The sequence below is a fragment of the Ipomoea triloba genome, chromosome 12 (assembly GCF_003576645.1).
Source record: "Ipomoea triloba cultivar NCNSP0323 chromosome 12, ASM357664v1".
Lineage (NCBI taxonomy): Eukaryota > Viridiplantae > Streptophyta > Magnoliopsida > Solanales > Convolvulaceae > Ipomoea > Ipomoea triloba.
Window position 1 is genome coordinate 18555174 of NC_044927.1, and position 72089 is coordinate 18627262.

General features: G+C 38.6%; 4 protein-coding genes across 5 annotated transcripts; 2 read left to right on the forward strand and 2 right to left on the reverse strand.

Annotated features, from left to right (window-relative positions):
* Positions 1–18818: 18818 nt before the first annotated feature.
* LOC115999474 lies at positions 18819–19463 on the forward strand. The gene has a single exon (XM_031239321.1). It carries the CDS (start codon positions 18819–18821, stop codon positions 19461–19463), a length of 645 nt encoding a protein of 214 aa, XP_031095181.1.
* An 8718-nt stretch (positions 19464–28181) lies between these two features.
* LOC115999475 (uncharacterized protein K02A2.6-like) lies at positions 28182–29120 on the forward strand. The gene has a single exon (XM_031239322.1). The coding sequence runs from the start codon at positions 28182–28184 to the stop codon at positions 29118–29120; it is 939 nt and encodes a 312-aa protein (XP_031095182.1).
* A 22347-nt stretch (positions 29121–51467) lies between these two features.
* LOC115999476 lies at positions 51468–53011 on the reverse strand. The gene is made up of 2 exons (XM_031239323.1): positions 52636–53011; positions 51468–51532 (listed from the first exon to the last, which is right to left on the reverse strand). The coding sequence occupies exons 1-2, from the start codon at positions 53009–53011 to the stop codon at positions 51468–51470; spliced, it is 441 nt and encodes a 146-aa protein (XP_031095183.1).
* Positions 53012–63958: 10947 nt separating this feature from the next.
* Positions 63959–69888, reverse strand: LOC116000262 (DNA (cytosine-5)-methyltransferase DRM2-like). 2 transcript variants are annotated; one of them, XM_031240306.1, is made up of 10 exons: positions 69720–69888; positions 68556–68595; positions 68337–68444; positions 67545–67641; positions 67421–67464; positions 66755–66901; positions 66108–66207; positions 65560–65654; positions 64683–65414; positions 63959–64518 (listed from the first exon to the last, which is right to left on the reverse strand). In XM_031240306.1, exons 2-10 carry the CDS (start codon positions 68556–68558, stop codon positions 64096–64098), a joined length of 1749 nt encoding a protein of 582 aa, XP_031096166.1. In that variant the 5' UTR covers positions 68559–68595; positions 69720–69888; the 3' UTR covers positions 63959–64095. The 2 variants fall into 2 exon arrangements, with proteins under 2 accessions (XP_031096166.1, XP_031096167.1); XM_031240307.1 differs by having other exon boundaries at positions 69819–69859.
* Positions 69889–72089: the final 2201 nt, after the last annotated feature.

The following is a 72089-nucleotide window of genomic DNA, read 5'->3' on the forward strand; positions in this document are numbered from 1 at the left end:
ACCACTTGGATCATCGAACTCGGGTTTAGTGGTCATCACCCGGTCTAACACTGATCCCCTGGACGTAAGAGTGGTCATCACCCGGTCTAACACTGATCCCCTGGACGTAAGGGTGGTCATCACCCGGTCTAACACTGATCCCCTGGACGTAAGGTTCGTTAAAATGATTCCTAGCTGGCCTAGCTAGGTCCATAAAAACAACACCTACCTGGACTTCTGGAGTAACTATACCTTAAGTGTGCACACCCCCATAGGAATACCTCATCCTACGAGTTATATAGTACCCGGCGAATAGACTTCGCCCTGCAGTATGAACTGGTCATACACTATAACATATCGACAAATAGACTTCGCCCTGCAGTATGAACTGGTCATACAATATCCACAACGACCACTGGGCCATGGCACTTAAAGCCACCCGTGGGTCAATCAAGGTCCTCCTCAACTCGCTTTAGAAACTAAGGGTTTGAAAACATGATTCTTCCTTCCGTTTTTCTTTCTCAAATCATTTCTTTTGGACATATTTCTCATTTGAGTCCAATAGTTGAAATCGGCTATCTCATCAGCCAAGAAGGATTTTCAAAATACTCTCAGTGCCCGCAGGCTTTTCAATCGTCGTTTTCTCGTTTTTCTCACGTAATGTACTCACTCCTTAAAAGTAGTATTTTCCTCAAAAATAAGGTTTTGACAACCTGTTTACCAAAATAGCATACGTTCTTTCGACGTAAGTTTTATAAACATTTTTATTTACTCATAGGCTTTCCAACACAATTCCTCAAGTTACAAGAGTTGTACTTATTTCTCAACAACAATATTTTCTTCTAAAGTGATGTACATAATTTTTCCAAAACATATATTTCTTTCAAAAATAGATCTCTTTTGCCCGTAGGCCTTTCAAACATCATAACACTCGGGATTAAAAACATCGGGGAAAAGTTTGGTCAAAAACAAGTCGAAAACGAGGCCGCGTCGCACGGACTCGCGGTTGGCCGCAGCTGCGGACGCAGGCGTCCGGACCGCGTCCAGCCTCTCTGCCAGAAGATTCCAGTTGGCGCAGTCCGAAAGATTGAGCCGGTAAAAATAGTTCCCGAACTCTTTTTCACTTGAAATTTCTAAGGTAGATCCCCAACTTATAGTACTTGATGTCCATAAAAAGTTTTGGTCATTTTGATCCACGAATAAACACAGAAAATTCCCTTTTTTCCCTTGGCAGTGTGCTGTCTAGAATATTTTTCTCTCTGGACCAGTTTTGGAAAAAAATTCGAAAACCGTACTTATACTACTCCGATCCTTACGAAATTTTATATGCGGGTTCTACACTTATTGAACTACATATCTGAGAAAAATGGAGTCAAAATACCTTACCAATTTTTCCCAATAAATCTCGGAAGTTACTGCCAGAGACTAACTTGATTTTTTTTTTCACTATTTTCACAAGTATAAGCCTATATGGACATAAATACAACCTATACATGCATAAACTAGCTATAAACATGCATACAAAAATTACTAAACATTAAAGTGTAATTTCTTCGAGCCAACTTGTAGATCCACAACTTAACACATATTTTTTTCACGTAAAATTTCCTAGTCACGTAATTTACTAGCATTTGTTCACCTTCAAGTGATTGAGCCAACTTAAGGGATTCCTTACCTCCCAAGAAGATTTTTAAACCGTAGAAAGATGGTGATCTTCTCCTTCAAACTTTTCACCGAAGATCCTAAACAAAATCACCATAATAACCACATTTTCATGAATCCTTAGCTTAAACCTAAGTTCTAGGAAGGATTCTAGCCATATTAACCGAATAAAACCGAAGTCTTACCTATTATGGAAGCACTTGTGTTGAAGACCATGGCTATGGAGTCCTTGGATCCAAGAGGAAGACTAAGATTTTCTTCTTCTCCTTTTTCCTTCTAATTTCGAAAATGGGTGTGGGAGAGGGAGAGAGAGGAAGTGTAACACCCCAATTTCTGCTCCGACAACTATTACAATATGCGTAATATAACGCTACGGAAGCTTACATCTTACAGCAGTAAACTGGGTGCTACCGCCACACTTAGAGTGAAGCCTATCACCTCTTTGATAAAACTTCCACTCTAAGTGCACAGGCTAAAAGAAACACACTCAACATCAACACCCCAAACATCAAAATATAATATTTTAGGCATATATATTAATATCAAAAGGTATTTATAAGAATTTGCCCGACGGCTGTTATTACAAACTCCGGGTCCTCCACAACCTAACAGACTAGAGTCAGCCAAAACTAAGGTTACCAAAAGATATTTACTGGGCTGACTGGGGTTGCAGGAGTATAGTCAGGGGATGCTGGAGTATAGCCTGGAGAGTAGCCTTGAGAATAGGGTGGAGAATACGGGTCTCTGCCCGACGTGTCATGCAAAGTCTGACCAACAAAAGTAGGTCCCGGGCAAACATGATCAGGAGTGTTTGCCGGGCTACAGGATCCTTCACTGGATGACATCTGAAATGACGTACACGGTGAAGTGTAATTAGCACAACGGCTAAGTAAGGTAATCCATTTGTCACTTCCATCAGATAAAAGTTTTGACAAATAATTCATAAAGGTAAATACACATTACCAAATATGGTGTCCATGCCTTTCATTACTGCAATCAACAATTAATGCCATATAATCACAAGCATATAATGAGTATATAAGTCACAACACATTTCCTTATCAAACTTCCTAGTTCATCAAACTAGGTTGCCTTTGATTTCTTTTCATACAGGATAGGTTTTCAGCACTAGCCATGTCTATTACATATGTCATTGCCGCAATTATGACCTCTAGTTGTCTTTAATTATGAAAACGTTACTTAGTTTCTGACTAGAAGCAAGAGACCTTATTGAGGATACAAATTTCTTTGACTAGACCGAAATCGGATCTGGACATGGGGATTACGGTCCTGCCCCAAGTCTCGTTCGTGATCCCTTGGACGAAGGTTCATCATTATGGTCCCTAGTTTGGCCCCACCTAGGTCCATAAAGCTGATACCAACCCGAAAATGACATGAGTATCTATACTTAAGTGTGCACACCCCCACGGCCTACGCCTGACTGAGTGATATAGAAAACTCCCCTGCGCCTGACTGAGTGACGCAGAGCCTCCCTACGCCTGACGAAGTGACGTAGAGGCTTGGCGTATACTGCCGTACATATATTGAAGAAGACCATCGGTACTATAGCCCGAGGTAATATAAATGACAAGGTCCTCTTTAACTTCTTGAAACTAAGGTTTTAAAAACATTTCCCCTCCTTTCTCATCTTCTTTTGGACATTTTCCACAAAATCAAGTCCCTATTTTGAAAACAATTACCATTCTCAACTTGGTTCACAAGTCTCGTCTCTCAAAACATCTTTCTCAAAACATTTTCCATCATCACACTACACATTTGTATATATACATACCACATAAGCCTAACACTTTCCACATATTTATGCATATTCACTTAAGGTACACATACCAAATATATACATATTACAACACTCCATTTAAATATACATACATACTCATATATGTACATATATTATAATACACACATTACACGTATATATATATACATACCACATATATATATACTTAATACTCATACCATATATAATATGTATATATTACTTATATACACATACGTAGGTTATGCTACACATCCAATATATATAAATATGTAATACTATTTTCATATATATAAATATATCACACACATACATATACAGTATATATATACCACACGCACACATCATATATATATTACACACACTCACAATTATCATTAACACATCAATAATCATACTAAGCATAATTCAGAAAATTTCAGCTTGGCGCAGTCCGAAAGATTGAGCCGGTAAAAATAGTTCCCGAACTCTTTTCCACTTGAAATTTTTATGGTAGAACCCCAACTCATAGTACTTGATGTCCGTAAACAGTTTTGGTCATTTTGGTCCGCGAATAAACACAGAAAATTCCATCTTTGCCCTTGGCAGTGTGCTGTCCGGAAATTTTGTCTCTCTCTGGACCAGTTTTGGGAAAAATTCCGAAAACCATACTTATACTACTCCGATCATTATGAAATTTTATATGCGGGTTCTACACTTATAGAACTACATGTCTAAAAAAAATAGGATCAAAATACCTTACCAATTTTTCCCAATAAATCTCGGAAGTTACTGCCAGAATCTACCCTGATTTCCTTTCACTATTTTCACAAGTATAAGCCTATATGGACATAAATATAACATATACATGCATATCCAAGCTATGAACATGTATACAAAAATATTTCCAAAGCTCAAAAACACCATATTTCAACCAAATAATCAATTATCCAAATTCAAGTGACTAATCCAACTTAAGGGATTCCTTACCTTGTAAAGGATTTCTAACACCTTAGGAAGCAATTTTGGATCCTTTCCCCAATTTTCACCTTAAAACCTAGGTTCAAAATCAACACCATTACATCATGTATCAAGAAATTAAACATAGATTCATAACCTAGGAAGGATTACAAAGCTTTCTACCGAATAATATCGAAAACTTACCGAATAAATTGGAAGTTTAGAAGGATTTGGCTATGGAACTTTGGAAGAAAAAATGGTGGAAGATGATCACACCTCTCTCTCTCTCTTTTTGGCATTTGGGGAAGAAAAGGGAAAAAAAATTCCTTTTATATTTAATCCCAACTTATGGGATAAGCTTTAGGAAAAAAAATAATAAAATAATAAAATATCTCCACAACATATCAGTTGTGGTCCAAACAGATAAAGTTTCGGTGGAAAATAATCCAGAAAGAATAATTTTCGAAACCACAAATTTATTCCAGTCAAAAGCTCCAAAATGGGCTAGGTTCGGTACACTGCGGAAATTTCGCGGTGTACGATCAGAAATAAATTTCGACCCTTATAGCTCATCCAATTTCAACTTAACTAAGCAGGAAGTTCATACTTAGTCATAACATGCATAATCATCAATTTCTAAGGAAATCCGAGCTGAAAATTCGTCCTCGAAAATTTTACGGTTCGTGACCGGCACGAACGATCGCAGCTTAATGACAACTATACCTCCGTATAAAAATTCCCTTGACATATCGGGAGATCATCTTATGAATGTCATAGCCTAAAGATATATTTTCCGACCCTTAGACTTATCGGAAAGACGAGGGGTTACAGGAAGACTTTGAGTGTGAACATTGCTTAACTTATCCCACACTCTTCCCTTTAATTAATTATTTAATTACCATGTGGTGAAATAGGGTGACACATGTCAACAATCCCATGGTATGCCTTGTAGAGCAAGACTCCTTCGCCAGTTAGGGATTAAATCAGATAAAAGTTCGGAGGAATATAACTTAATTCGGGAAAATCCTAACACCAAAATTATCCTAAAAATAATCCAGTCGATAATCACTAAAATTGGGAATATTTCGGTATCTCGCGAAATATAGGTACGAAGGTCCGTAACAATTTCACTCTTACAGTTCGTTTAAATTTCCACTTGAACTAAACAGGAAGTTCAGGCTTCATCGTATAATACTTAATAATCCATTTCCTAGGAAAATTCGAACTGCATATACATACTTAAAAATTTTACGGTTCGTGACCGGTACGTAGATCGCAGCTTATTAATAACTAGTCTCAAAGAGAAAAAAAATTCTTTCGAACACCGAGAGACCTTCTCATGAATATTACAGCTTAAGAAAAAAATATTTTTTGAACCCTAACTTTGTCGGGAAAAACCGAGGGGTTACAAGATTTTAGATTTTAGTCTTTATTTGGTTTTCAAGAGGTTTAACTAGGGAATACTTGAGTGAGAATTGATTTATTTTGCTTTGAAGAGTGTGGGGAATGGTTGGAAATTGTGTGTTTATGTTGAGGGAAGGTGTTGGATTGCTTTTGGGATGTTTTGGATTGATCTACAGGTGAAAATAGGCATTTGGCGCGGAAACAGGACTTTTTGCAGAATAGAGCGTCGCCCTCACGGCCACCCTCACGGCCACGACCCCGCCCGTGATAATTTCCACGGATTTACACTGCAAAATGCACTTTCCAGGCCTCGGGGTCACAGGCACCCTCACGGCCACCCTCACGGCCATGACCCTGCCCGTGACTCCTATCACCAAAAAAAAAAAAAAAATTTGCCATTTTTTCCCCACTTCCTTGTGTGCACCATTGTTGTCTTCCTCAGGTTCTAAAGTTTTTTCTTCCATTTTTCTTCATTGCATCAAGATTTCAAGGTTCAGTTTCCTAACTCTTTTAATTTCTCTCTCTATTAGTGTTGAATTTGTGCTTCATTATTGATTTTATTCTTTGAATGCCCTCTATTGTGCTTAATTGTTTGTCCATCGAGGACGATGTCCAAGTTTTAGTGTGTGGGGGGGGGGGGGGGCTATTTCTGGTTTGAAAATAAAATTTTTAGTGAATTTTGCTTGAAAGACTCAATGTGCAACACTGCGGATAGTCTATTTTCTTTGCTTTGTGGCTGTGACCACTTTTCTTTCTGTTGCTTGGTGGTTTGTTTTGGTGGTACTTGTGCAGCCTAGCTTGTTAGGGATGATTCAAGGTTGAGCTTGTGTTTAATACAGTATCTTGCTAATAGTTGGGTTAACCTCTAACCTAAATGTTTCCCATAAGGTTGAGCTTGTGTTTAATACAGTATCTTGCTAATAGTTGGGTTAACCTCTAACCTAAATGTTTCCCATGTGTGTTATGCATTGCTAGTGAAAGCTTATGTGGGATTCCGGTAATATTTGTCTTGTCATAGCTTGTCTCAGTGCTCTCATAGTGAAGTCTATAATTTGCATGCTTTGAAGTGATTTAGGCCATTGTTGTTAGCCCAACCCTTTAAACCTATCCTTTATTATAATTGTTTTCCCTAGTTGTCCCCTTTGAGCCTTGTTTTAGTTTAATAAGCGCTAAGCTGTAACACCCCATATTTTCCTACCACTATTTTAAATAAAAATATTTAAAATAAAGGAATATTTCCTTATTATTAATTATGGTAGTATGATGATTATATATATATAATTGTTTTTCCTATGCGCTATACACAAACTATTTCTACAATTATTATTTGAGCACTTAAATATTCTAAGCCCATACTATATTATTTTTATTATAGAGCTATGGATCCAATAAACTATCCTAAGATCCAATATAATTATATTGTAACTATGTTTGACCCAACTAGTCTAAATTGACCCCAACCCAAATGTGGAAACCTAAACCTACTAAAAATGGATAGCAGAGAAGTTCGTCCAGCAGCCTTCCCATTTTCTTACCTCTCTGCCTCTCATCTCTTCTCTCCCTCAATGTCCCTCTCTCGTACCTCACCTCTTTTCCCGATCTCTCCCTCTCTCGCTTAAGCTTGGCAGCAGCTCAAGATGGTGGCATCCATGGTGGACACGGCGGTGATGCTCCGGCAACTCTCCCCTTCACTGAGTTCCGTCCTCGTAGCTGTTAGCATGGGTGTGGAGGTCGACGGCAAGCTTTCGGCGGCGGAGACCGGCAGCTTCGACATTCACTCTCAACCATCTCGTCTCTCTCGATCTCCTTCCGGCGACAGACCGCGACAAGAGACTCCCAACAGAGCAAGCGTGGTGGCGGGCAGCTTCGGCGGTATGCCCTCCTCCGTTCGGCCAACGATCGCAACCTCGACAAAGCTATGGTCATCTCCAGCTCCTCTGTTGCGGCATCTTCTTCCACGAATCGGAGCAGTAGTGGCGGCGGCTTGGCTGGGAGGAAGGTCGACGATGGCATGGCTTCACCTCTCTGTTTCCAGCATGAATAGCAGCGACGGGAGCACCCTTCTCCTCGACGTTCTCCATGCAGCAACGTGACGGGTGGTAGTGACGGCGGTGGTGCTCCGGCGTGGCTTCTCTCCTCTCGACGTAGCGGCGGCGGAGGGTGATCGCCGGCGCATTCTTCCCCGCGGTTGAAGGTGGCGGTGGTTCCCCTTCCGTTAGACAGTAGCGGAGCATACTCTTGTCCGTTTATGATGACCAGAGGTTCGTTTGAAGATAGTGGATTGGCGGCATACTCTTGTCCGTTTATGATGGCCAGAGGTTTGTTTGAAGATAGTGGATCGGTGGTCGCATGTTATAATAGTAAAAGGTGAAGTGGTCTAGTGGTATGGTACCTTGGTGCTGAGTTGGAGGGTGTGGGTTCGATCCATAGCTTAGGGTATTGATCTTTGTTAATCATTAGGGTTATTATTAGTTAATGATTAGGTTGTTATGGTTTAGTCCATTAGCTCATTATAATGATCATGTCAGTCTTTAGGCAGGTTGGTAGTGCTCAGTCTTGGGATTATGGACCTAGCTTATGAGCTGACGTTTAGAGAGGTGATTGCTTTGGATTAATACGCTTCAATTCAAGAGGTAACCATCATGTCCACTAAAACCTATTTTAAAACCTATTTTTACACTCTTAATGATATTATTTGGTGTATTGGAATCCTGATAATTTCTTTGCTGCTTAAGCCTATTTTTTTGTTGTTTGTGAAGTCATTTTGATGGATTATGAACTTGTGTTCTTGATCCTTTGAGTCATTTTGATGGATTATGAACTTGTGTTCTTGATCCTTTGCATATTTTTGATGGATTATGAACTTGTGTTCTTGATCCTTTGCATATTGATGCTTATAGATATTTATTGGCATGGATTCCTTGTTTATTTGGCTTCTAGGAGTCATTTTGATGGATTATGAACTTGTGTTCTTGATCCTTTGAGTCATTTTGATGGATTATGAACTTGTGTTCTTGATCCTTTGCATATTTTTGATGGATTATGAACTTGTGTTCTTGATCCTTTGCATATTGATGCTTATAGATATTTATTGGCATGGATTCCTTGTTTATTTGGCTTCTAGGAGTTGTAATCTGAACAATCTGATCCTATTTTTGTATTCTGGAATGAATATTGCGTTTTCTGTCTGAGTCTGTGATCTGAGGTTTGGTTTGCTCTTGCGGAGTACCCCAGCGGTATAATGTGTCCCGCTGGAGTCTTCCGTAAGTAAGCTGCGGTGAGGGTTGGCGGAGGAGAGGGGTCCGCTGAGGTGGTCCGCTCCCTCTTAGCAGAGGAGAGTGGCGGAGGGCAGTGATCCGTTGGGGAGTTCCGTCAGTTCTGCTGGGAGTTCTGTTCCAGTGAGTTATTATGTGATCTGTTTGTTTGGTTGTTTCCCCTTTTGTTCTGAACTTTGTTGGAGTATTTTGTTGGGTATTTTACCATGTTTTTGGAGTATTTATTCCTATCTCTTGGTCCATCTTTTGAGTCTCTTGTTTAGTTGAATCCTTGATTATATTACCTGGGAGTTGGTTTGTGTTCATAATCTGAGATGAACACTCTGAGTGGTTGTTCTTGAGGTGAGGTTGAGGTTGGATGTGGAGGGTGGATCTTTGAGTATCTTTGTGTATTTTGGGGCACTATTTGCCACTTGTGTATATGGGCACTATTTGCCATTTGTGTATATGGGCACTATTTGCCATTTGTGTATTTGAGGACTATTTGCCTCTATGTATTTCGGGCACGATTTGCCTTTGTGTATTTGGGCACGATTTGCCTTTGTGTATTTGGGCACCATTTGCCTTTATGATTCGGGCATTATTTGCCTTTGTGAGTTGAGTTTGGTTTTGATGATTGGTGGGAGGATTGGTGTGTTGGTTGGAGGGTAAGGGTTGGTACTTATCCTTAGGTTGAGGTCTGTTTGGTCCCTTACTTGATTCTTGAGTTATATCGTATCTCGTTGGTTGTTGATTATCATTGGATATATTCTTGTTTGGTCGTTTCTTATGAGTATTCTATTGAATTCTTGATTCGGTTGATATTCCGTATAGACTTGTTGTCTTGTGCAATTATGTTGGATTTTGGTATTGCTGAGAAGTCTTGGTTTATCCTTTATTCAGCTTGTCGTTGTTGAGTATCCAATTTTAAATACTGAACAGTTCATTGGTGTATATATTCTATATGGGTGAGTAAACCTATTTACAAACTTATATATATATGTATTTCCTTGCGGGTGTGAGTGGTGGTTGCTTAGCAGTCTTTTGCTAATGGTTTCTTGTATGTTTTCCAGGTATGGAATAAGTCTAAGCGAGAGCGCGTTAGAGCTTATCCTTATGAGGCGGCTTAGACTAGTTGTTAATGTTTTAGACTTTATGTTTGGGCCTGTGTACCAATGATGAGATTATATACTCTTGTTTAGATTTTGGGATGTTTTGGATATGTTTTAGGATTTATATCTATGCAGTTGGTTCAGTTTTTGGTTAGCCTGTGCATCTAGGCTGTGCTTTCTTACCTAGATGTGGCATGATACCCCTTAGGTTATAAATCGCTTCCGCTATGTTATGTTTGATAGTTGAGATAGGCAGCTTTTGTGTTAAAGTTTAGCTATCTCGGCTTGTGAAAAGTTGGGGTATCACATAAGCACTTAACCCGTTTCATTTATTGTTTTTCTTGTTTACCCCTGTTATTAAAACCTTAACCTTAGCCATATATTTCCATCCACCCTTAGAGAGAATGTAGCATTTGTTCTTTAATTTAGAAGAGATTTCTTTTTGGAGCTTATTTTTGTTAGAACTACTCTTGTTATCTTTGTCCTAGTGTGGGGTTTGGTGAAAGGAATCAACTGGTTGTTTTGTTTTGAAGAAAATAAAGTTGTTTGATGGTAGAAAAGAAAAGAAATAGTTTGAAAGAAAAGAAAAGAAAAGAAAAAAATTGTTTTTTGAGAAAAAGTTTGGGAGTGATGAAAGTTTGTGAAAGAAAAGAAAAAAAAAGATGAATAAAAGTGCAAGTCAAGTTGCTAGAAAAGTTGTGTCCAACCCCACTGTTTTAGAGTGCTCTTATGTTCTCAATTGTATTTTGCTCCATTGTCCACACTTGTAGTATCTCTTCTAGATTAAGTTGTAAATAGATGTGAAACTCTCTCCTTTGTTTATTTTTCCATACCCCTTCTTTGTTAGCCACTCACCCTTAGCCCCATTACAAGCCGAATAAAGACCTACTTGATCTTAGCATGTAGTTTTAGAGTTGACCAATGGGAGTATGAAGGGCAAGTCTATGGGATCTCATCTTAAGCCAAGTTCTGCATAATCTCAACTGAGTACATGTGCATACAGGGTCCTAATCTACCTTAATTTTGGTGCCCGGTTATTGGCCTGAGAGGGGAACTCAGTTGTGATTCTGAGATGATTTCTTGAAGCAGGTTAGGTTGTCATGAGTTGGTTGGTGGTATGTTTGGTTGTGCAGGGACGAAGTGTGATCAGTTTCATTGCTTGGAAGGTGGATTGTCCTTGGTAATTGCTTGAGGACAAGCAAAAGCTCTAGTGTGGGGGAGTTGATATCTACTATTTTGTACAATAATTCACCCCTTATTTGAGTTGTTTTGATGCTTATTTTGTTTATCCTAGTGAAATTGAGAATTTATTGTGTGTTATATTGTCACAAGGGTTGAATTATCCACAAGGAGCAGCAAAGGAAGAATTTTGGAATGTTTTGGATCAATTTTGGAAGAAAAGGAAATTACCAAGGAAGAAAAGGAAACAAGAATAAGAATTGGAAAAGAATTGGAAGTTGCCTCATGGGCCCAAGACTCATCTATCTCCTATATATTATACCTATTCTCTACAATTTAAAGGGTTCCCAACCCTAGTTAGTTTTAGTTTATTCTTTTCTTTCTCTTTATATTTCCCTAGCATAGTTTTGATTAGTTTTATATTAGATTATTTAATCTAAAGCTTGGAATCACTGATTGAAGTTGGAATTGTTCTTCATTATCAGTAAAGTTTTCTCTTCCCTTTATATTTCTTGCAATATTTATGATGATTTATTATAGTTTTGCTTTGTTTACTTTTATGATGCATGAGTAGTTAGCTTTTGGGTTTGGATTAGGGTTCTATTATTATTCTTGATGCTAGGTTTATAATTATTGCATAAAGGGCTAATTTATTAACCTAGAGTTTTTATGTTTGAATTGGATTATAAATTCCTCTTATTAATAGTGATGCGTAGCTTTTATTGATTTGTTTTGGAGAGGATTTCATCACAACGAAAGTTGGGTGAAAAACTCAGCCTAACCAATTTCAACCCAATTTTTCATACTATGAGAATAGGGGTAATTTGGGGGCTTACAATGCTTTTGTGTTTTAAGGTTATGATTGATGCATCACGAAAGTGGGGCAATCTTAGCCCAATTCTAGTTTATCGATTACGAAAGTAGCTGAACTGAATTCTTAAGTGCATTACCAATAAATCCCTTGGTTAATTGTTTTCCCCTAATTTTGAGATTGTTAGAGCATCAAGATTGCAATATCCCTAATCTGAGCCATTTTTTTTATCATAATAAAGTTTATCCCTTATTTATTTTGCATTATTTTATTTCCATTCTTTAATCTTAGTTTGCTTGGATTATAGTGAATTCCAATATTTTAGTGCCTAAAATTTTATAATTCACACAAATACGTGCCATAGCCCCAATCCTCAGCGGAACGACATTTACACCCTATTTTTACTATCAACATTTTACTCATCAATCAGATCGAATTTTGATGATATTCAAGCCTTTTTCTGTATGAAGTCTTCGTAGTAGTTCAGGCAGAATCTTCTCAGTCTCATTCTTCTTCCTCAAGAAGGATGTCCAGGTATACCTCGTGTAGTCATCTACTACCACAAGAGTGTATTTCCTTCCACTTAAGCTTACTGGATCAACTGGTCCAAATATATCCATATGGAGAAGACTTAAAGGTCTTGAATTGGTATCAATAGATTTGGACTTAAACGACGACTTGACTTGTTTTCCCTTTTGACAGGCTTCGCAAATCTTGTCCTTGTCATAAGTCACATTTGGAAGTCCCTCCACCAATTCCTTTCTTGCAAGCCTATTAATGGCCTTAAAGTTGAGATGGTTGAGCTTGTGGTGTCATTCCCAACTTAGGTCATTTTTGCTTTTGGCTACTAGCATGTGTTCGGTTTCACTAAGTCCCATGCAACTATGTACATGTTCTTTCTTCTTCTCGCAGTCAATACAATTTCATGATCCTTTTTTTAAATAATGTGGGATAAATCTCTTGAGAATTCCACTTTTTATCCTTTGTCACAAAATTGACTTGTGCTCAAAAGATTGAATCTCAGTCCTTCAACAAATGATACTTCTTGAATAGTCAATCCATTTTTCGTGACATCTCCCACACCCATGGTTCGTCCACTGGAATTTCCACCAAAAACAACTTTAGGACCATTCTTTTCTTTGAAATTGCTCAATTCTGACTTGTCTTGAGCATCCACTATCTATGTACCATATGGTTCTGTCATCCTACAACCAAAGATTAAGTTGTTTTAGGTACCCATACCTTCTTGGGTCCTTGAGGATTACTGGTTAGCTTGGGCATCCACGCATACCTAAGTTTAGAATGGGTATATTTAGCATCATTGAATTTCTTCATCATTCTTTCGAATGCTTCCCTAGGATTTTCATGATAGCTAGATTCAGAACTGCAATTAGACGAGTAGTTTGGAGAGGTTACCTCATCTTCTTCTACCATAAGACACAATTCTTCGTTTGAGTCCTCTTGACTGAAGAGACAGAGGAATCCTTTCTCATCTTCTGAACTGTCACTTTCCAAACTAGAGCTTGATGTGCACGGCTCGTCGTTTTTGTCTTCTAGATTTTCTTCCACAGCCAGAGCTTTCCTTCGTCTGTCACTCTTCAGGTTACCACCAGAGTATTTGTTAGATTGCTCATTTGTAGCAATGGATGTACTCCTCGGATTGTTATGATTTCCCGAACTCTTCCTATAACTGTCGTATTCTTCTTGATGCGTCTTGACAATTGGATAAGGGCATTCAGCCTTGAAATGTCCAAGCTTTCTACAGTTGTAGCACAACATTTGTACTTCCTCGGTATCACGTGTTCTCGATCCACTTGGCTTGTCAGTATGTCTATGTCTCGATGTTCTTGGCTTGCCCGAATTGTCATGAGGCTGGTTCTTCCTCATGAATCTTTTGAACTTCCTCATAAACAAAGCAAGTTGATCGTTAGTGAATAAATCAGAGGAATTAGAGTTTAACCTTATAGTTGACGATGTTGGTTGCTGATTTGCGACCAATGCTGCATTCCTCGTCTCAAGTTCCTCCTTGATAAGCACCAAGAATAGCACTTAAAAGGGTCTCAATTAGATTAAAAGTGCATCATTTTCACATCCGATTATAACAATTGCATGCATTTTAGCTCAGATGTGATCAAAATCTTCTAACATCATTTCTAGGAGGAGTTTTGAGGTATTTCACAGGTTGGAGAGGGATTTGAGGCTAAAATAGAGCAAAAGACAAACAAGCCGCAATGCAGTATCGTCCCACGCAGGCTCACACGCGTGTGGCCGGGCGTGGAATATTTCCAGTAAGCCCCCACGCCCACCACCACGCGTGGAAGCAAGCGTGGTCGGGCCAAGGGCCATTTTTTGAAATTTATTCCCTTTTTGTCACCTATATAAATCCCTTTTGCCCAAAACCTAGAGACAACTAAAATAGATCAGAAAATTCATAAAATAGGGTAGAATAGATCTAGAGGGTTTTCTCCCCTCTTGGGGGAAAATTCCTTTCTCTCATAGTTTAGGTTAGATCCAAGGGCAAGATTGAAGATTGGGATTTCAAGATCAAGGTTGTAAAGATCCCCTTCTAAGGGTGGTAAACATTCTCTCCAATTTCTAATTCAATACTTGTTTCTTTGAACTTTCCTTTCTTTTTCTTGTTTCTTTAGCATGATAGAGTAGATTAGATAGGGGATTGGTGGCCCCAAGGTAGATCTATGTGGACGTTTAATATTATTGTTTTGAATTGTGAGTTGCTTTGTTGTTGGATGTTGAACTTGTGTGGATGATGTTCTTCAAGCTTTGTGCCTTTTGTGGCCACATTAGGTAGCAAACCCAATGGAAGTGAGTGTGTGCGTGATAGCGGCCACTCACGAGTCTAACTCACCCACATCTCCGCTCTTAGTCCGAAAGGACAAGATCCGAGAGGAGTGGTAGACAAAGTGTTCGATGAAATGCCCCAACCGAATGAGGATGTGGGAGTCCAAAGTGTGACGCCACTTGGTAAAGTGCCACAAACTCCCTTGTCTATTCCACATCTCGCACTCGCAAAACCATCCAAAGATAGACCACATAGAGAAGCCTAAAGCCCCAATCTCCACTTTACTTTACTTTTCTTTTATTTGTTTCACTCTACCACTATCGACCTTTCCCTCTCTTACAAATGAATCCACCCCTTAGCAAGTCCCGCAACTCTTTTCCTTCAACCTCTTAGATGCCAACACACTAAATTCGGTTCCCATTCGCCATCCTTGAGAGACACGACACTCGGGGAGTCTTGACTCTTCGTTTTATCACTTCACCTTCACATTCACCTCCCACTAAATTACATCCTTCACTCCTCTATCAGTGCTTCTTTCTCAAACTCGTATGCTTTCAAGTCACTGAAGATTTGAGTAGTACTCGTTGTTTTAAGATCTTGGTGGTTACGCATCGCGATGACTTTCATCTCCCAACTATTCGATAGTCCTCGGAGGATCTTCAAGTTTATCTTCTTCTGTGTGAGTTTTTTGTCATCAAGATTTCCGATGTCGGTTAACAACTTCATAAATCGTGCCTCCATGTTAGATATGGACTCTTTTGCTTCAAGTTTGAAGTCTTCGAATTTTTTCATGGCGATAGGCAGTTTGTTTTCCTTCTCCTGTTCATCGCCTTCACCAATCTGCATGAGGGTATCCCAGATTTCCTTTGCAGATTTGCACTTTCTCACTCGAGCGAATAGTGACTCATGTAGAGCTTTGTAGAGGATATTTTTGGCAATGTTATCAAGGTTTGCACGAGTCCTCTCCTCGGTTGTTAGCAAGGACTTCTCCTTGGGTCTCATTTCAGGTGCAGTTGGACCTTCAGCAGCTCGATTTGGATTAACTTCTAAAATTTGAATAGGCCCACTGGTTATCACATCCCACATCGCATCGTGGATTGCAGACAGATGAGCCTGCATGCGCACTTTCCAATCATCAAACTTATCCAGGTTAAACATGAGAAAATGCTTATGATGTTCCATTTTCGACATGAGTGTAGAGTGTGGAAAATATTTTTAAGCTTTAAAAAGAGATCACCAGGCAGTATACACAGAGTGTTCACCGTTCAAGGTAACAGGTTCTGATACCACTTGTTGGTCCCGATTGATAAGATGTGAGTCTAGAAGGGGGGGGGGGTTGAGAAAATGAGATCCGGAGGGAACTTGTAGACAAAGTGTTTGACAAAATTCCCCAACCGACTAAAGATTGGGAGCTTTAGTGTGACGCCACTCAGGACAGTGTTCCAAGCTCCTTCAATCATATCTCAAGGGAAATCAAATCTCTCACGTATGCTTTGAACCAATCTCAACGACATTCTAGCCCCCATCCGCCTTTTATTCACATTTACTTCTTAAATCTATCAAACCTTTGCACTCTCACTACCTTACTTTATCAATCTCTATATTTTCATCTTTAGTGTTATCTAAACCATAAAAGATAGGAAACCTACGTTCTCCAATTTGCCATCCATGTGAGACACGACACTCGGGGAGTTCAAGACTCTTCGTTTTATCACACTCCATATCATCTACACCTCACCACATATAACTGCTTCTTCAAAATGGCGCCGTTGTCGGGGATGGCAAACGGTGAAATTTAAAGTTTTACTATTTTGAATCGTTTAGATAACTTGTTTAATTCCTTATCTCTTGTTTTGTTTTATTGCTTTCTACACTTTCACACCCAACCGCGCACTGTTTGAGCTAATTTGCGAAAGGAGCTACCTCTTGTGCTCCGATTCTTTGTCTAAAAACTTGATTGTAGGTCCTCTGCGACGTAACCATGGATGCACCTCCACCTGATGATCGAGCGTACCATAGTTATTCACCATACGGAAGGAATCCCTACTATCCCTCACCACCACATCCATCATATCCACCCCCACATTATTATCACCAATATCCTTTTCCATACCCACCACCTGTCCAATATCGTACACATCCACCGTCGGCCTACTATCATGAACAAGCTTATGCAGCCCAACATTATCACCCATCCCGATATTCTACCTATGAGATGCATCCATATTACCCTCCAATACACCCCGACGAGCAAAAAAATCCAAATTCTGAAGATTTCGTGAACAGTGGCCAATCCACGCGAGCAACACGCGTGTGGGAAATGTGAAATGATTCCAGTAGCCATCCACGCTCGTCCACACGCGTGTGGGCAGACGTGGACAGAGCAGAAAATTATACCTATTCCTCTACTTCTCTAGATCAGCCTTTGATAAGCACCAAGAATAGTCTGTTTTAAGGGCCATTTACGGGCTAGAATTGTATGGTTTATTACCCATTTTATATGAATTTCATGCATTAAGACTCAGATGTGACCAAAAACCACTAACACGATCATGGAAGATGTTTTTAAGGTATTCTATAGCCAAACGGAGGACTTAAGGCCAAAACTGAGCAAAAAATGAAGAAACCATGAAGCAGGAGCCTCCCACGCAGCCTCACACGCGTGTGGGTGGATGTGGAATCATTCCAGTAGCTCCCCACGCCCTCCAACACGCGTGGCGGTAGTCGTCGAAGCCTCAAGGCTCGACGCGTCGAGAGTGTGCCGTAACAATTTATCAGGAATTCCTTGAGGGCTCGACGCGTCGAGCCAGACACCCTAAAAATCAGCTTCGGGAAAAATGTCTATTTTGCCCCTATTTTGTTCCCACTATATAAGGCTCATTATCCCAAGCCCTAGGCAGCATACCTTAGCAGATTTTAACATACAATAGCATAGATTAGGTCTCTTAGGGTTTTCCTCCCCTTTTGGGGGAAATTCCTCTTCTCCTAGATTAGATTAGCTTCAAGGGCAAGGAGGAAGATTGGAATTTCAAAGACAAAGTGTAAAAGACTCCCCTCTTGAGGATGGTAACTATTCTATCCAACTCTTAATCTAATATTTGCTTCTTTGAGATTTCATATCTTTTTCTTGTTTCTTTAGAATGTTAGAGTCGATTAGAAAGGGGATTGGTGGCCCCAAGGTTAATCTATGTGGATGCTTGATATAAATTGCTAGATTAAATGAAAGGTTTTTGATTGTTGGATGATGAATTTGTGTGGATGATGTTTATTGATGCTTTGTGCCTAAGTGTGGCCACTTTAGGTAGCAAACCCAGTGAAAGTGAGTGTGTGCGCGATAGCGGCCACTCACGAGTCCAACTCACCCACATCTCCGCCCTTAGTCCGAAAGGACGAGGTCCGAGATGAGTGGTAGACAAGGTGTTCGATGAAATGCCCCAACCGAATGAGGATGTGGGAGTCCAAAGTGTGACGCCACTTGGTAAAGTGCCACGAACTCCCTAGTCTATTCCACATCTCTAGCTCACGAAACCAAACAAAGATAGTCCACATAGAGAAGCCTAAGGCCCCGATCTCCGTCTTTCCATTTATTTTTATCACAACCATTATCAACCTTCCCCTCTCTTACCAATGACATCCAATCTTAGCAAATCCCGTAACTCTTTCTTTTCAACCTCCTAAAGGCCAACACTAATTCGTTCCAATTTGTCATCCTCGAGAGACACGACACTCGGGGAGTCTTGACTCTTCGTTTTACCACCTACATCCACATCTCACCGCAATACCACAACATCAGCCTCTTTCACCTAAAGACAACCAAATCACCCTCGAACAACGCCTAAATGATTTTATACGTGAGACGAGGGAGGAGAATGCTAAACTTAATGAGACTATCACCAAGGAGATGCTGGGAAAAATTCAAGAGCTTCGCCACGAAGCACTCTCACCGCTCCAGACTGTTGAGAACACACTAGCAAAGATCATGGAAATGATCCAAGTTCAAGGAGAGACAGATGTGAATGCTGTCACACTTAGGAGTGGGAGAGCACTTCCAAAAGTTGTTCCACCACCACCGCAACCTGTCCAAGCGGAAGAATCAAGGATGGAAGATAATGAAACTTTCAACACAAGGCAAGTCGAAAAAGAAATCGGAAGGGAAGACTCACAACCGCAACCTTCTCGAAAAGGGAAAGAAATCATGCAGGAGCTACCACCCGTGCCGAAAGCAAAGCTTCCATTTCCTCAAAGATTTCGCACTAACATTGATAACGCCAAGTACGATAAGTTCTTGCAAATGCTACGCCAACTACACATCGACATGCCATTTATTGATGCATTAGGAAAAATGTCGAGGTATGCTAAATTTCTTAAGGACCTTCTATCTAATAAGAGAAAGCTAGCCAAATCTGCTACTGTTGTACTAGGAAAAGAATGCTCGGCTATATTACACAAAAGTGTGCCCCGGAAGTTAAAAGATCCGAGAAGTTTCACTATCCCGTGTAATATAGGGGGGGGGGGGCAACCTTCAATAGAGCCTTGGAAGATCTAGGAGCTAGCATTAATCTGATGCCATTTCCGAGAAGTTTCACTATCCCGTGTAATATAGGGGGGGGGGGCAACCTTCAATAGAGCCTTGGAAGATCTAGGAGCTAGCATTAATCTGATGCCATTTGCGTTGTATCGAAAATTGAATTTAGGAACTCTTAAGCCTACCCGCATGTGTATTCAATTAGCAGACCGATCCACCAAATACCCCAGAGGTATCGTGGAAGACGTGTTTGTGACACCCCAACTTTTCACAAGCTGAGATAGCTAAAACTTTAACGCAAAGCTGCCTATCACAAGCTGAGATAGCTAAAACTTTAACGCAAAGCTGCCTATCTCAACTTGAGATAGCTAAAACTTTAACGCAAAGCTGCCTATCTCAACTACCAACATCTAAAACTTTAACGCAAAGCTGCCTATCTCAACTACCAACATAACATAGCTTAACGCAAAGCTGCCTATCTCAACTACCAACATAACATAGCGGAAGCGATTTATAACCTAAGGGGTATCATGCCACATCTAGGTAAGAAAACACGGTCTAGATGCACAGGCTAACCAAAAACTGAAACCAAATAGTATATAAATCCTCAAACATATCCAAAACATCCAAGATCTAAAACAAGAGTATATAGAATCTCATATTGGCGCACAGGCCCAAAACATAAGTCTAAGAACATAACAAACTAGTCTAAGCCGGCTCATACGGATATATCTCTATCGCGCTCACGCTTAGACTTATTGCATACCTGGAAAACATACAAGAAACCATTAGCAAAAGACTGCTAAGCAACCACCATTCACACCCGCAAGGAAGTATAGATATAGAGTAAGTTTGTAAATAGGTTTACGCACCCATATAGAATATACACACCAACGAACTGTTCACGTTTAAATCAGATACTTAACAACAACACGTTGAATGAATGTATAAACCAAGACTTCTCATCAATACCAACGTCACACCGAATCACAACTCAACCGAATACTCATAAGAAACAACCAAACGGCGATATATCAAAGAATAACCAATAATCAACAAGATACCATACAACTCAAGAGTCAACAAAGAACCAAACAGACCTCAACCCAAGGATAAACACCAAAACCTCAACTTCCAATCCAAGTACCAATTCTCCACACTAAACACCAAGCCGGAAAGTTAGAAGTTAGGTACACAGGGGTAAAAACCCAATCACAAGGACCGAAGTCCAATCACAGGGGCAAAAGCCCAATCACAGGGGTAAAAACCCAATCACAGGGACCGAAGTCCAATCACAGGGGTAAAAACCCAATCACAGGGACCGAAAGTCCAAAGTTAGTTCCACAGTTAGTTCATCCTCAAACAGCCCAAGAGATACTCAAAGATCCACCACTCCATATCCAACCTCAAACTCATCCCAAGAACAAAACACTCACAGTGTTCATCTCAGATTATGAACACAACAAACACTCAGGAAAAATAACCAAGGATTCAGCCAACCAATACATCAAGATAATGAATCAAGAGACATGATTAAGTGCTCAAGAACCAAGGAAAAATACTCAGCATAATATCCCAACAAGTTCCAGAAACAAGGGTGGAACAACAAGGCAACAGAACAACAAAATAGCTACTGGAAACAGAAGTCCAGAGGAACCAACGGAACACCCTGGCAGAACCACCTGCTCCGCCACACACCTCCGCCTCAACTGGCGGCACTCCCCGGCGGATCACCTTGGTCCGCCGCCCTCTTCCGCCAGAAGGGGCGGGGCTGCCCAGCGGATCGCCATCCTCCATCACTCCATTCCCATGTTGTTCATGTGGACCACTTAGGCGGGACACATTATACCACCTAACCTCACCGCAAGAGCAACTCCAAACCATTCCCAGACCAGAACAGACAGAATACGCAAAGTTCATTCCCAGAATATAAGGATAGGCTCAAATTACTCAGATTACAACTGCAGAAGCCAAATAAACAAGGAATCCATACCAATAAACATCCATAAACATCTATATGCAAAGGATCAAGAACACAAGTTCATAATCCATCAAAATGACTTCACAGACAACAACAAATAGGCTAAGCAGCAAAGAATTTCTCAGGATTCCCATACACCAAATAATATCATAGATTGAGAGTGTAAAATAGATTTTGTGAGACATGATGGTTACCTCTTTGGAGCACACTTCAACCAAGAACCCTCAAAACTCCCTACAAAGCTTCACCTCCACCTTGATCATCTTTTCCCAAAAGATCCCCAAAAGAACAACATAAGAACTTGTATAAAGATTATGAAAACAACATGATGCAAGGAATATTCCTAAAGATAAACACTTACCCAAGCCTTATCAATCCTAAAAGAGCAAACTTGATCTTGGATCTTGAAGAAGAAAGTGTAGGATTTACTTAGGGTTCTTTAGAAGTGGAAAGAATAGGATGAGATGTATTTGCAGGAGGATGAAAAGGGAAATAGGGTTGGAAGTACAAGGCTTTTATATTAGTAGAGAAAGATCATTACATATATTATGTATGTATCAACTAGGGTAAGACATGAAATAATGGGCCCTTATAAAAAGAAATGGGTCTCACATTATGTAGTATATTACTAGTTGTAGGAAATTAATCATTCAAGAATTGAATATATATATATATATATATATATATATATATATATATATTGGGCCATTATACACATATTCTTACTTATAAAAATTGTAAGGATCCAATTTAAATAAATCCCTTACAAGAATTAAATCAAGAATTGGGCCTTTTGAATAAAATAATTAATTCCGAGTTCAAGAATTATATATATATATAAATTGGAAAGACTAAGCCCAATTAAATCAAATAAATCACCCGGTGGAAACGATTACCGGTCTCAAGGTTTGAACAAATTTTACGGGGTGTTACAGTGTTGGTCCGAGTCGATAAATTCATTTTTCCAGTAGATTTTGTGATCCTAGATATGGACCCGGATGTGGAGATCCCTCTCATCTTGGGTAGACCCTTTTTAGCAACCGCTAGAGCTTTGATAGACGTAGGGGAAGGCAAACTTGTTATTCGAGTGCGTGACGAGTCTGCCAGCTTTGACGTAACCAAAATAATGAAATATCCCCTCGACGGGGACGAATGCTTCTTCGTCGACTATGTGCATGACGAAATTGACTATCTATATGAGCTGCCCCAAGCCAAACGGCACAATTTTAATTGGGAATGTCCCACACGTGCAAGAGATTGTAATGAAAACACTTTTGAGCATGAGCTAAACACTTTACATATTGCTTTACACCGAGGGGTTGATCGTTTTAACTTGATTGATAATGCTTGTGACTCTAAATTCGTTGAAAATATGAATTGTGTTGGTGAAGTTTCGGAGGATATGGGTGGAGAAGATGGGGATGAATTTGATGAATTTGAGAGGGAATTAGATGATGAAAGTAAGCAAAGAAAGGAGGAGGATGAGATAATACAAGAAGGTGAACTGAAACAATTACCTACACACCTTGAGTATGCTTACCTAGGATCAGGGAAAGAGTTGCCAGTTGTTATTGCAACAGATCTTTCGGATAAACAAAAGGAACAACTGATAGCAACATTAAAGAAAAACAAGGAAGCAATCGGGTGGAGGATGACTGATTTGAAGGGAATTAACACGGCCATTTGCACGCATAAAATTCTATTGGAAGAGGGTTCGAAACCTATAGCACAGCCGCAGAGACGACTTAATCCGAACACATTTGAGGTTGTGAAGAACGAGGTGATCAAACTTATGGACATCGGGATGATTTACCCTATTTCGGACAGTACTTGGGTTAGTCCAACTCATGTAGTGCCCAAGAAAGGAGGAATCACGGTCACCGAAAACGAAAACAAGGAATTGATCCCTACTAGAAAAATAAATGGATGGAGAGTCTGCATCGATTACTGGAAGCTCTGTAACACCCCGACCCGGCTATACCGTACATCCGGAGTAGTTACCGCCACATCTAGACTGAACCCTGACCGACCTCGGTAGAGTCCACTCTAGATGCACAGGCTAAAGAAGAAAACTGCTTAACACACACACACACTTTCTACTTGACATAACCATATATTCACTTCAGCAGAAAGAAACAAAAGTAGCTAGATCAGCTACGAATATCTATATACCAGAGTTGACCACTAGGATCCCAAAACACCAAGATTTAAGTTACTTACAAACTTACTAGCCAACTAAGTTTACTATGGCTACAAAAAATATTTACACAAAATAGGTCCTTCCAAAACCTTCCCAACCAACCATCTACTCCAAGCGGCGGTACACCGGTCCGGAGTATGTTCCCCATACTAGATGCCACTCACCCGCAAACTAGGTGAGATGGTCCAGAAAGTAGCAAGGAGTGATCACCATAGACCACTCATCCCAATACTCCGAAGGACTGGGGTCCCACGGATAGGGATAGAAGACGACGAACTCTAGGAGATCACTTCCCTCTAACACCTCTATGGGATAAAACACATGCCTAGCTTGGGCATCATCTAGAAAAGTCGGCTGCAAGTTGCGAACCGGAATGCGAGAGGGTCTAGATGGATAAGCTGGGGGAGGGCTATACTGCGGAGAAGGAGGAGCAGGTGGATCAGGAACGTAGCCAGGAACATAGGGGTCTTCGCCTATCAAAAACTGTGAGTAGTCATCATAGTCCATAATCGGGAAAGTAAACTCAGATGAGCTCCCTAAGCTCATCGGGCTCCAGGAGCCCACACTAGATGACATCTGTTAAATAAAAACACATTGAAGTGTAGTTAGCACGACGGCTAAGTAAGGGATCCATGGGTCACCCAAAATTAAATAAAGGTTTGCAAAACATGTATATTTAAACAAAACCTTTATTACCATTCTCCTCATTGACACTTAACCTGCAAATAGGTTATCAAGTATAGTTCTCGCAAGTAATAATCAAGAATGGAACAACAATAGAAAATCTTTGGATAAGGGATTGCTTAACAAGAAACACATTACTCAACGCATCACTAAACATTTAAACATGTAAGCAAGTAGTGAAAAGATTTTATGAACTTCGCATTTAAATCACCACTCTGTACTTGAAAAGCTTCCTCATAGGGAAATTCCACTAAGTTTTTCTCAAAGAGGGTTCAACACCCTTTCTTGCTAAAACAATCATCACATCTCTCTTTAGCGTAGCTACAGAGTAACTACATTTTCATACGAAATTCTCCACTTAGTTTCTTTGTAGAAAGCGTGAGGTCTTTGGAGTATTCTCTTGACTCCCTCTCTTGACCACTTGGATCATCGAACTCGGGTTCAATGGTCATCACCCGGTCTAACACTGATCCCCTAGATGTAAGGTTCGTTAAAATGATCCCTAGCTGGCCCTACTAGGTCCATAGAAACGACACCTACCCGGACTTTCTAGAGTAACTATACTTTAAGTGTGCACACCCCGCAGGAATACCTCATCCAAACGAGTTATATAGTCCCGGCGAATAGACTTCGCTCCTTTCGTATGAATGATCATACTAAATATAAACAACCTTGGGCAAAGGGCACTTTAAGCCACCCGAAGGCTAATCAAGGTCTTCCTCAACTTTACTAGAAACTAAGGGTTTGAAAACAATTTCCCTTCTTCCTCATCTTTCTTGAGTCAAAAATTTATTTTTGGACATATTCCACAAAACCAAGTTCCAACTTGAAAACATTCAACACTCTTAACTTTGTCCAAAAGTTTTATTTCTCAAAACATTTTAATAGTACACTAATTACCATACACCGGGGTAATAAAGTGTAACTATCCCACATTATTTCATTATCACATCACATATGTACATAATACTTCATATATGTATATAGGCAATCAACATAACGCCTCACCCAATTTAGGCATACTCACATAAAAGTTCACATACTACTCATATTCATAGTATAATTTCCACAATACTCATACGTATAGGTATACAAGGTTACATATCTATCACATATATGTATATATACATAATACAACTTTTTATTTTAATTATACATACATACTCATTAGGCATGTATTTATACCCATATACGCACATATACACGATTTTACATATACATACATCACACGTATATACATATATATATATATATATATATATATATATATATATACCATACTTATACGTACATACATATATCATATAATACACCTAGCATCTCCAATTTAGATATTTAGGCATATTAACTACCACATCTCCTCAACACAACAATTTATTCCTATATATTATGCCAAATACAATTTCATATATATTATACATACAATCATGTACACAAGATTTCCACCTAAATCTCATCATATTCCAACCAAACAATCAATTATCCAATTTCAAGTGACCTTAACCTACTTAAGGGATTCCTTACCTCGAGAAAGTTTACTAACACCGTAGAAGCAAGTCTTGGACCTTTTCCCCAATTTTTACTCAAAACCCTAGGAGAAAAATTAACATCATAACAACAAATATTAAGAAACTAAGCTTAGATTCAAGGTCTAGGAAGGAAAATAAAGCTTTCTACCGAATAAAATTAAAGTTTTACCGAAAAGCTTGAGACTTGAGAAGGAATTTTTGGCTATGGAAGTAGAGCTTTAATGGAGGAAGATGATGATCTCACTCTCTCTCTTCTCCTTGTGTTTTTCGGCCAAATGAGGGGAAATGGGGAAAAAAATAGCTTTATAACCTTAATCCCACTTGGTTGACTAGTCTCCATAACATGTGGTAAAATTTTGTGACAAGTGTCACTTACTTATGGTGGGATCTTAAAAAATATCTTAGCTAGACTGATAGGGATTAAAACAGATGAATTCTTGGTAGAAACTAATTTAAATCAAGTAATTTTTGAAACCAAAAATTTATCCCAGACTGAAACTTAAAATTGGGCTAGGTTCGGTACACCGCGAAATTTAGCGATGCTACGATCAAAATAAATTTTCGCTGCTATGGGCTAATTTAATTAAATAGGAAATTCAAGAATAATAATATGGTGTCTAATAATCCATTTCCTAGGACAAACGGGTCCGAACACCAGCTCCTAAATATTTTACGGTTCGTGACCGGTACGTACGATCGCAGCTTATTAACAACTATTTTAACTAGCAAAAATTATTCTGAATATCTATGAATCATAACTTGAGCATGCCAATGCCTTAGAATAAAAAAAAATTTAAACCTCCCCCCTTTTTTTTTTTTGAAGAAAATATTTCGAGGTATTACAAGCTCAACGAAGCCACTCGTAAAGACCATTTCCCTCTACCCTTTATAGATCAGATGATTGAGAAAGTGAGCGGATTTGGCTACTATTGTTTCTTGGACGGAATGAGCGGATATTTCCAAATCCTAGTAGCTTTGGAGGATCAAGAGAAAACAACATTCACTTGTCCTTTTGGTACGTTCGCCTACAGGAGGATGCCATTCGGTCTCTGTAACGCACCGGCTACCTTCATGTGTTGCATGTTGGCTATTTTTCAAGATTTCATCAGTGATTTTATGGAGGTATTCATGGATGACTTCACAATTTTTGGAGAAACTTTCGAAGAGTGCCTCAGAAATCTAGAAAAAGTGTTAGGATGGTGTCAACAGATAAACTTAGCATTATCTTGGGAAAAATGCTATTATATGGTCAAGGAAGGTATCGTGCTCGGGCATAAAATTTTGAAAAAGGGAATCGAGGTTGACAGAGTTAAAACAACAATCATTGAAACCCTGCCACCACCGCACAATGTGACATCCTTGAGGAGTTTCTTAGGACATGTTGGATTCTACAGACGGTTTATAAAGGACTTCTCGAAAATTGCAAGACCATTGACCAGATTGTTCGAAAAAGATGTTGTATTTGAATTGAATGAGGAAGCTATGAAAGCGTTCCAAGGTCTGAAGAATGCCATGGTACATACTCCGATCCTTGTAGGACCAAAGTGGGATCAACCTTTTGAACTAATGTGTGACGCAAGTAATTTTGCAGTTGGAGTTGTGCTAGGACAAAAGAATGACAAGAAATTTCAACCTATTGCCTACGCTAGTCGAATGCTGACAAAGCCTCAACAAGCCTACACCACAACCGAAAAGGAATTGTTTGCGATAGTGTTTGCATTTGATAAATTCAAATCGTATCTCTTAATGTCAAAGGTCATAATCCATACTGATCATGCGGCTATCAGATTTCTTATGTCTAAACCCGAAGCAAAGCCAAGACTGAGTAGATGGATTTTGTTATTACAAGAATTTAACGTAACTATTGTGGCCTGGAAAGGAGTTGAAAATAGTGCAGCTAATCATTTGTCTAGATTAGAAAATGAGGAGGGACAAGATATGACTTGAGATGTAAATGAATATTTTCCTGAAGAGAAATTGATGGGCATCTATCTCACACCTTGGTATGACGACCTAGCTAACTACCTCGTAGGGGGTGAATTACCAGAATTCTTAGATACACACGCCAGGAAGAAATTGAAAGCAGAATCTCGATTTTATTTCTGGGACGAACCATACCTCTTTAAGGTGTGCGCTGACCAAATAATCCGACGCTATGTAACAGAGGCTGAAGGACATGAAATCCTGGGAGAATGCCACCGCATGGGCCATCACTCGGCAAATAGAACTGCTAGAAGAGTTCTAGAAGCAGGATTCTATTGGCCCTCAATATTTCGGGATGTCAAATCTACGTAAGGAATTGTGACAGATGTCAACGGACTGGGAACATTACTGGGCGCAATGAGATGCCACAGAACTACATATTGGCATGTGAAATTTTTGATATATGGGGATTAGATTTTGCAGGACCTTTCCCAGACTCTAAAGGTTTCAAATATATCCTAGTCGCAATTGATTATGTATCAAAGTGGGTCGAAGCGGAAGCACTTCGAAACAATGATGCCAGGAGCGTAACGAGATTTCTGAATAAGTTATTTACTAGGTTCAGAGTCCCACGGATTGTCATTAGCGATAGAGGAACACATTTTCGAAATGTTCCAATGCGAAGACTACTTCAAAAGCAAGGCATACAACATCGGGGTGGAGTTCCATACCACCCTCAAACTACCGGGCAAGTTGAGAATGCAAATAGAGACATCAAGGCTATATTGGAAAAGACAGTAGCTCGACATAGGAAGGATTGGGCTGACAAGCTTAACGACGCTTTATGGGCTTTTAGAATTGCTTACAAGACACCGATAGGAACTACTCCATACAGACTTGTGTATGGCAAAGCGTGCCACCTTCCGGTAAAAATTGAACATAAAGCGTACTGGGCCATCAAGAAGCTAAGTGAAGATCTAACTATGGCGGGACAAGAGAGGATGTTTCAACTAAATGAGTTGGAAGAATGGCATTTGCTTGCTTATGAGACATCCAGATCTTACAAAGAACGATCAAAGTATTATCATGACATGCACATCAAGAAGAACAAAGAATTTAACAAAGGGGACAGGGTGCTGCTATTCAATTCCAGATTAAGACTATTTCCTGGCAAACTTAAATCAAGATGGACCGGGCCATATGTTGTTACAAAAGTTTTTCCTTACAGTACTTTGGAGATTATGCACCCCGATAAAGGAAGTTTCAAAGTTAATGGCCATCAAGTGAAGAAGTACTATGGAATGGAAAATGCGCAAGGAGTAGTCCAATGTTGCAGGCTGGAACCTTGGGATGCTGAGTAACAAGATCATCAAATCATCCTCGCCAGGCTAAAGACGTTAAACGTAGCACTGATCGGGAGGCAACCCGACATTTACCTTGCTTTATTATTATCTTTACTTTATTTTATCAAATAACCCTCCAAGTTGTGATTCCCCATTTTGTAGGTTTTAGATTTACATGCAGAACTTGTTGCGAGAACAAAGAGGATCACATGTACAGGCGCTTGAGAGCTGCACGGAAGTGGGATGCTTACTAGGTTTTCTACCTCTCATCCCTCGTCTATTTATAATGTGAACCTCATGTTATCATTTTAAAGTGTGGAAACATGCATGTTGTGTTGCGTCCTTGTGTCATTATATTTCAAGTCAACATCGAGGACGATGTTTGGTCTAAAGTGTGGAGATTCGCCTATGATTATTGGTGATCTTAGAAACCGAGGTTACTTCCTTGTACTCCGAAACATCGAAGTCCTAAAGCCAACGTAACGCGTGCACCTTCTTCAGCATTAAGAATTCTTGCTCTTTTGATCGTACCAGATCTTACGAGGAGTCCTTCATTTACTCGATCGGTAATCTTCGTTGTAAGGCGGTTCGGTCAAGTCTTGGTGTTCTTCTTGCGATTATTGCATGTCAATAGCGCGAACACATATCAACTTGTTTTTCCACTCTTCATTGGTTCTTCTTGTTGGTCATCCGGGGGTAGCGGAATGCAGCTCTCAACTTCAACTTCGCGTCTGACGCTATCAATGGCACCTTTGCTTACTTGCTCGGTAGGCCAAGTCTTCTATGTGAATTCATCAATACACAGTCTAACTCCACTGAGGAAAATCCGAGGATTGAGCTAGCCTCTAGATTCACTTCGGTTGGTAGAGATCTTTTGACGATTCGGCCTTTTATTGGCTTGCTTAGCTACTCCTTATTTATTTCTTGCCACCGAGATTCCTTCCTTAAAGTGCTTGCACGAGAAATTGCTTTCAAGGCGTGCCGACTAGGTCACACAAGGTCCTTACTTCATAATTTACTTTTTAGTCCCTTCGCACTTCATGGAGTCAAACAACTTGCTCATAGCATTTCTTCGGGGGTCTTTAAGGATCCAAGTTTACTTTTTACTTGATTTAGTCTTCTTTGCCTTCAAGGTTGCAACTTCTAACTTGTTCCTTCATGGTCGCTTTAGAGGTAGGTAGGACTTTCTTTAAGGTCCGCGAACCACGACCTCGAGTTATAATTCTTTAGGCTTCATTGTTACTAAGCTTAACTTGCACGAGATTCTTCATCATCGGTCTAGAAGCTTCTACTTGGTGTGCTTTAACTTTGTCTTGACGCGTCAACGTCCACTCTTGTCGTTCCCTCATAGCCGAGGGTCTTCGGTCTTCGAGCTTCAGTCGCTTTCTTCGTCTTGTGTTGAACTTTAGCTGCACGGAATTTATTCTTCAAGTCTTGAGGTTAACGAAGACCTTGAAGACAATGCTACACGTGCGAAGATGTAAATCCCAAAGAACGTAGATTGATGCCGATGACTTCAAGCCGTGAGTAGGTTAGTCTTCTTCAACGAGCTGCCAATCTTCGGATTGCTTAGACGCATACGGTGCTATCCATCGTTTCACATCAACTAACTACTTATTCCTAATCTAAAGCAGGCTCCTAGGCAATTCTAAATCCCAAAGAACGTAGATTGCTGTCAATGACTTCAAGCCGTGAGTAGGTTAGTCTTCTTCAACGAGCCGCCAATCTTCGGATTGCTTAGACGCATACGGCGCTATCCATCGTTTCGGATCAACTAACTACTTATTCCTAATCTAAAGCAGGCTCCTAGGCAATTCTAAAACGAAGCAACTTATCTAATAACGATTAAAAACTTACCGGGAAGACGCGCCCGCAAGCTACAAATAACAAGGTTAACAAGGCACAAATAATATAAACAAACAAGGCGTGTCCTCACCGCGAGTCCTAGAATTCACACATCCTAGGATTCTCAAACACCTTAATTCCTACTGATCAAGTCCTAGAGTCTCAAGAATTCAACCCTAGGATCTCTACTTAGACCTCAACACAGCCTCTGATACCAACTATGACACCCCAACTTTTCACAAGCTGAGATAGCTAAACTTTAAACATAAAAGCTGCTTATCTCAACTACCAAACACAACATAGCAGAAGCAATTTATAACCTAAGGGGTATCATGCCACATCTAGGTAAGAAAAACACGACCTAGATGCACAGGCTATCCAAAACTGAACTGCATAAAGTATAAATCCTCAAAATGTCATCATAACAAGAATCTAGTCAAGAGTATATAATCCCAACATAGGCACACAGGCCCAAAACATAAAGTCTAAACATCATAAGCTAGTCTAAGCGGCCTCATAACGATAAGCTCTAACGCGCTCTCGCTTAGACTTACTCCATACCTGGAAAACATGTAAGAAACCATTAGCAAAAGACTGCTAAGCAACCACCACTTACACTCATGAGAAACATACATATATAGTAAGCTTGTAAATAGGTTTACACACCCATATAGAATATACACACCAACGAATTATTCTTTAGTTAAAACGGATACTCAACAACAACACGCTGAATAAGCAATAAACCAAGGACTTTCCAACAATACCAATATCCAACCGAATTGCACAAGACAACAAGTCTATAACGGAACATTAACTGAATCATAATCCCAACCGAATACTCAGCAAGAAACAACCAAACTGCAATATACCAAGGAATAACCGATAACCAACGAGATACAATACAACTCAGGAATCAATAAGGAACCAAACAGACATCAAACCAAGGATAAGCACCAAACCTTACCCTCCAACCAAAATACTATCCCTCATACCAATCATCAAACCCAAAGTTAGTTCACAGAGGCAAAAGCCCAAAACATAGAGGCAAATGGTGCCCAAAACACAGAGGCAAATGTTGCCCAATCACAGAGGCAAATGGTGTCCAATCACAGAGGCAAAGAATGCCCAATCACAGAGGCAAATGGTGCCCAATCACAGAGGCAAAGAATGCCCAATCACAGAGGCAAATGGTGCCCAATCACAGAGGCAAAGAATGCCCAATCACAAAGGCAATAATGCCCAAAACATAGAGGCAAATGGTGCCCAAAACACAGAGGCAAGGAATGCCCAATCACAGAGGCAATGAATGCCCAATCACAGAGGCAATAATGCCCACAGTTAGTTCACCCTCAACAGCCCAAAAGATACTCAAAGATCCACCACTCCATATCCAACCTCATACTCAACCCCAAAGATCATCCACCAACAGTGTTCATCTCAGGTTATGAACACGACCAACTCCCAGAGAATATAATCAAGGATTCAACCAACCAATAGACTCACATAATGGACCAAGAGATATGAATAAATACTCCAGAATCATGGTAAAATACTCAACAAAATATCCCAACAAAATCCAGAATCAAAGATGAAACAACCAGACAACAGATCACAGAACAACTCACTGGAACCAGAGTTCCGATTGAACTAGCGGAACTCCCAGACGGAACACCGCTCTCCATCGCACTCCTCCGCAGGAAGGAGGCAGATCCCCACGGCGGAAGACTCACCCCCGCCACCCTTCACCGCTATCCACCTGTGGAAGACTCCAGCGGGACACATTATACCGCTGGGGTACTCCGCAAGGGTAAACCCACTACTCAGCTCACAGACTCATATCAGAATACGCAATGTTCATTCCAAAATACAAAAATAGGATCAGATTGTCCAGATTACATCTCCCAGAAGCCAAATAAACATGGAATCCATACCAACAAATGTCCATAAACATCAAGATGCAAAGGATCAAGAACACAAGTTCATAAATCCATCAAAATAACTCACAGACCCACAAAGAATAGGCTAAGCAGCAAAGATTTCCACAGGATTCCAATACACCAAATAATATTCATGGGTCAAGAGTGTAAAATAGGTTTTAGTGGACATGATGGTTACCTCTTGTAGCGTATTAATCCAAAAGTAACAGCAAACTTAAGCTTGTCTCAAAGCAAGTCCACAATTTATGAACCTGAGAATTAATGTAATCTAATACCGTCACTAACTACTAATAACAATGATATTAATATTCCTATTCGACCCATTATAATTATCGCCTATAGTCCATGCCTAAAGGCTAATATGACATGATCATTATAATGAGCTAATGTACTAAATCATAATAACCAGGATTAACAATGATCAAAACACTATGTTATAAACTGATTATTGATAGCTAGGATCACCCCCCTATAATCTTAAAAGCTTGACAAATACCTTAATCATTATGCTAATCCGGGATTCAAACTCGCGCCCTCATGCCCAACACACAAGCACCATACCACCACACTACTTCACGCATTTCTATTATGTCGTGCGACCGCCGAACTAACACCCATCACACGAGCCCCCGGCCACCACCGACGGTAAGGAGGAAAGAAAAACCATGTCGCCGCTGTTGTTGTGAACAGAGGAGAACAGATCACCATCAACAGCCCTTGACGAATTGCCACACCGCTGCCTACGCCGGAGAAGGAAGACCACCGTTGATACCCGCCACCTCCGTCGCAGCGCCATTCTGACCGCCGGAAAAAGAACGATGGAATGGAGCTGCTCTATTCTGCCGTTGCCATCGATCACGCAGGGAGTTAGTCGATGAGGATGGGGTCGCCGAGCACGGGAGGAATGAGGATGCCATTGCTTCGTCGCTAGAGCCTACTCGCTGCCAGCCACCTTCACCGCTGTTGTTCTACTTCTGGTAACGCCAACGAGAGAGAAAGACCGAGGTCGTCGGTTGTTGCTGCGATCGGCGAGCTGCTACGACGTGAGGGTAGATGATGACCGGAGAGGGGAATGTTGCTGCATCGCTTTGCCCGTTGCCGCCACGAAACTTCTGTTCGGACGCCATCAGCTACGCTACGGCCATCGCACACCGGTTGTCGTTGACGGAGAGAAGGAACCACCTCTGCCTAGCTTCTACCATGGACGCCGATGAGGGAGAGAAGGGAAGAAGGTAGCTTTCTTAAGGAAGATGAAGCCCATGCCAGAGGACGTGACTTCCATTGATGTTGCTTAGCTTGAGAGAGATGAGAGATAGCGAAACAGAGACGAAGGAATTATTTTTTTTGCTGCTGATGGTTTGATCATGTGTACACTAGCTATATTTAGTAGGGTTAGATTTCTATTTTGGGCTAGGACCAATTTAGGATAGTTGGGTCGATTTTGATCTAAGGCCAAAATATTTATGTACATAGGTACATACCTCCACTTGGGCTCTATAATAGCTATATAATACAAAATTATCTATATGTATATTGGGCTAAGGTAATTTGGTAGCACGATACTAATAGCTTATATAAAAACATATTATTCCAAAGCCAAGTATGAGGTAATCATATTTAAAATCGTTTAATAAATACTTAATTAGGAAAATAACACCTTTGATAGATACCTAGCATAGGCACTCGGTCGATATTACTTAGCAAGCAGTCAGGCACAACTCTCGGACTCGACAGTCGGCAGTCGATATGTGACCATTCGGTTTCCTAGCACCCCTCCATAACCCCTAATAATTACCTTATTAATCACCATTAATTACTCAATTATTTCCCATTAATCCCATTCAGCACCCATTAATCCTATTATAACCGACCCATTATTATCCATAAATCCTAGTAAATTCCCTATTAATTATCCATTTCACTACTCAACGTCTACCACCTTTATACTATAAAACAAAGAAAGAAACGAGAGAGGGGGGGACTTCAAACTCTGAGAGGTTCCATTTTTGAGAGAGAGAAGTTTGAGAAGAGCAAAGATCCACAAAAACACAATGTAATATGTACAAGTTCCTTTAGAGAAATTTTGGCTTGGCACCACCCAAAAAGGCCCGTGGTTTTTACCCTTTCTGTTTCCACGTCAAAATACTGTGTCTACTCTTGTTTTTATTGATTTACTTTTACATTTTGTTGATTCAATCGGTTGTGTCGACCCGCCGAGTGACCACCCCGGGGTCACAAAACCATCACCCTTAATTTAAATATTTATATTTAAAATAATAATAGGGAAATGCGGGGTGTTACAATTCACCTCTTATTTTGTAAAGACCTTAGTTAAGGATCTCTCGAAGTGGAGTGTGCAACCCCTAATTTTAGAAAGATAAGTTAAGCGAAGCCCGGAATTGAATAATCACAAATAGAACATGGGGCAAAAGGAGAGCTTACTAGTGAGCATTGAGTGAAATATCCCTTATCCCAAAGTAAAAGGCATGAGGGGTTGTTTGGAGAAAGAGTAGAAAAGGCAAAAAGGCCAATCCCCGAGATAAGAAACGAGGAAAGCCATCTCGCTAGGTAGTGAGCAACCATAGTCTTCAAAATGCATAAATGCCCTATTTGGAGTCGGTTGCTCACATAAAATGGCCCTAGGAGATGAGAAAATTGAGATGAGGTAAGCCTCTTCGCTAGGGTTCAAGCACCCATTGCACTGTCTTCAAAAAAGCATGGAGCTCCATGTGAAGTCGGGTCGCTTGACGACGTTACCCTATGAAGTGAGAAGAATAAGTGACCGCCCAAGCCATTGGCGGAGAGCGGCCCATGTATCTATCCTCACTTACTCTTACGTTTGGCTTTGGCGATAAGGGAGGCCAATTGATTAGGTTTTGTACATCGTTCCCACTTGGGGGCTCAGCTTTAGGCCTTTGCACAATAAGAGGTGAATAAAATTTTAGACTGCATGCGTGGTATTGTGAGAACTGCTTACTTATCCAAACCGTGACCAACAGGGGTTTCACTTTATTTGAATATACATAGCAGTGTATGGCACATTTTTATCATTCCTTGAAGATATTGTGAAGGATTTCACATCTCTTGGTAGATTACGTTTTGAACAAATCTTAATCGTCAGGATAAGCACATCTATAGTTTAGATACTTTTGGCATCAAAATGAGGAGGCTTTGAGCGTATAATTTGCTCGTGGGCGAGCAATCTAAAGTGTGGAAACTTTGATAGACGCCAAAAGTACCTAATTATCTAGAATTAATTAAGTTGATTCCTTGCCAAAACAAAGTTCTGAAGGGTGCAGCTACGTATTCTCATGCTATTTTGCTAACAAATTGCAAAAGAACTTTGTGTGGTATGTTTTGAAAGATTTCCACAAGATCAAGGGCTGAAATCAACCAAGGAAAGCGTGAAAGATGTAGAGAAGAACCAATCCACACACGGACACGCGAAGACCAAGCCAAAAACAACAAAGGAAACGAAAACGGAGAAATTCGCGTCCACAAGCCTCACCACGCGTGTGAGCATGCGTGGAATTATTCCAGTAAGCATCCACGCCTGCCCACATGCGTGTGGACTGGCGTGGATGGGCACTAGAACCTTGCGCGATATTTTAGTATTTAAGGGACATTTCAGCTAGGAGGAGGGAGTCTTTTGTCAAATTTTCACTTCTCATTTTAGATTAGGGTTAGATAAGATTAGGGAAAGGAGGAAAAACTCCTTGGAGAAGAGAACTTGGATCTCCATAGCTTTGGAATCCTCTTGGGTAAACTCTTTCATTGTCATTTGATTTCTCTTTAGAACTCTCTCTTGCTTTTTCTCTTTTCCTAAAGATATTTGCTTTTTACTTTGATCTTGTAAATATGTTTTTCCATTTGAATGAAATGATGTTATTAAAGCCTATGAAGGGCTAGTTCTTAGGATAGGGGCTAGGAAGAATGGAGATTTTGTGTTCATGATCTAAGATTGTTGAATGAGTTTGATTCCTTTGGGATTGTTGAAATTGTGTGTATGTTTTGGACGAACTTGTTGGATCGAGGGCCCCGATCTCTTCAAGAGTTTAGGATCATCCCTTTGGCGAGATATCGCAAGAGGATGGAGCCCACTACCCACATCTCCCGCTCTCAATCTGAAAAGATGAGATCCGGAGGGAACTTGTAGACAAAGTGTTTGACAAAATTCCCCAACCGACTGAGGATTGGGAGCTTGAGTGTGACGCCACTCAGGACAGTGTTCCAAGCTCCTTCAATCATATCTCAAGGGAAATCAAATCTCCCACGTATGCTTTGAACCAATCTCCACGACATTCTAGCCCCCATCCGCCTTTTATTCACATTTACTTCTTAAATCTATCCAACCTTTGCACTCTCACTACCTTACTTTATCAATCTCTATATTTTCATCTTTAGTGTTATCTAAACCATAAAAGATAGGAAACCTACGTTCTCCAATTTGCCATCCACGTGAGACACGACACTCGGGGAGTTCAAGACTCTTCGTTTTATCACACTCCATATCATCTACACCTCACCACATATAACTGCTTCTTCAGAAGGATTGCACTATTGTCTCCTTAATAGTACAATATCTTCTCTCCCAATGTGCTACTTTGATCACCAAGCCCGGCAGTCACATCTCTTTAGGTTTTCAACTTCTTCAAAGTCTACTCCGCCTCTTTCTACTTTTCCACAGTAGAGATTGGTTGGAATGGTTGAAAGTATTTCTCCAACTTGGGAATCTTGTGTTGAAGTTCTTGATTCAGCACTTGAGCTTCACAAGATCACCTTTGTAAACTACATTGAGAGTTTGAGCTTTTGAATATTTTGCACACTGAGATTTTGCTTGCTAATGCTTTTTGCGTATTTTTAACCAACCTTGTCCAAATGAGAAGGACCAAAGGTATTTATAGGCGTGAATTTCAGATCCGTTGGAGGCAATCTGAATTTCAAAAACCTATTAATCAGTGTGTAATATCCAATGGGTAAAATAAGACCTTTTGAGAGTGTCAGTACTTTCTAGCCGGTTGTCCACTTTTATGCAAGGACAATTTGTCTTTTGTCTCACACAAAGAGACCATCATTTAATGCTCCTGGGATCACCACCTAGGATCCGTTTGACATTCTAGTCATACCCAACCTCAACGCTATGGACAAGACAAATTCCAGAGAATGTCATTTGAGTCATAGTACCTTGGGTACTCGTGAGAATGATTAACCTTATCATTCTCTCATCATCTCTTCGAATTAATCATCTTTGATTATTCGGTTTTCAAGAGTTCGGCCCTTTCAGTATTCGGCCATATAAATCTTCAGTCTTCATATTTTCAACCTTCATGTCTTCAGGTCTTCAAGTCTTCAACTCGAAGTCATTGACCTTAAAAGCTCCTTAGAATATGACTGAGTTACTCTTGATTTGTATGGACTCGTCCAAGACGAGTTCTTAACAAGGATTTGTCCGTCTAAGAAACAAAAGGACAAAGTAAAGAATTGGAGGGTCTCCTCAGGTCTTTGGTATCATTAAAATCAATGATTTGGGGTTCCTAACACAGCAAAATATTCAATTCACCCTCTGCAATACCCCGTATTTTAATTCAAGCCTTAAAACCCGGTAATTAATTCTACCGTGTAATTAATTTAATTTAATTGGGCCCCGACCTCCTTATAGATATATATTTTCCCATCCGGAATTATTTATTTATTCCAAGGCTATTTATTTATTCCAAGGCCCAATCTCCTTGAATTAATTTTGTAAGGGATATTCTTTAATTGGACCCTTTCTATTCCTTACAAATATATTGATTATGTAATGGCCCGATCATTGGAAGGACCATATTTATATTCATTAAGTTAATATTGGGTATTGATGACCCATTTCTTATGAATAAGCCCATGTCTTGTTTTAATACCCTAATATGATACATACATGATATATGTGATGATCTTCCATACTCATATAAAAGCCTTATACTTACAACTCTATCTCTCTTTTCCTTTTCTTGCAAATACATTTCATCCTACTCCTTTCACCTTTAAAGAACCCTAAGCATATCCTACACTTCATCCTTCAAGATCTCAAGTCAAGATTGCTCTTTTAGGATCTATAGCATTTGGGTAAGTGTTTCTCCTTAGGAAGACATCTTTTATCATCTTGTTTTCATAGTCTTTTTATAAGTTCTCATCATATTCTTTTGGGGATCTTCCTTGGGAAAAAGATGATCAAGATGGAGGTGGTGCTTTGTGAGGTGTTTTGAGGATTGCTTGGTTGAGAAAGGCTCCAAGAGGTAACCATCATGTCTCACTAAAACCTATTTTACACTCTTGATCTATATGCATATGATTTGGTGTTGGAATCCTGTAATTTCTTGGGTTATAGCTTTGTTTGATGGTCTGTGAACCTTTATTTGTGGATTGTTGGACTTGTGTTCATCATCCTTTGTATCTAGATGTGTATGAGTAATTCTTGTTATGGATTCCATGATTTATTGGCTTCTGAGATGTGTAACATGAGTATTATTCTGAGCATGATTTGTATTCTAGAATGAGTATGGTGTGTTTCTGTTTCGGGTCTGTAATTTGTGTTGGTTGCACTTGCGGTGTACTTGGACGGTATAATGTGTCCCGTCCAAGCGTTCCGTACGTGTCTGTGGGGTATGGAGTGGCGGAAGGGTGAGTTCCACTAGAGAGATCCGCTTGTTCATGCGGAAGGGAGTGGTGGATTGTAGGGCTCCGCCGAGGGGTTCCGTGAGAAGGAAACGGTGAAGTGTGGCGGTGCACTCTGCTCCGTTTGCACGTACCGCTAGAGTACTCCTGGTTCTGTTCCAGTGAGCTTTTTTGTGGTCTGTTAACTCTGTTGTTTCCCTTTTTATTCTGGAGTGTGTACTGAGCATCTTGTTGAGTATTCCACCTTGATTTTTTGAGTATTTATTAATGATCTTTGGACATTATCTTGATCTCTCGAGTTAGTAGCATTGGTTCATTCTTTGATTTCTATCCTGAGTATGCACTGTGTTCGTATTGTGAGATGAACACTGTTGGTGGGTGATTTGTGTGAATGAATCTGAGTTGGTATGTGGGGATCTTTAGTTCTTATGAGCATTTCTTCTCTTGTTGAATCTTTGGTAACTTTGGGGGTTTAGTTGGTGGTATTATGGTCTACTTGAGGTTGGAATTGGGAGGGTATTGTATGTCTCCTTATTTGGGCTCGTGTGCCTCTATGATTGGGAATTGGGTGCCTTTGTGATAATGGGCTCATGTGCCTCTGTGATAATGGGCTTGTGTGCCTCTGTGATTTGGGCTTGTATGCCTCTGTAGTTGGGCTTATTGCCTCCGTGTTGTGATATGGATGTGGTGGTTGTTCTTATGGTTATTATTGTGATTTGGGGATGGTGGGTTGGTGTTTACCTTTGGTATGATGGTAGGATTGGTTTCCTTGTGGTATTTTGATAGAGGTTGTACCTCAGTTGGTATTTGTTATTCCTTGATATGTCGGTTTGGTGGGTTCCCTTGTGTTCATTCTGTTGGTATTGTGATTCAGTTGGTATCTCGTGTATAGACTCGATGTTTATGCATTTGCATTAGATGTTGGTTTTACTTGGAGAGTCCTTGGTTTATGGCTTATTCAGCGTATTGTTGTTGAGTCTCTAATTTAAACAAAGAACAGTTCGTTGGTGTATATATTCTATACGTGTGTGTAAACCTATTTACCAACTTACTATATTATGTATGTTCTCACGAGTGTGAGTGGTGGTTGCTTAGCATTCTTTTGCTAATGGTTTTCTAAATGTTTTTCAGGTATGGAGTAGTCTAAGCCGTGAGCGCGCTAGAGCTATATCGTTATGATGCTTTGCTTAGACTAGATTATGTTTAGTTTCCTTTTGGGCCTGTGTGCCTTTGTTTCGGATTATGTACCTTTGACTAGTTTATGACTATGATGTTTGAGGATTTATGTTTGTTTTGGATTTATAGTCTGTGCACCTAGGATGGATTGTACCTAGGTGTGGCATGACACCCTTCAGGTTTTATATATGCTTCCACTTTGGTTATGATTAGTCCTTGAGATCTATAGCTTTTATGTTAAGTTATACCTATCTTAGCTTGTGAAAAGTTGGGGTGTCACACCCACTCTACTTATAGCACCTGCACATTACCTAATTGATCAACCGATAAGAGTATTTAACTATTCTTGGCACTTAAGTGATTGGAGTTTAGATAGTATACTTGCTTGAGGACAAGCAAGGTTTAAGTGTGGAAACTTTGATAAGCGCCAAGAATAGTCGAGTATAGGGTCAATTATAGGACCATATTATGTCACTCATTTGTAATAATTTCATGCGCAAAAGACTCAGATGTGATCAAAATTTCTAATTCAACTTTAGAGCATGTTTTGAAGTCATTTCCACAGAACGGAACGGGATCTGAGGCCGAAACAAAGCAGCTAGAGAAGAAGCAACCGGGCAGGATCCATTCACGAAGGCTTCACGCGTGAAGGGAGCATGGACCGCTTCCAGTACGCGTCCACGTCCCCATATATGCATGAAGGCAACGTAACCCGGCCATTAGGGGCTATTTCGAGATTTTGACTTTATGGTGGCTATTTAAACCCTTCTCTGCAATTTTATAGGGAGCCCTAATTTTAGATTTGAAGTTTTCTTTGTTTTTCTCCCCTTTGGGGAAAAACCCCCATTTTCCTTTAGCTTAGATTGATCCATCAAGAGTAGATATAGCTAGGTGTTCAAGGCAAAATGTAATAAAATTCATTAGCTACGAATGGTAACTCTTCTTTGCTCTAATTTAGTTTAATCTCATTGTTATTTCTTTTCGATCTTTTATTGCTTTCTCTTGTTATTTTTTTTATGTTTGTTTAGAATAGATAGGGGATTGGTGGCCCCAAACTAGTTGTGTGGTTGATTTGTTAAGAAATTTCCTGAAAATTGTGGTTGATGTATGATATGCTTTGTGCTTAAGTGTGTCCACATTAGGTAGCAAACCATGTGAAAGTGAGTGTGCGCGCGATAGCGGCCTCTCACGAGTCCAACTCATCCACATCCCCGCACTCTATCCGAGGGGATGTGGCCTATGTATGCTAGCTAAGAGTCCCAAACTTCATTTTCCCTTTCATAGCCTATCTATTTAGTTTTTGAACTCTTTTACCAATGCTTTTTAATGTCTTGGACATTCACGCAAATCTTTTCCTTCGAACCTCCTAAATGCCAACACGATACTCGACTCCAATCTGTCCTCCTTGAGAGACCGATACTCGGGGAGTTTTGACTCTTCGTTTTGTCACCTACATTACACCTCTCATCACTAAAACTACAACATCAGCACGTATCTTGTGACACCCCAACTTTTCACAAGCTGAGATAGCTAAAACTTTAACGCAAAGCTGTCTATCTCAACTACCAACATAACATAGCGGAAGCGATTTATAACCTAAGGGGTATCATGCCACATCTAGGTAAGAAAACACGGCCTAGATGCACAGGCTAACAAAAAACTGAAACCAAATAGTATATAAATCCTCAAACATATCCAAAACATCCAAGATCTAAAACAAGAGTATATAGAATCTCATATTGGCGCACAGGCCCAAAACGTAAGTCTAAGAACATAACAAACTAGTCTAAGCCGGCTCATACGGATATATCTCTATCGCGCTCACGCTTAGACTTATTGCATACCTGGAAAACATACAAGAAACCATTAGCAAAAGACTGCTAAGCAACCACCATTCACACCCGCAAGGAAGTATAGATATAGAGTAAGTTTGTAAATAGGTTTACGCACCCATATAGAATATACACACCAACGAACTGTTCACGTTTAAATCAGATACTCAACAACAACACGCTGAATGAATGTATAAACCAAGACTTCTCATCAATACCAACGTCCAACCGAATCACAACTCAACCGAATACTCATAAGAAACAACCAAACGGCGATATATCAAAGAATAACCAATAATCAACAAGATACCATTGTAACCCCTCGTCTTTTCGAATAAGATTAAGGTTCGAGAAATATGTCTTTAAGCTATGACATTCCTGAGATGAGTGACCGATGCGTCAAAAGGATTTTTATAAGGAAATATAGTTATTATTAAGCTGCGATCGTACGTCCCGGTCACGAACCGTAAAATTTTTAGGAACTAGTATTTGGACTTGTTTGTCCTAGGAAATGGATTTCTAGACACCATACTATTATTCTTGAATTTCCTATTTAATTAGATTAGCCCATAGCAGCGAAAATTTATTTTGATCGTACACCGCGAAATTCCCGCAGTGAACCGAACCTAGCCCAATTTTGAGGGTTAGTTTGGAATAAATTTTTAGTTTCGGAAATTATTCTATCTGGATTATTTTCCACCGAAACTTTATCTGTTTGGACCCCAACTGATAAGTTGTGGAGATATTTTATTATTTTATTATTTTTTTTCTTAATCTTATCCCATAAGCCATCAAGTGTGATCAAAATATAAAAGCCAATTTATTCCATTTCCCTTGTGTTTTGCCGAAATGAGAGAGAGAAAGGGAGAGAGGGATTCTTCATCTTCTTCCTCCTTGAAGCTTCAAATTCCATAGCCAAAATCCTTCTCAAGTCTCAATTTTATTCGGTAAATCTTCATTTTTATTCGGTAAATAGTTCTATTTTCCTTCCTAGAGCATGAATTTGAGAGTAATTTCTTGAAATCTCTTGTTATGGTGTTGATTGTGATCTTAGGATTTCAAGAAGAATTTGGGGGAAATCACTCAAAGACTCTTTCTAAGGATTTTAGTAGCTAATTGAGGTAAGGAATTCCCTTAAGTTGGTTTAGTCACTTGAAATTAGATAATTGATTATTTGGTTGAAATATGGTGTTTTGGAGCTTTGGGAATATTTTTGTATACATGTTCATAGCTTGGATATGCTTGTATATGTTGTATTTATGTCCATATAGGCTTATACTTGTGAAAATAGTGAAAGGAAATCAGGGTAGATTCTGGCAGTAACTTCCGAAATTTATTGGGAAACATTGGTAAGGTATTTTGATCCTATTTTCTTCAGATATGTAGTTCAATAAGTGTAGAACCTGCATATAAAATTTCATAATGATCGGAGTAGTGGAAGTATGGTTTTCGAATTTTTCCCAAAACTGGTCCAGGGAGAGACAGAATTCCGGACAGCACACTGCCAAGGGCAAAGATGGAATTTTCTGTGTTTATTCGCGGACCAAAATGACCAAAACTTTTTTATGGACATCAAGTACTATAAGTTGGGATTCTACCATAAAAATTTCAAGTGAAAAAGAGTTCGGGAACTATTTTTACCGGCTCAATCTTTCGGACTGCGCCAAGCTGAAATTTTCTGAATTATGCTTAGTATGATTATGGATGTGTTAATGATAATTGTGAGGTAGTTAGTGAGTTAATGGTGATTAGGTGATGCTAAGGACGTGGATTATGACTATGTTCTACATAATACACATATGTATATGTCATGTTATGGTACTAGTATGTGTAATTATCTATACTATGAAATATGTTATGTTATGTTGTTAGTAGGCCAAATTACCTATATTGTGAATATAGTATATGTCAATATATATATACATATATACGTGTATGTAGTATATATATATCATATGTATAGGATGTATATATATGTACATGTATTTATATAGTATACAACAAGTAGGTACAAGTAGTATAACGTATGACATTATGTATATATAATTGTAGTATATGTACCGTATTATGTATACATATTATATGTGTGTATGGGGCAGCATATATATATATATATACGTGTTGTGTATATATATATATGGTATGTGTGTATATATGTATATATGTGTATTATGTATATATGTATATATACGGGTAATGTGTGTATATATGTACATATATGAGTATGTATGTATAATTAAATAAAGTGTTGTAGTATGTATATATTTGGGTATGTGTACCTTAAGTGAATATGCATAAATATGTGGAAAGTGTTGTGTGGTATGCATATATACATACGTGTAGGGTGATGATGGAAAATGTTTTGAGAGACAAGACTTGTGAACCAAGGTGAGAATGGTAATTGATTTCAAAATGGGGACTTGATTTTGTGGAAAATGTCCAAAAATGATTTTGACTCAAGGAAGATGAGAAAGGAAGGAAAATGTTTTCAAAACCTTAGTTTCAGGAAGTCAAAGAGGACCTTGTCATTTATATTACCTCGGGCTATAGTACCGATGGTTTTCTTCAATATATGTACAGTTGTCTCTACGTCACTTCGTCAGGCGTAGGGAGTCTCTGCGTCACTCAGTCAGGCGCAGGGGAGTTTTCTACGTCACTTCGTCAGGCGTGGGGAGTCTCTGCGTCACTCAGTCAGGCGCAGGGGAGTTTTCTACGTCACTTCGTCAGGCGTAGGGAGTCTCTGCGTCACTCAGTCAGGCGCAGGGGAGTTTTCTACGTCACTTCGTCAGGCGTAGGGAGTCTCTGCGTCACTCAGTTAGGCGCAGGGGAGTTTTCTATATCACTCAGTCAGGCGTAGGCCGTGGGGGTGTGCACACTTAAGTATAGATACTCATGTCATTTTCGGGTTGGTATCAGCTTTATGGACCTAGGTGGGGCCAAACTAGGGACCATAATGATGAACCTTCGTCCAAGGGATCACGAATGAGACTTGGGGCAGGACCGTAATCCCCATGTCCAGATCCGATTTCGGTCTAGTCAAAGAAACTTGTATCCTCAATAAGGTCTCTTGCTTCTAGTCAGAAACTAAGTAGCATTTTCGTAATTAAAGACAACTAGAGGTCATAATTGCGGCAATGACATATGTAATAGACATGGCTAGTGCTGAAAACCTAGCCTGAATGAAAAAGAAGTCAAAGGCAACCTAGTTTGATGAACTAGGAAATTTGAGTAAGGAAATGTGTTGTGACTTATATACTCATTATATTCTTGTAATTATATGGCATTAACTGTTGATTTCAGTTATGAAAGACCTGGACACCATATTTGGTAATGTGTATTTACCTTTATGAAATATTTGTCAAAACTTTTACCTAATGGAAGTGACAAATGGATTACCTTACTTAGCCGTCGTGCTAACTACACTTCACCGTGTACGTCATTTCAGATGTCATCCAGTGAGGGATCCTGTAGCCCGGCAAACACTCCTGATCATGTTTGCCCGGGACCTACTTTTGTCGGTCAGATTCTGCATGACACGTCGGGCAGAGACCCGTATTCTCCACCCTATTCTCAAGGCTACTCTCCAGGCTATACTCCAGCATCCCCTGACTATACTCCAGCAACCCCAGTCAGCCTAGTAAATATCTTTTGGTAACCTTAGTTTTGGCTGACTCTAGTCTGTTAGGTTGTGGAGGACCCGGAGTTTGTAATGACAGCCCGTCGGGCAAACTCTTGTAGATATCTTTTGATATTAATATATATATATATACCTAAAATATTATATTTTGATGTTTGGGGTGTTGATGTTGAGTGAAATTTCTTTTAGCCTGTGCACTGAGAGTGGAAGTTTTATCAAAGAGGTGATAGAATTCACTCTAAGTGTGGCGGTAGCACCCGGTTTTCTGTTGATATGATGTATAAGCTTCCGCAGCGTTTATTACGGATTTCGTGATAAGTGTAAGTCTTGAGAACCGGGGTGTTACAACCATACAACTCAAGAGTCAACAAAGAACCAAACAAACCTCAACCCAAGGATAAGCACCAAAACCTCAACTTCCAATCCAAGTACCAATTCTCCACACCAAACACCAAGCCCGAAAGTTAGAAGTTAGGTACACAGGGGTAAAAACCCAATCACAGGGACCGAAGTCCAATCACAGGGGCAAAAGCCCAATCACAAGGGTAAAAACCCAATCACAGGGACCGAAGTCCAATCACAGGGACCGAAGTCCAATCACAGGGGTAAAAACCCAATCACAGGGACCGAAAGTCCAAAGTTAGTTCCACAGTTAGTTCATCCTCAAACAGCCCAAGAGATACTCAAAGATCCACCACTCCATATCCAACCTCAAACTCATCCCAAGAACAAAACACTCACAATGTTCATCTCAGATTATGAACACAACAAACACTCAGGAAAAATAACCAAGGATTCAACCAACCAATACATCAAGATAATGAATCAAGAGACATGAATAAGTGCTCAAGAACCAAGGAAAAATACTCAGCATAATATCCCAACAAGTTCCAGAAACAAGGGTGGAACAACAAGGCAACAGAACAACAAAATAGCTACTGGAAACAGAAGTCCAGAGGAACCAACGGAACACCCTGGCGGAACCACCCGCTCCGCCACACACCTCCGCCTCAACTGGCGGCACTCCCCGGCGGATCACCCTGGTCTGCCGCCCTCTTCCGCCAGAAGGGGCGGGGCTGCCCAGCGGATCGCCATCCTCCGTCACTCCATTCCCCTGTTGTTCTTGCGGACCACTTAGGCGGGACATACTATACCACCTAACCTTACCGCAAGAGCAACTCCAAACCATTCTATACCACCTAACCTTACCGCAAGAGCAACTCCAAACCATTCCCAGACCAGAACAGATACCGCAAGAGCAACTCCAAACCATTCCCAGACCAGAACAGACAGAATACGCAAAGTTCATTACCATTCCCAGACCAGAACAGACAGAATACGCAAAGTTCATTCCCAGAATACAAGGATAGGCTCAGATTACTCAGATTACAACTCCCAGAAGCCAAATAAACAAGGAATACATACCAATAAACATCCATAAACATCTATATGCAAAGGATCAAGAACACAAGTTCATAATCCATCAAAATGACTTCACAGACAACAACAAATAGGCTAAGCAGCAAAGAATTTCTCAGGATTCCCATACACCAAATAATATCATAGATTGAGAGTGTAAAATAGATTTTAGTGGACATGATGGTTACCTCTTTGGAGCACACTTCAACCAAGAACCCTCAAAACTCCCTACAAAGCTTCACCTCCACCTTGATCATCTTTTCCCAAAAGATCCCAAATGAACAACATAAGAACTTGTATAAAGATTATGAAAACAACATGATGCAAGGCATATTCCTAAAGATAAACACTTACCCAAGCCTTATCAATCCTAAAAGAGCAAACTTGATCTTGGATCTTGAAGAAGAAAGTGTAGGATTTACTTAGGGTTCTTTAGAAGTGGAAATAATAGGATGAGATGTATTTGCAGGAGGATGAAAAGGGAAATAGGGTTGGAAGTACAAGGCTTTTATATTAGTAGGGAAAGATCATTACATATATTATGTATGTATCAACTAGGGTAAGACATGAAATAATGGGCCCTTATAAAAAGAAATGGGTCTCACATTATGTAGTATATTACTAGTTGTAGGAAATTAATCATTCAAGAATTGAATATATATATATATATATATATATATATTGGGCCGTTATACACATATTCTTACTTATAAGAATTATAAGGATCCAATTTAAATAAATCCCTTACAAGAATTAAATAAAGAATTGGGCCTTTTGAATAAAATAATTAATTCCGGGTTCAAGAATTATATATATATATATCAATTGGAAAGACTAAGTCCAATTAAATCAAATAAATCACCCGGCGGAAACGATTACCGGTCTCAAGGTTTGAACGAATTTTACGGGGTGTTACATATCTCATCCAACATAATTAAGGTGTTCTTGAAGATTATGTTGTTGATTAGTGTGACACCCCAACCTTTCACAAGCCGAGATAGCTAAACTTTAACACAAAAGCTGTCTATCTCAACTATCAACCATAACATAGCGGAAGCGATTTATAACCTAAGGGGTATCATGCCACATCTAGGTAAGAAAACATGGCCTAGATGCACAGGCTAACCAAAACTGAACTGCATAGTATATAAATCCTCAAAACATCCAAAATCTAAACAAGAGTATAGAATCTCATCATTGGCACATAGGCCCAAAACACAAGTCTAAAACATCATAAACTAGTCTAAGCCGCCTCGTAAAGATAAGCTCTAACGCGCTCTCGCTTAGACTTATTCCATACCTAGAAAACATGTAAGACCATTAGCAAAAGACTGCTAAGTAACCACCATTCACACCCGCAAGGATATACATATATATAGTCACCCGCAAGGATATACATATATATAGTAAGTTTGTAAATAGGTTTACGCACCCATATAGAATATATATACCGACGAACTGTTCAGCATTTAAAATCGGATACTCAACAATAACAAGCTGAATAAAGGATAAACCAAGACTTTCCAACAATACCAATATCCAAACGAATCACAAACTCAACCGAATATGAACAAGAATTCAACCAACCAATAGACTCATATAATGAACCAAGAGATGTGAATAAACACTCCAGAAACATGGTAAAATACTCAACAAGGTATCCCAACAAAATCCAGAATCAAAGGTGGAACAAACAGACAACAGATCACAGAACAACTCACTGGAACCACAGTCACGGAACTTCCCCCTCCGCCACCCTTCTCCACAAGAAGCACACGGAGTACACCGGCGGAAGACNTCCAAACCATTCCCAGACCAGAACAGACAGAATACGCAAAGTTCATTCCCAGAATACAAGGATAGGCTCAGATTACTCAGATTACAACTCCCAGAAGCCAAATAAACAAGGAATACATACCAATAAACATCCATAAACATCTATATGCAAAGGATCAAGAACACAAGTTCATAATCCATCAAAATGACTTCACAGACAACAACAAATAGGCTAAGCAGCAAAGAATTTCTCAGGATTCCCATACACCAAATAATATCATAGATTGAGAGTGTAAAATAGATTTTAGTGGACATGATGGTTACCTCTTTGGAGCACACTTCAACCAAGAACCCTCAAAACTCCCTACAAAGCTTCACCTCCACCTTGATCATCTTTTCCCAAAAGATCCCAAATGAACAACATAAGAACTTGTATAAAGATTATGAAAACAACATGATGCAAGGCATATTCCTAAAGATAAACACTTACCCAAGCCTTATCAATCCTAAAAGAGCAAACTTGATCTTGGATCTTGAAGAAGAAAGTGTAGGATTTACTTAGGGTTCTTTAGAAGTGGAAATAATAGGATGAGATGTATTTGCAGGAGGATGAAAAGGGAAATAGGGTTGGAAGTACAAGGCTTTTATATTAGTAGGGAAAGATCATTACATATATTATGTATGTATCAACTAGGGTAAGACATGAAATAATGGGCCCTTATAAAAAGAAATGGGTCTCACATTATGTAGTATATTACTAGTTGTAGGAAATTAATCATTCAAGAATTGAATATATATATATATATATATATATATATTGGGCCGTTATACACATATTCTTACTTATAAGAATTATAAGGATCCAATTTAAATAAATCCCTTACAAGAATTAAATAAAGAATTGGGCCTTTTGAATAAAATAATTAATTCCGGGTTCAAGAATTATATATATATATATCAATTGGAAAGACTAAGTCCAATTAAATCAAATAAATCACCCGGCGGAAACGATTACCGGTCTCAAGGTTTGAACGAATTTTACGGGGTGTTACATATCTCATCCAACATAATTAAGGTGTTCTTGAAGATTATGTTGTTGATTAGTGTGACACCCCAACCTTTCACAAGCCGAGATAGCTAAACTTTAACACAAAAGCTGTCTATCTCAACTATCAACCATAACATAGCGGAAGCGATTTATAACCTAAGGGGTATCATGCCACATCTAGGTAAGAAAACATGGCCTAGATGCACAGGCTAACCAAAACTGAACTGCATAGTATATAAATCCTCAAAACATCCAAAATCTAAACAAGAGTATAGAATCTCATCATTGGCACATAGGCCCAAAACACAAGTCTAAAACATCATAAACTAGTCTAAGCCGCCTCGTAAAGATAAGCTCTAACGCGCTCTCGCTTAGACTTATTCCATACCTAGAAAACATGTAAGACCATTAGCAAAAGACTGCTAAGTAACCACCATTCACACCCGCAAGGATATACATATATATAGTCACCCGCAAGGATATACATATATATAGTAAGTTTGTAAATAGGTTTACGCACCCATATAGAATATATATACCGACGAACTGTTCAGCATTTAAAATCGGATACTCAACAATAACAAGCTGAATAAAGGATAAACCAAGACTTTCCAACAATACCAATATCCAAACGAATCACAAACTCAACCGAATATGAACAAGAATTCAACCAACCAATAGACTCATATAATGAACCAAGAGATGTGAATAAACACTCCAGAAACATGGTAAAATACTCAACAAGGTATCCCAACAAAATCCAGAATCAAAGGTGGAACAAACAGACAACAGATCACAGAACAACTCACTGGAACCACAGTCACGGAACTTCCCCCTCCGCCACCCTTCTCCACAAGAAGCACACGGAGTACACCGGCGGAAGACCTTCCCCCGCCAACCTCTACCGCCACACCCTTGCGGAAAACTCCAGCGGGACACATTATACCGCTAGGGGTGCACCGCAAGAGCAAACCCAACGCACTACTCCCAGACTCAGATCAGAATACGAATGTTCATTTCCAGAATACAAAAATAAGATCAGATTTTCCAGATTACATCTCCCAGAAGCCAAATAAACATGGAATTCATACCAACAAATGTTCCTAAACATCAAGACGCAAAGGATCAAGAACACAAGTTCATAAATCCATCCAAATATTTCACAGACAACCAAAAATAGGCTAAGCAGCAAAGGATTTCACAGGATTCCAATACACCAAATAATATTCATAGATTAAGAGGGTAAAATAGATTTTAGTGGACATGATGGTTACCTCTTTGGAGCACACTTCAACCAAGAACCTTCAAAACTCCCTACAAAGCTTCACCTCCACCTTGATCATCTTTTTCCCAAAAGATCCCCAAAAGAACAACATAAGAACTTGTATAAAGATTATGAAAATAACATGCTGCAAGGTATATTCCTAAAGATAAACACTTACCCAAGCCTTATCAATCCTAAAAGAGCAAACTTGATCTTGGATCTTGAAGAAGAAAGTGTAGGATTTACTTAGGGTTCTTTAGAAGTGAAAGGAATAGGATGAAATATATTTGCAGGAGGATGAAAAGAGGATTAGGGTTGTAAGTACAAGGCTTTTATATTAGTAGGGAAAGATCATCACATATATCTTGTATGTATCATACTAGGGTGAATACATTAAATAATGGGCCCTTATAAAATGGGTTACACATTATTTATTATATTACTAGCTAGTAAGGAATTAATCCTTCAAGAATAAATATATATATATATATATATACATACATATATATATATATACATATACATATACATATATATACATATATATACATATATACATATATACATATATACATATATATACATATATATATATACATATATATATATATATACATATATATATATATATATATCAATTGGAAAGATTAAGCCCAATTAATATGAATAAATTGCCCGGTGGAAAATAATTACCGGTCTCAAGGCTTGAACGAATTTACGGGGTATTACACTCTACCCCCCTTAAAAGGAGCTTCGTCCCCGAAGCTCAAAGCTCACGAGAACTTGAAACGGAACGGTTCAAGGAAATAAAGGGTCGATTGAAAGTTAAAGAAAAGTTTGCTCAACCAAACTTATCCCTAAAGAACATACTATACTACTAACTCTTAAACTTCTAACTTACCCAACTCATGCACAACATGCAAAGCTAAGCTAACTACTTACCTAGGTCAAATAAAGTCGGGTAACGTCTCTTCATCTCGTCTTCCATCTCCCAGGTGGCGTCCTCGACTCCATGGTTGGACCAACACACCTTCACCAGCTTGACTACTTTGCGACGAGTCTCTCGGATTTTGAAATCCAGAATCTTTACTAGCTTCTCTTCATAAGATAGCGTCTCGTCTAAATCTAGGATCTCCAGTGCAAGCACATGGGATGCGTCGTGCACGTACTTCTTCAACTGGGAGATATGGAATACGTCGTGCACTCGGTCCAACTCTACCGGCAACGCTAAGCGATACGCTACTAGCCCGACCCTCTCTAAGATCTCATAGGGACCGATGAATCGAGGGCTCAGCTTCCCTTTCTTCCCAAATCTCATTACTCCTTTAGAGGGCGAAATCTTCAGCCACACTTTCTCCCCTTTTTGGAACTCTACCGGTTTCCTCCTCAAGTCGGCATAAGACTTCTAGCGATCTTGAGCGGCCTTCATTCTCTTTTGAATTAACTTGACTTTCTCTGTGGCTTCCTGTAGGTACTGTGGTCCCAAAGTCACCGGGTTTACCAAGTCTTCCCAGCATAGTGGGCTTCTGCACTTCTGGCCGTACAGTGCCTCGTAGGGGGCCATCTGAATGCTGGAGTGGTAGCTATTGTTGTAAGAAAACTCAATCAGGTCGAGATGCTCCTCCCAAGATCCTTGCAAATCCAGCATGCAAGCCCGTAACATATCTTTCAATGTTTAAATGGTCCGCTCCGTCTGCCCATCGGTAGCAGGATGGAAAGCAGTGCTCATCTTCAGTCTAGTACCCAAGGCTGCTTGTAATGACTTCCAAAACTGTGACAAGAAACTTGAGTCTCGATCCGATACGATGTCGCGGGGCACTCCATGATATTTCACTACTTGGTTGATATAAGCTTTAGCCAACTGATCCATAGTCCAGGTCTCCTTCATAGCGATAAAACGGGCTGTCTTGGTGAGGCGATCCACAATCACCCAAATCTTGTCCTTCCCGGTCTTGGTCAACGGCAACCCACCCACGAAATCCATCGAAATGGAATCCCACTCCCCTCAGGTATCTATAGGGATCGCAGCATTCCCTTAGTCTTACACCTTTCCGCCTTAACCTTTTGACAATTCAAACATCGGCTCACGAAGTCGGCCACTTCTTTTTTCATATTAGGCCACCAGAACAGCTTCTTCATGTCCTTATATAACTTATCACCACCCGGGTGTACTAAATATGGGGTATGATGACTCTCTTCCAATATCTGTTTCTTTAGTCCCCTGCACAAGGCCGGCACAGACCAACGCCCCTGATAACGCAAACTCCCGTCGGGATGTAGCTCGAAAGGTCCTTTCTTGCCATCGACCAGTCTGGCTCTCAACTTGCTCAATCTGGCATCGGCAATCTGGCTCCTCCGGATCTCGTTGAGCCATGCGGGTAAAATCTGCATATTGAAGAGTCGGATCTCTTCGTCCATCTGTCCCTCCTCTACCACCGTGATATTCATCCTTTGGAACTCCTTACACAAGTCATCTACGAGCACCCACGTGGCATTAAGTGAGTGTTTAGTCTTTCTGCTTAGTGCGTCAGCCACTACGTTTGCCTTTCCTTCGTGGTATTGAATGATTAGATCGTAGTCTTTAATGAGTTACAGCCAACGTCTTTGTCGCATGTTCAACTCTTTCTACGTGAAGATGTACTTTAAGCTCTTATGGTCGGTATAGATCTTACACTACACCCCATAAAGATAGTGTCTCCAAATCTTCAATGCAAAGACCACGACGGCCAGCTCCAAGTCGTGCGTGGGGTAGTTCTCTTCATGGCTCTTAAGCTGTCGGGACGCGTAGGCCACTACCCTGCCCTGCTGCATCAACACGCATCCAAGGCCCTTCTTTGACGCATCGCTGAACACCTCGAACCCCTCGGTTCCGGACGGTAGGGTCAAAACTGGGGCAGACGTCAATCTTTTCTTCAATTCTTGAAAAGTTGTAGCGCAGTCGCTATCCCACTTAAAGGGCGCAGCCTTCTTCATAAGCTGGGTTATGGGTTGTGCTATCTTTGAGAAATCCGGGACGAACCTCCTGTAATACCCTGCCAATCCCAGAAAGCTTCGAACTTCGAACACTGTTGTGGTACAGGCCATTCCATCACTGCTTGAATCTTAGCGGGATCCACCGAGATCCCCTCCCTTGCTATTACATGGCCCAAGAATGCTACACTGGTCTTCCAGAACTCACACTTGGATAATTTGGCGTACAACTGTTTTTCTCTTAGGATTTGCAACACGGTCCTGAGATGCCTCTCGTGCTCCGACGGATCAGGGGAGTAGACCAAGATATCGTCTATGAATACTACCACAAACTCATCCAGGTATGGCTGAAACACGCGATTCATCAGATCCATGAAAGCGACTGGGGCATTCGTCAGCCCAAACAGCATCACCGTAAACTCATAATGGCCATAGCAGGTCCGAAACGCTGTCTTGGGAATATCCGCGTCTACCACCCTAAGCTGGTGATATCCTGATCGTAAGTCAATCTTAGAAAGGATGCCGGCTCCCTTGAGTTAGTCACACAAATCATCGATCCGTGGGAGAGGGTACTTGTTCTTAACTGTCACTCGGTTCAGCTCCCGGTAATCGATGCAGAGTCGCATGCTACCATCCTTCTTCCTCACAAAGAGTACGGGGGCTCCCCACGATGACACACTCGGTCGGATGTAACCCTTGCTCAGCAAGTCCTGCAACTGCTCCTTTAACTCTTGCATTTCCTTCGGTGCTATTCGGTACGGGGCTTTAGATATCGGGGTAGTTCCAGGCATCAAATCGATGGTGAACTCTATTTCTCGGGGAGGCGGTAGTCCAGGGATCTCTTCGGGGAAGACATCGGGGAACTTACATACGACGGGTATCTGTCGAGCTTCATCCTTGGGAGCGCTAAGGTCTTCGACTGCACATAAGAAAACCTCGTGTCCTTTATCTAGGTATTTCCTGATCTTGATCATGGAGACTAATTTGATCTCAGGCTTATCGTGCGCCCCTCGATAAGATATCCTCTTGCCCCCAGGACTCCTTAGGACCACCTTCTGCTCGTTGCACAAAATCTAGGCCTTGTATCGCCCCAACCAATCCATGCCTAGTACCACTCCAATGCCGTCCAAGTCTAACTGGATGAGGTCGCTAGGAAATGTCACTCCTTTGATTTCCACCGGCACCCCTTCGAAGATATGCTCACGCGTTTTGACTTCGCTGGAAGCCACCTTGACTTCAATCTTCGTCGCTGCACTAGGCACGATGCCCAACTCACGGGCCAACTTAGAGGATATAAAGGAATTAGAAGCTCCAGAGTCGAACAGAACCAGGGTGGGCACGGAGAGTACGGGGAAAATGCCGGCAACCACGTCACAGCTCTCGGCCTGGGACTCATCCATGATAAGGAGCTCTCCCAGCTGAGGTGGGGCTCCTGCGTTCTCGACCACTTTCACGGGTCTAGGGAGGTGTACTTCCTTGCTGCCCGAACTGCTGCCCACTGGAGTTCTTGCTGGCTCAGCGCCAGTTGCCTTTAGCTTCTTGAGACGCTCCAGCATCCCTCCCCCCACGTTAGGGATTTCTTCCCACTTCCTTGGTGGCGCCATTATCACTAACGAGGAAGATAAGCTACGAAAAGACAGGTAGCGCTGCGGTCGGCCTTCACAAACGCGCAAGAAGAAAGTGAGAACAAACTCACAACGAACAAACAAACAAGGCAAACAACAACAAGATATAAGCAATTAAAGCGAGTCCTCACCACGCGTCCTAGAATTCACACATCCTAGGATACTTAAGCATCTTGATTTCTAATGATCAGGTCCTAGAGTCTCAAGTATTCAAACCCTAGGATCTCTACTCAGACCTCAACACAGGCTCTGATACCAACTGTGACACCCCAACCTTTCACAAGAGATAGCTAAACTTTAACACAAAAGCTGCCTATCTCAACTATCAACCATAACATAGCGGAAGCGATTTATAACTTAAGGGGTATCATGCCACATCTAGGTAAGAAAACACGGCCTAGATGCACAGGCTAACCAAAACTGAACTGCATAGTATATAAATCCTCAAAACATTGTCAAAACATCCAAAATCTAAACAAGAGTATAGAATCTCATCATTGGCACACAGGCCCAAAACACAAGTCTAAAACATATAAACTAGTCTAAGCCGCCTCATAAAGATAAGCTCTAACGCACTCTCGCTTAGACTTATTCCATACCTGGAAAACATGTAAGAAACCATTAGCAAAAGACTGCTAAGTAACCACCATCCACACCAGCAAGGATATACATATATATAGTAAGTTTGTAAATAGGTTTACGCACCCATATATAATATATACACCGACGAACTGTTCAGCATTTAAAATCGGATACTCAACAATAACAAGCTGAATAAAGGATAAACCAAGACTTTCCAACAATACCAATATCCAAACGAATCACAAACTCAACCGAATATGCATAAGGAACAACCAAACCGCGATATATGTCAGAGAATAACCAATAATCAACAAGATATGATACAACTCAAGAGTCAACAAGGAACCAAGTAGACCTCAACCCAAGGATAAGCACAAAACCTTAACTACCAACCCAAGTACCAATTCTCACACCAATCACCAAACCCGAAGTTAGTTCACAGGGGTAAAAACCCAATCACAGGGGCAAAAGCCCAATCACATGGGTAAAAACCCAATCAAAGGGGCAAAAGCCCAATCACAGGGGTAAAAGCCTAATCACAGGGGCAAGAGCCCAACCATAGGGGTAAAAACCCAATCACAGGGGTGAAAACCCAATCACATGGGCAAAAACCCAATCACAGGGGTAAAAACCCAATCACAGGGGCAAAAGCCCAAAGTTAGTCCCACATAGTCAGATAATGTCCACAGTTAGTTCACCCACAACCAACCAAAAGATACTCATGGATCCACCACTCCATATCCATCCTCAAACTCAACCCAAGAACAAACCACTCACAGTGTTCATCTCAGATTATGAACACAACTAACTCCCAAAGAATACAACCAAGAATACAACCAACCAATAGACTCATATAATGAACCAAAAGATGTGAATAAACACTCCAGAAACATGGTAAAATACTCAACAAGGTATCCCAACAAAATCCAGAATCAAAGGTGGAACAAACAGACAACAGATCACATAACAACTCACTAGAACCACAATCACGGAACTGCCCCCTCCGCCACCCTTCTCCACAAGAAGCACACGGAGTACACCGGCGGAAGACCTTCCCCCGCCAACCTCTACTAACACACCCTTGCAGAAGACTCTAGCGGGACACATTATACCGCTACGGTGCACCGCAAGAGCAAACCCAACACACTACTCCCAAACTCAGATCAGAATACGAATGTTCATTTCCAGAATATAAAAATAAGATCAGATTGTCCAGATTACATCTCCCAGAATCCAAATAAACATGGAATCCATACCAACAAATGTTCATAAACATCAAGATGCAAAGGATCAAGAACACAAGTTCGTAAATCCATCCAAATATTTCACAGACAACCAAAAATAGGCTAAGCAGCAAAGGATTTCACAGGATTCCAATACACCAAATAATATTCATAGATTAAGAGGGTAAAACAGATTTTAGTGGACATGATGGTTACTTCTTTGGAGCACACTTCAACCAAGAACCCTCAAAACTCCCTACAAAGCTTCACCTCCACCTTGATCATCTTTTTCCCAAAAGATCCCCAAAAGAACAACATAAGAACTTGTATAAAGATTATGAAAATAACATGATGCAAGGTATATTCCTAAAGATAAACACTTACCCAAGCCTTATCAATCCTAAAAGAGCAAACTTGATCTTGGATCTTGAAGAAGAAAGTGTAGGATTTACTTAGGGTTCTTTAGAAGTGAAAGGAATAGGATGAAATATATTTGCAGGATGATGAAAAGAGGAATAGGGTTGTAAGTACAAGGCTTTTATATTAGTAGGGAAAGATCATCACACATATCTTGTATGTATCATACTAGGGTGAAGACATTAAATAATGGGCTCCTATAAAATGGGTCACACATTATTTATTATATTACTAGCTAGTAAGGAATTAATCCTTCAAGAATAAATAAATATATATATATATATATATATATATATATATATATATATATATATATATATATATATATATATATCAATCGGAAAGATTAAGCCCAATTAAATTGAATAAATTGCCTGGTGAAAAATAATTACCGGTCTCAAGGCTTGGACGAATTTACGGGGTGTTACAATTAGGTTGTGACCTTTTGTATATGATTATGTCATGCAAACCCCTGTAATCTTGGTGAACATCTAGTGGATTGGGATGACATGAGTTGTCCCGCGAACATAGGATTTTTAGCTCCGAACTGCGTTACCAAGTGTTGTGTCCTGGTTCTACTCTTTCTTATATTTTATTTTTTATTTATTAAATTAATCTTAATGAAGGATAAGTTAATTTGTTATTAAAATTGAGTAGAACTTTAAGTGTTTGCTTGCATTCAAGACCCACAATTCAATTTCAGAAGGCAAAGTAAATTGAATTTTACACAAGGTACGAAAGATACTTCAAAGGATAGTGTCTCTAGTTTTGTGTCTGGTCAATACTCTTGTACTGGACAATCTAAGAATTCTTCATCCAATAATGGTAAGAATGTCAATAGAGAAATTCAGTGTCACAAATGTGAAGGCTACAACCATATCCAATCTAAATGTCCAACCTTTCAAAAACGAAAAAAAAAAATCCATGGGTGCATTTACATGGAGTGATGAAGAATGTGATGATTTGATTCAATATGAGGATGAAAATATTATTTATGTTTGGTGTGGCGGTGTTGAAAATATTATTTATGTTTGGTAGGAAGCTTATTTTGATTTATCAACAATGTTTTAGAGAAGTTGATTTAAGAGAGGTTGTTAAGAGAATTTGTTTTAGAGAAGTTAGAGAAGTTGTTTAGAGAAATTGGGTTTCACTTTTCGGAAGTTGACTTCTCAGGAAGTTACTCTTCGGATGTCTTCTCGGAAGGCTAGTCTTTGGATGACTTCTCAGATTCCTAGAAGTTGTAATTATTATATTTAATAATATAATGAATTCTTGATTGGTTACACTATAATTTAAATATTGAAATCAAATTATTGTTATCATTATGAATATAATGATAGTGAGAGTTACAAAAACTTCCAATAAACTCTCTTTATTAAACTAATATTTATGGGAATTGAAGAGAGTATACCTTATAATCTATACTATTAATAAAAACAAAATCCTTCATTTTAACTTCCCACCCAAAACACTGTTATACTATTAAGGTTTGCATAATGGGGTCACACTTGTGTGAGACCGTCTCACGGATCTTTATTCGTAAGACGAGTCGGGTCGGGTCGGAGCAACATGCAAATGTCATACTTATATGTACAAATGTCATACTTATATGCTCAAATATAATACTAATCAGGAATATAATTTTTGTTACTTATAAGAGAAAAAGTATTACATTTTTCATAATAAGTAATGTTGACAAGTGCCCCTTACTTTTAAGGGGAAATATAATACTTTTGAGAAAAATATAATACTTTGAAATCGAAATGTAAAAGTATTGTATTTTTCTTTAAAAGTATTACATTTACCCTTATAAGTAACAAAAAATTTATTTCTAATTAGTATTACATTTGAGCATATAAGTATGATATTTGTGCGTAAAAGTATTACATTTTCATCTTGACCCGACCCGTCTCACGGTGAGACGGTCTCACACAAGTTTTTGCCTATTGTAAAATATGGTAATACAATTCTCATTCGTACTACAATTGTGCATTAAAATATGGTAATACAATTCCTAATACAATATATTCTTTCATACTTTCCTATTCGTAATACAATTCTAGATTAAAATTACTAATTGTAATAAAACAGTACATATACTTCCTTGCAACGTAATCTATACTATTAATAAAAAAAATTCCTACCAAAAATTACTAATAAATAATAATAAGGATATGGAATTAACTTAATAACAACAACAACAACGATCTGGAATTCAAGCAGCCATAATGTTAGAAAAATTTCTAATAAATGTAATGGATATGAATATAAGGAAGATTGTGTAAAAAAAAAAAAAAAAAGGTAAAGAACTGGTAATTCATAATTTTGTATAAAATACAGGTTGTTATTTGACTATTAAAATTGCACTATGAATATTATCAAAACCATAGAACAATTCTACTATTGATTATTTTCTATTATATTCTTCTTTGGTATTTCTCCTATTTTTCCTTATTGTTTAGTAATGGAGTCTGTTTTCGTCTCTACCTCCGACCTATCCCCAGGGCGAGAAAAAACTCTATAATAAGGCACCGGTTGATGCTTTGTTATTTGTACAGGGAATATCAACGATCTACTATAAACCAACAAACACTCGAGTGCTTATTTCATGACTCCATGTGCTTATATTGATTCATGTATTACTGTATTTTAAGGTTGTCTTATATAGTGAATCAAATTTGGACAAAGTTTTATTCTCTTTACACCAAATTAAATTAAGGTTGCTTACCTTTATTCATTGTCATTTTCATCGAGTATAAATATTTTCCCATCATTACATTTGAGTTTGAGCACACCACCTCAAGCTAAAGGAGGTTTGCACATCACATGTTTTCTTTAATTCTTGCCTATTTTTGTTTGTCTGATGCCATTATGATGATTTGAATTTTGAAAGCTTAGAAACACGATCGATACATGCTTATATGCTTTAATGGTCTAACATCAATGTTAACTACCTACTATCATACAATGCTTTATGTTGTATGTTAGACTCAAGATTATTAACTTCTCATAGTAGTCAGAAACTTGCTTTATATGTATGAAATATTGACAAAAAAATGATTTAGATGAAAGTTTTACTTATATATACAAGTATATTTGAAACATTTTAGAATTTAGTGATTGGTAAAATCAATATAGTTTAATTTGCAGTTTGACTATCAAAACTAATTTTATGTAAAAAAAAAAAAAAAAAAACATAATATATACATGTAGATCATAAAATTTAAATTTCAATGTGAATACTGTTATGACTCAGTGTTTTGATTACATTGAAAGTGGTTTTTATTTCATTTATATTTAGGAAGTATGATTACATTTTCTATACACTATGATAACATCTCATTTAAAAAAATTTAAATTTAGTTTGAGCATCCTTCATGTTTAAAGGTTATTATTTTATCTTCTGTTCAATGGTGGAATTTTAATGTGGATGAACTGTTTATTTGTAAATTGATCTAAAAAAGTCTCTGCTTCAACCTCCACAAATTATTACTTTTTAAAATGTTAAAATGTCCTAAAACTTCAATTTCCATGTTTTTGGACATCTTTAATTACCTGATTCATAATGTACATTTTCTAAGATGTAATTGATGAATATAATAACCATTGAACATATCATGGTGTTCAATAGTATTAATAATATATTCATGAAAGAAAGGCTATAAAGCTTATATTATTTATTTATTTATTAATATTTATAGGTAATTTCCTCGAGAAATTTGCATCTATTTACAAATCCCCAGAGAATTTGTCAAAAAACTAAACAAACTCTTGAAGGAAGGGGAAAGTCTATGATATTCACAATTTTGTTGTGCAAACATGTCGTATGAGGTTTAAGTCGTGCGAGTACAAATACATCATGAAAGTAAACAATGACACTCTGATTAGCGTTACGGATCAAGATGAATCCGATTTTCCCAAACACATGTTTAAACTCAATGATTTTGGGTCGTTGAAGGCTCTCGGAGGTGTGGATAGCAATAAGCTAATTGGTAACTTTTTATTACAATTCCGTTCTATATTGGGTGATATTTGCATTTCTGTTTGATATTCTAATAATTCATTCATAACTGTCAACTTAAAATGGTTTGGTTGGTTTTCGCAGATTTGATTGGCCGTGTAGTTTCCATTACTGAGCCAAAAGTAATCCAATTCAATCAAAAACCTCCAAAGTTGATTGATTTCGTCATTGAAGATTCTCAGTATGTATTTTTTTAGGATGTCTTATTTATTTCAACATTATACATATAGCCTTTAGCACGTTCACGGTTTTTTTTACTCCGGGAGAGTTGGTCGACGATAAGTCGATAACCCTGTGGGACTAGCACGTTCACTGTTGTTTTTACTTTTGTTTCAGCACTGCATGCGTACATCTACACATTAGCTATTAATTCAGCAATTATTTGCTCGAATTCAAGCAAAGATAACATCAGAAAACATAATCGATCCAAACCATATTTTCAATTGCACTATATAATATTTTGATGTTATAATTTATATAATTATATATCGTCATATCGATCAAAATATTCTCAATATATTATAACAAATCCATTCCGTGTATCGCACGGGTGAAAATACTAGTGGATATAAAAAGAGGATTCCATCAAGTTGTCAAGATACGGTTTTGTGTGTATTCTTTGTTGTTGACTAAATAACTACAGTACTTACGAGAGAGTGGTTTCTAAGACAAAAATCTCAAATTACACCCTTGGTGAACTTTTTAGAAAAGCAACCTTAAAAGTTTGACATTCTTCTTGTATCTTAAATATTCTAATTTGTTAAGAAAAATTAGAAATTTTTAAGATAATGTATTTTTCTCCACAAATATTTTCAACACAACAATTTTTTCATAAATTTTTCTCCATCCAATATTTTCAAGTTTTTTATGCCCCCTATCTATAGTACATGATAAATCAAATATTATCCATAAATAACTCATGAATCTATTCTGAATTAATTATATAAACCATATTATTAAATTATATACAATATTTGTTCAATGTAAATATAGGTATAAGAGACCAATAAGTTCATTTTCTTATAACGGATAACTTGCTAAAGACCTTGTGGTCTAGTGGCACCCGATTGCACTCCCACATTAAAGGAGGTGGGTGCGATAACAGATACTGCATTGTAACAGAGTCAATATGCTTATTAAGATATTAAGGCCAAATTATATGATGGACTAGTGTCTACCTTTCATTGTAGACCTAATCCAAAAATAACTTTTAGATTTTACATATGTAGTTAGACAGTTTCTGTACCTGTAACTATCATATTATGTGTCAGTCCCAACTAAAGGTACAAGATTTTTTTTATCAAGATTCACAATTGCAATATAATTATATGAACCCTAATTCATGGTATAACATTGGGATATTAAGGGACCAGAATACTCGAAACCCCACCCAAAAAAAGTGATATAAAGCAAGCACGATGGCTTTAATTTCCGGTGAAAATGAGATAAAACCATGTCCGTATGTAGAGAGTATATACATATGAAAACAACCTAGCTGTCTAGCTGGCCTACTTAAAGCTAGAGTTAAGACTCGAGAATTCAGTATTAGTCAAACAAAATTAGACTAGAGTCTATCCTTAACTACGTTCAAAACACGAACATATTCAAAGAAAAGAGAACTTTCTTTACCCTCTAATCCATCTCTGCTCACCCTGTTGCTCCCTGAAAGGTTATTGCATGGACTTCCCCCAATCACTAGATCAAATCCCCCAACTGAAGCCATTACTCGCTTTATCTCATCCCTTTCCAACCCTTCTATGTCACCATACTCGATAAGATTACCGGTTTGGTTACTTTGCTCCCACCAGCTTCTCATCACAGTCCTACTGACTTCTGATTTTTCAACAGAAACTACGTTCTTCAAATGGATGCCAAGTCTGTGGAGAGCCACTTCAGCACCCCCAATCCCGGAGAAGAGTGACAGTACATTGATACCTTTAGGATATAATTCCTTCAATACTGAGAGATGATACGCCACTGTGTCAACCTGATGAAAGATGTATAGCAGTTAGTGGTGAGGATGAACCCGTTTTAGTAGAAAAACATTTAGGCAATCACTTTAGCCCAAGTATTGCTTAGTTACTCAGTTCACAAGAGATCCATAAATTTAAACACAAAACATGAAGTAGATAATTGAGGGCATATAATCACCTGGAATGAGTTGCCAAGTGCCTTGTATCTATCCGTCCTACTTATCCCTCTTGTGTGGCTCTTTGGGAACCCTAAAAGCATTTCAACTTCATCAGGCTCTAGAGGGGCTACTTTGTTCAGTCCCACCCAAACCAGATTCCATCTTCGGCATTCTTCAAGAACATAGTTCTGCACTGCCAAAGGTGGCTCACCAACAGTATCTTCCAAGGCATTGCGGATCCTTTCTGTTAGTTTTGCACTTCCAACTGCACTTTGTATGCAGTTAAGTTTGGTGCGATAATCCCATGCAGGCCACCATCTCCTTGTTAAGGGCAATGCTTCATGTATGGTGCGTGGGGAAAGTGGAAGTAGAGGGAATCGGTTCTCAATAGGCAAATTATGTATATATCCCCTCTTCCTTGCAGCAGCACTAAAATACAAGGAGTCAACAAACTCTGGTTCAACATCAAACAGGTGTCTGGTCATAGTTTCCCAGACACCTTTTGGTGCTAGAGCGACATTCTCATAATAAAAATAGGGAGGACCAGTTGCTTCACTGGAAAGAGTCCTTCCCTGAAATGTAGGACAGGTCTCAGTCGGTACACCAAACCCAACCATTGGTTTTGGCAGGCGAAGTGGTTGATTATCTTCATCAAAGACACCTGTCTGTCTTTTCTTTCTTTGTAACTCATAGTTATATAGCTTCCTCCTTTTATGTCTATCATTTGCATTAGATGGATTCTTCAACTTTGGCTGTGACAATAGTAAACACATCCATTGTAGAAAAAATTAACAAAAACCTGCTAGAAAGATGCACATACCATTCGAAGCAGTACTATACTTCTATTAAAACTAATCATTTTCTTTTCACTTCAACATTTGACTAGGAAGAGCAGACCTTGATATCATCTTCTTGCCAATAGAAAGATTCTGACTTTGCCACTTGAGCAGCAGAGATAAAATCTATCAATTCAGCCACAGTGGCTTCTGGACCTACCAAAGTGAATGACAACAAGATGCAAAATAAGAATACTAGAAAAAAGGAACCAACTTTAGAAACTCCAAGAAAGTATCACAGGAGCATCCAAATATCCAATGCTGAACAAGAAACTAGCACATCATTCTTTAGCCAGCAAAGTGAAGAAAAATTAATCCAAGCTAAGAAATATTGAATTTAAAGAGTAAATGTAATATCCAAGCTTTCAAGGATGCATACAAAAAGGTATTGTGAAAATTCCCATTTTCTATGAAATGACCAAAACATCAATCCAACAAGCTTCAATCCATACAGAAAAAGACATCTAGCAAGCTTCTTTAGTTAGAGAAATCTCAGCATAATAATTTAATAGAATCTGCAAATAAATGCCTCGTTCAGTTATTTGACCATCATCACAATAATAGAGCGTGATAATGCATGCAAAGGATAAACTTGTTTATCCTACACACCACATCTGTCCATAGCTAGTGAAGCCTCCTCCATTGGGTAACCCATATTTGTGAGGTCCAATAGTCTTCTCTCCTTGTCAGATAAGGAATCTGCATTTTCCTGCAAGTGGTAGCTTTCAATAGAACTATTTGACTACCAAAAAATGAAACAATTTTTATGGTAGAAGGCTGTAAAAACTGACCAAAGAACTGATACATTCACAAGGAGTAAAGACTTTAGAAACCTACATAGTCTAAGGAGTTATTTCACAGTAAAGGCCTACATAGTTTGTCACAATTTATTGCATCAGACCACTAAAATATAAGACAAGCTTGGAAGTATTAGACTATTACTCTAACATCCCTGCTACTTTAGTTTTCAGTTTTGCAAAATGACATAGGCCAATTAGTGAGTTTCCATTAGTTTTTCAAGATCTAAAATCCATTTGGGGTCAAGTTTCAAGGCTCCTAGTTCATGAGGAGTTCTACAGTTTGACATATCACTTGCATTGGAAAACATATTTTACATGCTACAGAAACATCACACTATTACAGTAAGCACCAGCCAAATATTGAATGTCGTAGAGATAACATAATGATAATCTATTGGATTTTATTCATCTATATGAATGGATAATAAATAAGAATATTGATCAAGGAAAACACACCTCATCATCCTCTGACCAACTGTAGGTGTCAGACAAGTCATCCAGAAAGTTCTCATTATATCCTGAAGAGCTCTCATCACTGTTGAAACCTGGCTTGTGTTGGGGAGAGATAGCACAAGGATTTTCACTTAAAGAATTCTCAAGAACCTGCAGAGAAAGACCCATCCCAAAGAAGAGGAAATTTATAAAAATTTAAAAATAAAATAAAATAAAAAATAAAAATAAAAAAGTGTGATCAAATAGAAGGATTGAAGTGTTGGGATGTATCTTGCCCTGCAAATGGAGCAAGATGGTACACTAATAGAATCATGTTTGTCTATTTTCACAACCACTAGAGCAAGGACATAGGTACATTGATAATCATGGTTCAATCGAGACCATTCTGGGGGCATATGTTTGCTATAGGAAATTAGCAACTTACAGAGGCTGTTGGTATCGGCATATCGCCTCCAGTATTTTCATTGTATAGGAAACCAATTAAACTTCGAAAGGTGGTTTTAACTAGTCCAACTAAGTGACACTATTTTAATCAATTATTCTATAGTCAGCATACCCCAACTTCAAGCATGTTCCTTGAAGACTTGTAACTAGACAGTCATTAAATGATAAAGAACAATGTATTAAGAAAGTTAATGAAACTTGGAAGAATGAAGGAGGATTACTAACTGAATATGTCAAAAGAGTTTCCAGTATCAATTCTGAGTCTTCTCCTGTGCATTGATGGCAAATGTCACAGATAAAATTTCCAATAGCAACAAGTATCCATTTAATGCAATCAAAATGAAGATACCATTTTGTTCTATTGCTTTTGCAACTAGTTCTCTTGGAAATCCCATCCCAACAAAATTCTGAATCAACTTGGAGCAGGGAGTAGATGATGAGCTTGCCTTCAAACATAAGAAAATTAATTCAATGAAAAATAAGGGACTAAAGGGCCACAATCGAAACCATTTTTAGGCAAGGAAAAAAAATCAAACAAGAAATTCTCATGTCTTTTAACATACTAATAAGTTCTTATAAGTTCTAATGGTTTACATTATGAGATAGGACTAATAAGAGAAGGGGAACAGTCACTTCTCTTATAAGTGAATTAAGAACAAACTTTTACACTTCGAATCAATTTAGGTTCTTGATGAATCTAAGTCATGACACTTTGAAAGACAAAGAAGAAACCAAATAGCATATCAGGCTGGACACGACACCAATTTTTCTAACTTCAATGAGCAGATGGTCTAGATTTTTGTCTGCTTCTTACCATGTAAAAGAACTAATTTTCTACATTAGAAGATGCACCAATGTACGACATATATCAAATGTTTCATTTTGAAATATAACGCATCCCAAAATGGAGAACCCCCATCATATTATTCATCTGAAATGCCAAGGTCATAACATTTCACCTTTCAGCAACCTGCACTATGGTGTAGCTTAAAGCCAACGTTTTAGAGCATACTGGCAAGAGATTACTATCCATGCAATGTTATAGGCAGCTTTCTAATGATTAATAAAGCAAACCTCAGTACTCTGATTTGGTTTAACAAACTGCATGGATTTACTATCACCACAAGCTCTTAAGTTTTACCTCCTCATTGCTAGTTGCATTCCTTCCACCAGTTGTATCCTGAATGTCTTGATCATCTTCAGAATTCCAGTCAATGTCATCAATATCTTTGGTAGAAGGATCTATGGCCTGTACAGATCCAAACAAATAAAGAATTTTGAAAAAATGTCCTGCTCTTCTTTGGTATCCGAAAAAAGAGAAATTTGGATGATGAAATTTGATTACAGGAAAAGGATCTACCATGTTTGAATATATCCCCAAGTCAAGAATTCCAAGCTCTCTAACAGAAGATAAGACATGCACACAATAAGCACATCCATTTTACAATCTTACGAAAAGCAAAAGGGACTGACTAATTAGTGGTACACTAGAACCTTGTAATTAACAAGATTAAGAAATTCAGACTTCAGAATCTGTGTTGAAAATCAACATAAGGTTTCTTCATAAATTAAAATAATAGCAATGAACGAGTATTTTAGTTAGCAAAATGCATAGCAAAGTAAGCAAACATCAACTTGTGAATCTTCTTAAAGCTTGGTAATAATTAGTTGTTAGAAAGAACTTGGAACTTACTCAAAATACATTTTGATAATTAGCAATCTTTGTATGCTTCTACACCCTTTTAATGCATGTCAACAGAAATATAAAGAGTAACCCACTGCACAGATATGTGTGTGCATCATTTTTGTGTCCCCTGCAAATTTAAACACTCTGTGCACATACAACAATAAACAACTGGGAAAATGTTTGGATTTTAAGGCAATCCCCCCAAAATATTTTGATCTATTAGGACAAGAAAAGTTGAATTGTGAGCTAGCTACATAACTCTTGTAGATCCTAGGCGTATGCATCCTGCCCTACCTTCAGAAATCTCTTAAAATCGCGTCAGAACGACATGCAACACTCTTATGGGTCCACTCAATAAATCAAATAGTAGCAAACCTCCCTTTCTCAGGTGAAACTGCCATTTATCAATGTTTAGGGAACCCAGTTAAAAAAAAAAAAAAAAAAAAAAAAAAAAAAAACACACACACACACACACACACACACAGAAGATAATCTTTAGTGCAGATGCCTAATTATTCTGCCCTGCCTTCACCAAAACTTCTCTTACTAAAGAAGCAGGGCATTTAGCAGGTGCAAAGAAATAACAACCACCTGCCAAAATTACCACAGATGATGCATGCAATATGCATCCAATCCTTCTCAGCTTCTGAACAGATGACGGTGCGAAATTTAATTACGGAAAATATAACTTTCACAACATATCGCATCACTATAGTATATTCTACATGCAAACAAGGATCAGGGATTATAAACCAAAGATCAAGCGAAAAGAAACATAAAAAAGTTCCAAGCAAAAGCATCCTCTAGAAATTTGGAATTAGAGACCGTAGGTTTTACCTATATCCTCCAAAGAGAAAACAGAACAGTTGAGCTCAAGTATTCAAATACTCATAGAAGTTTGAAAATTGAGCGATAGCACAAGTTTAAGATGCCTACACAGCTACACTGAGGGATGCACGTAAAGGAAAATTTGAGAAAAACGATAAGAGATTCTCAGAGTGGAGTGCCGGAGACGGGGAGAGAATGGAGTGAGCATTTAGAGGACAGAGTCCAAACTGCAGTGGAGAGTGGGAGTACGAACCTGCAGAATATTGACACTGCTGTTGTTACGCACCACGCCACGTAGGAAACTGCACGAACCCCAGCCGTTAGACGTTCCTATTATGAATTTTGCAATATTTCCCATAAAAGTTTAGTAATTTTCAACCAACTTCCGTTATTTTCAGTTTATTTTGTTTTTATTTTAATCTTCCATGGTTAAATATGTTACGAGTTAATGCCACAAGAGATCCTTTGAGTATAGTGATTTTGTCACGTTTAATTATAAACTTTCAATTTGATCATTTGTTGTTCTTCGACTTTCAAATTTAACTATTCGTGATCCAAGTTAACTACTCATACTCCTTCAACTTTTGAAATTTAACCAGTCCCAACTAGTTAAAATTTAATAGTTGGACCACGAATGATAACAATTTGAAAGTCGAATAACAACGAATAATAAATTTAAAAATTTAGGATTAAATAGGACAAAATTACTATACTTGAAGGATCTCAGATGATATTAATTCAATATGTTACATACCCTCTAAATTCTAAATATTCAAAATGTCCTCCTACTATAAGAATTTTATCAAATACGGAGTATTATTTTACTCTGTTTAATAACATTTTGTACTAGAAGTTAAAAACTAAAAGTAAAACAAATTAATATTAGATTTCAAAAAAAAACAAATTAATATTAAAAAAATTAAAAGTGAAATAAATTAATGTCGATGAACAAAGCACAAAAAGTTATTATAATCGAAAAATTAAAACTATTAATAACTAAGGTTCCATTTGGAAGCCAAGGACCTTGTGGTCCAGTAGCATCAAACCCTTTCCTTTATATGGGAGGTGGTGGGTTTGAGCCTCAGTGGAGGCACTACTGATTCTTGTGCGATACTGCATTGTAATAGAGTCAGTAGTACTCAAAAAAAAGGTTCCATTTGGAAACACAATGGGTTAATGCTCAATGTTTATATTTATACATGGGTAATTGAATGTCGAATGGGTTAATGCTCAATGTTTATATTTATACATGGGTAATTGAATGTCGAATTTTTGTTGAATGAGTTATTGTGGATAAAGAAATCTCTAGTTTAAGAAAAAACAATAAATAAATTAATAAAAATTTAAAATATTATGTATTCCAAATATATTAAAAGGTAGTTTCTCGCTTCAATTTGCTGGGTAATGGGTTATTTGAGTACTTTCATTGTCAACAAATCCCCCAAGTAGTTAATATGATTGGTTTCAAACTATTTTTTTTTATTTTTTTCATGGTATTAAAGAAATACATATGTATCATTTTTTGGTGTAACTACTAATTTATTTAATGCAATAAGAGTAAAATAGAGTGATTCCGCTTCAATTTGTTGAGTTATTATTTGAGTACTCTCTTTGTCAACCAATCCCAAGTAGTTAATATAATTAGCTTCAAATTATTTTTAAAAAAAAATTTCATAGTATTAATAAAATACTTGGTAAATGAATATATAACATTATTTTGTACTATAACTTTGATATTTAATTACAAGATATTGTAAAAATAAGATAATGGATAATGTAATGAATATCAATTGATAAATTCGAATGTAAAGAATCTTTGCATGAGAGAAAATAAAGAAAATATAACTAATGAAATTATTTTCTCTTATTTAATTTAATTTTTTTATAATGAATAATTTTTTCAAATAAAGGTATTGTAGACACATAATTCTAAATTAAAGAAATACATATGTATCTTTTTTTGTTGTAGCTACTAATTTATTTAATTTAATAAGAGTAAAATAGAATGAGAAACTTAATTATGTCAAATTTGATTGAGATGAGGTTCGAACCTAAGACGTTTTTTTATAGAAATTAATGGGTAAGTTAAAAGTTAACGAAATATTAACGTAGAAGAGAATATTTAACAGAAAACTTAACGGATATCATAAAAGTAAGGTTAAATAAGATAATCTCTATTAATAATATTAATCTGAATTATCTTAACCATCTATTTGATTAAATAATTTGACCGGCATTTTTTATACCCATTTTAGGGCTAACTCTCTTTGGCTCTTATTAGTATAGTATAGTGTGTATATATATATATATATATATATATATATAGAAATGTATTCAGGTGAGGACTAAAGTATTATAGAGGATTATGAGGATAAATAT

Excerpts from the sequence above, each read along its gene's own strand:
- LOC115999474 (XM_031239321.1), top strand. The coding sequence starts at position 18,819 with ATGCTGGGAAAAATTCAAGAGCTTCGCCACGAAGCACTCTCACCGCTC.
- LOC115999475 (XM_031239322.1), top strand. The coding sequence starts at position 28,182 with ATGCCACAGAACTACATATTGGCATGTGAAATTTTTGATATATGGGGA.
- LOC115999476 (XM_031239323.1), bottom strand. The coding sequence starts at position 53,011 with ATGAGATTTGGGAAGAAAGGGAAGCTGAGCCCTCGATTCATCGGTCCC. Across the intron at positions 51,533-52,635 it reads CCCGACTTTATTTGACCTAG|GAACATTTGTTGGTATGAAT; the intron begins GTAAGTAGTTAG and ends CTTGATGTTTAG.
- LOC116000262 (XM_031240306.1), bottom strand. Across the intron at positions 66,208-66,754 it reads GTTGGTCAGAGGATGATGAG|GAAAATGCAGATTCCTTATC; the intron begins GTGTGTTTTCCT and ends TACCACTTGCAG. Across the intron at positions 64,519-64,682 it reads CACTTGGCAACTCATTCCAG|GTTGACACAGTGGCGTATCA; the intron begins GTGATTATATGC and ends ATCTTTCATCAG.